Source organism: Phyllobates terribilis, unplaced genomic scaffold (assembly GCF_046119375.1).
Source record: "Phyllobates terribilis strain yellow unplaced genomic scaffold, ASM4611937v1 Scaffold_10__3_contigs__length_209671492, whole genome shotgun sequence".
NCBI lineage: Eukaryota > Metazoa > Chordata > Amphibia > Anura > Dendrobatidae > Phyllobates > Phyllobates terribilis.
Window position 1 is genome coordinate 39,537,027 of NW_027362770.1, and position 72,089 is coordinate 39,609,115.

The following is a 72,089-nucleotide window of genomic DNA, read 5'->3' on the forward strand; positions in this document are numbered from 1 at the left end:
CATTAAAAGCGTCTTGTTAAGCTACTGCGACCTCCACCACTTTTCCAAGGGGCATTAAAACCGTCTTGTTAAGCTACTGGGACCTCCGCATCTCTTCTGAGGGGCATTAAAAGCGTCTTGTTAAGCTACTGTGACCTCCACCACTTTTCCGGGGGGCATTAAAAATGTCTTGTGAAGCTACTGGGACCTCCGCATCTCTTCCAAGGGGCATTCAAACCGTCTTGTTAAGCTACTGCGACCTCCTCCACTTTTCCAAGGGGCATTACGACCATCTTGTTAAGCTACTGGGACCTCCACGTCTCTTCTGAGAGGCATTAAAAGCGTCTTCTTAAGCTACTGTGACATCCACCACTTTTCCGAGGGGCATTAAAACCGTCTGGTTAAGCTACTGGGACCTCCACATCTCTTCCAAGGGGCATTCAAACCGTCTTGTTAAGCTACTGCGACCTCCACCACTTTTCCAAGGGGCATTGAAACCGTCTTGTTAAGCTACTGGGACCTCCACTTCTCTTCTGAGGGGCATTAAAAGCATCGTGCTAAGCTACTGTGACCTCCACCACTTTTCCGAGGGGCATTAAAACCGTCCTTGTTAAGCTACTGGGACCTCCTCGTCTCTTCCAAGGGGCATTCAAACCATCTTGTTAAGCTACTGCGACCTCTACATCTCTTCAAATTGGCATTAAAAGCGTCTTCTTAAGCCACTCTGAACTCCACAGCTCTTCCAAGGGGCATTGAAATGTTGTTTTTAATTACCTCTAACCTCCACGACTCTTCCAACGGGCATTGCATTTCCTCCTAATTTTAGCCAGCTTTTGCTTTTCAATGCAAAGGCGAAAACTAAGGGAGACCCACTCCCCAATAATGGGTAGAAGGTTTTTAGTAGGCTGAAATCCAAATCTGTTTCAAGGGGCATTACAGTTCCTCATAATTTTTGGAAAACCTTCCATTCACTGCTTAGGCCAACAGTGTACAGGAGACCCAGTTGCAATAAATGGAAAAAACGGTTTAGTTAAGGCCCTCTGACCTCCATGTCATTTCCAAGGGGCATTGGAGTGCCTCAAAATTTTTGGTAGGCATTGCACTCACTGTATGCCCTATAACTGTGTAGCCGAACTGCTCCTTTTGCTACAGAAATATATCCTACAAGACATATGTGGTTGACTGGCCTGATATTGATGTGTATGGTCCCTGTTCCTCCTGCTCTTTCTCCTTTGCCACTACCTCATCCATCATTTATCACCTGAAGCTTTGTTTTAACGGGAGTCATAGAACTGGGATAGTAGGAGGAAAACATCCAGCAATCCTCGGAGGAGGTAGGATATACTCCAAAACGCTGACCACCTCAGGCCTAGCCGCTACTACATACATGCGCTTGCATTCCAAGAAAACAAAGCAGATGCTATCTTCTATCATCATCATCATGCTCCTCACCTTGGCACTCTCAATTCCCCTGATGGAGAAGCCAGGGCCCACCGGAGGAGTTTGGTTCTCTGGTGGGCTCGTCCAATGCTGCCCTAAAGCAGGCTGGCCTAAGAAAAGTGTGGGGGGATTTTCCAAGGAGAAATAGGGGTGGCTGGGGACCGTTTATGGACGCCCGGCTGCCCCCAGGCGGCTGGGATCCGTGTGTGGACAACCGGCCGAAGGGTAGCTGGGGACTGAGTATGGACACCCGGCCGCCCCCTGGCGGCTGGGGACAGAGTGTTGACACCCGTCCGCCGGGCGGCTGGGGACTGAGTATGGATACCAGGCCACCAATGCAGCCATGACGTGGTGGCCAGATTCCGCCTCCACATGCCTAAAAGGCCCAGTTTCAAGTGCAAGCAAGCAGTCAGTATGGTATTGCAGCCTGGGGGAGGGTGGGTGGCAGGCTGCATACTTGCGCTTGCATTGCAAGGAATGGGAGAGGTACAATTGAACACTGCCCTGGGACAAGGACTTGAATGGGGATAGTTGCAAGTCTGCATCTTCTGATGCGGCAAGGATCTCTTCTGATGGGCACACTTTTAGACAGTGACTTGGGTGTCAGAGATGCTTCCAGGGGTCTTCCCCATGCTGTTCCCATGTCTTTTCAGCACTGTATGCATGTGTCACACAGCACATGGCAAGATAAGGTTGTAAAATGTTAAAATGACATTTCCCGGTGATTGCATTTGTCACGGTTGAAAGCAATACAAAAGTACAAAAACGTATAAAAAATGCTACTTGTGAACATAGCCCAAGGTGTGGAGGAGTATTTTTTGGGGGGTTATTTATTTTACCTTTTACACAAGTCTTTACCCTGGAAAGGAACTTCCTTAACATATTTCACAGGAAAGCATTTTCAGTTTCGTTTTTGAACGTTTTATTGTGAGCCCTTAAAAGTGGCTTAATACCTCTGACCACTTTGTTGACAGCAGTGACCTGGGGGTCAGAAATGCTTCCTGGGGCGATACCCATGCTGTCCCCATGTCATTTGAGCACTGTCACTATCGTTTTGGGCATTTGTTAGGCTTTTAAAAGACTGCCGGGGGTGCAGCCGCAAAAGTGCTCGGGTCTCCCATAGACTAACATTGGGCTCGTTGCTCGGGTCGAGCACCCGAGTATCACGGTGAGCTCGGCCCGATCTTCGAGCACCCGAGCATTTTAGTGCTCGCTCAATACTAGTTCTGAGCTATTGCACAGGAAAAAAACATATTTTTCTTTATTTAATTGCGTGCTCCTACTTTTAGAACCTTGCTCTTAGGTTTTTTCCTTTGCTGGTCACATGACCTTGTTGGCCTATTTAATCCTGCTCCGCCCTTCTGGCTTTGCTGGACTTCATTGTATAACTACTTTCTAGCTAGCCTGTGCTCTGTATCTAACTCTGTTAGTTTGCTTGGTCTACGGACCTCTATGTTCTATATATTTTGTTTGTTCGTCTGTCTGCTACTATTTCTGTTAGGAGGTGTCCCATTTTCCTCCCAGTCCTTAGTACTTGTAGGGATTCCTTCCCCACATCTATAGGTCTCCGTACAGACTAGCTTAGGACCTTAGCAGGTCTGATCGCAGGATCAGGTTCCCTGTTACATCGTAGGGATTCAGCTGAGCTCTATCGTAGGGACAGATCTCCTCTCTTTCCTTAGCTCTGGTAGCAGAACATAACACCTACCACTGTATTTGACCAACATGAGTGGGAAAAAGAGAGGGCGTGGTGGAAGGAGGAATAGGCTTGGTGTTCAAGGTGTATCTGGGGTACATGGTAATATTACTGAAAGCACTAGAGAGCAAACACAAACAGGTCCTATCCAACTGACAGCTTATGTTAATGGATAGCAGGTGCTCCAGTGGATAGCAAGCTCTTCTTCCAGTACCCTCTCCTCTTCTTCCTCCACCTCAACATCACACGAAGTACAGTCCACAGAGGTGGCACCCCAATTACGCATGCTTCCCCCTGCGTCACAACTGGCCAACTGGCCCAACCGACTGTAGCGAACTACAGATAGGCGATTCTGTAGAACTCTTCACCCATTCTACACCATGGGCATCAGAAGTGTACTCCAAACAGTCACAGAGTCAAGGGGAGGAAAGCATCTGCAATGATGCCCAAAATATGTTTAGCTTGGATTCGGGGCAGGACAAACTAGGGTCCGAGCAGGTTCCTGACCCTCGTCATCAGATGTTAACCACAGGGGAGGGAGGTGATCCTGATGAGACTCAGATACCTGAGGCTCATGCGGACTGTACTGTGCTGTCAGGGCAACAAGAGGAGAGGGGTCACTCTGAGGGGGAAGAATGGGATAACACATTCGATGATGACGAGGTTGAAGATCCTAATGGGTCATGCAGCTGAGTACCTCATCTGAGGAGGTGGAGGAGGAAGATGAGGAGGTTACATTTCACCCTACGGCACAGACACAGATTGATGCAAGCATGAGGAGCACTGCATACTTAGCCACAACAGTGGCTGTGGCCAACAGCGGTCACGGGTCTGCAGCTCGCAAGGGCAGCAAGGGTTGTCTAGCATAGGCCTTTTTTGTTACTACAAAGGATGAGTCAACTCACGTTATCTACAAACTTTGCGATAAAAAACTCAGTAGAGGGAAACACTGCAATAATTTGACTACTGCATGCATGAATGTTCACATGCTCAAACAACATTCTTTATCCTGGGAATCTTATTGCACTGAAATGCGGACCAGTGCACCTCAACAACCATCAGCTGCCCCATCAAACGCATCCACTGCTTCTTCCTCCTCCTCTGTTACCATGCCAAGTATTGTCATGCAGGTCTCCCATTGCAGAAACTCTGGTTCTATACCTGCTGTAGTCAGGCTGAGTGATAGCCCGTCAGCTGTAACAAAAGCGGACACGCCTGCTGTGTTTGTTTCACCGGGCACACCGCATGTTTCTCAATCCACTATAACATCTGCACTTCACTCACGCTCCACCAGTTCTTCCCGTTTACGCAGCCCACAATACAGTCTGGCTTTGGACCTCCTGGAAGAGCCCGACATATGAGTGCCTTCTTGATGCGATATCTGCAACATGATCCCCGTATAGTTAGGATTCTAAATAATGCTGACTACTGGGTTGCCACTCTCTTAGATCCACGTTATAAGAGTCAATTTTGCCAGATGCTTCGCACCCTAGAAAGGGAACCGCTAATGTTGGAGTATCGATCCAAGCTTTGAAGCAGAGCTTTTCCCCAAGATAGGAGTGAGGCACACAGTGTGCATCGCGGCTGTAGTCTTTCAACCTCCGGTACGTCAGTTCATCAGCACCAAAACATTAGCAGCATCAGAGTAAGTGGCAGAAGCAATTTCTGTGAGTCCTTTCACACATTTTTTGCACCAGCAGAATAGAGTACAAGTAGGACACGTGGTGAACGACGACTGGAGAGGATAGTGGAGGAGTATCTAGATCTCAATATGAATACCATCAGGGAGGATTTGTACCCTTTTACATTTTGGTCTTCAAAAATGGATGAATGGCCTGAGCACACCTTGCAGGTTTTACTATGCTTGACAGCCAGAGTTCTGCGTATCTTCACGCTGATGGTGTCCTGATGGATAAGCGCAGCTGGCTGTCCCATGAAAGTGTAGACCGCCTAACTTTCATCATGATGAACAAGTCATGGATCTCCAAGGACTTTTGCACTCCAATTGCAGACTGTACAGAGTAGGTGATGTTGACGTTTTGACAGTGCTGCATTGATCTCTTGAAATTGCTGCTGCTGCTGCTGGTTTTAGGCCCTAATTTTGGGAAATGTGGAGAATTCTGATTGTGTCTCCATACATTGGGTTGGCTGTAGTGGAACAGGTTTGGGTCTGCGTTAAACTACTTGTATCAAAAGAGGAGAAAGACGGAGTAATACTGATAAAAGACAAATTTTTATTAAATACAGTATAAAATGCCTCAATAGGTACAGGGGACATATAATATTCATATGAAATGACATCAGAACCAAAGTGGACAAAAAACATCAGTGTCAACCTCACTAAAGTGCAGAAGAAAAAATACAGCCGTACATTGCATACTACAGGTGGGAAGTAGAGCCTCCACTATTAGTGAGAATAGAAGCATATTGCCAAGCAAGTGGCTATATGTATATGCGTGTATCAATATAATGTGGCAGAAACTCCTTACCACGATGCGGGCTGAATGATACTGCAGAGAAGGAGGATGAGGCTGATGTGTGGATGCTGGAGACACCTCGATGCGCATTTCGCCAACCAAGGGACTGGCTTTATCAAGAGGCTGTAGGGCAGCATGTGTGGAGGACCTTAATATACATAAGCCGACCGGTCTTGTAAACATCACAAGACCAGTCATGTGAATGTAGCCCAACCCACCTGCCAAGTGCATAATGGTGCATGCGCCGGGCATCTGAACCCGCGCCGCTGCGCGCCCGACCACCGTCAAATCCGCCGCGCATGCGCGGGACTGCTGTGTGCTGATCCCGAGGATGCAAGGCAGACAGGGAGATGGTAGGGCCGCGCGCAGCTGGGCAGAGCCCCAGCGCACACACACCGCACCTAGGAGAGGAGGGACGAGAGTCGGACAGAAGTGCATCAGTGCAAGCAAATGCACAAATAGGGTATATACATAATATCTATAAAAGATTAAATAGTGAAGCTTTTTTTAAATGTGGGGAATCCTGATTGGGTCTCAATCTATTGGGTTGGCTGTAATGGAACTGGTTTAGACCTCCTTTGCAATACTTATACTCTAGTGAAATTGATGCCACTTCGGTGGTGTTAGGCCTTCATTAAGGGCAATATGAACACTCCTGGTTAGGTCTTCATCTCCTGGGTTGGTTGTACCGGAACAGGTGTGGGTCTTATTTATACTATTTCTACTGTAGTGAAACTGATTAGACATTGCTAGTGTCTCCCACTAATTTTTTGAAATGTGGAGAATCATGATTGGGTCTCCATCTATTGGGTTGGCTGTAGAGGAACTGGTTTTGGCCTCCTTTGCAATACTTATACTCTAGTGAAATTGATGCCCCTTTGATGGTGTTTGTTAGGCCCTCATTTAGGGCAATGTGAAAACTCCTGGTTAAGTCTCCATCTCTTGGGTTGTCTGTACTGGAAGAGATGTGGGTCTCATTTACATTATTTCTACTGTAGTTAAATTAATTACACTTTGCTGGCGTCTGCCGCTAAGTTTTCGAAATGTGGGAATTCCTGAATGGGTCTCCATACATTGGGTTGACTGTAGTGGAAGAGGTTTTGGTCTCCATGCATTTCTATAATTATACTGCAGTCAAATTGAGCATTTGGTGCAGATATTATTCTCCCCAAACGGTACACATATATGATAAACTCTAAATTGATTTTCAATAAACAACCAACCATCAGCCACCCTATCAAACACCTCGTCTGCTTTTTCCTCCTCCTCTGTTACCGTGAGAAGTTGTGTCACGCAGGTGTCCGACAGTACCAGCTGTATACCCACTGCAGTTAGGCTGAGCGACAGCCCGTCAGCTGTAAGTGAAGTGGACATGCCTGCTGTGTTTGTTTCTCTGAACACACCACACATTTCTTAATCCACCGTAACATCTCCGCCTGCACCTCACTCACATTCTATCGGTTTGTCTGTTTCACCGTATTCTTCCCCCTCTCAGCACTGCAGCCAGCCCTCAATCCTGCTGTTGTGGTCACGTAAAAGATTGTTTCATCCTACACATGACAAAGCCAAGAGGTTGAACTCCACCATCTCCAATCTTTTTGCCACAGAAAATGGTGGTCTTAAGCCCTATTTTTTTAAATGTAAACACTTCCGATTGAGTCTGCATGTCCTGGGTTGGCTCTAGTGGGACAGGTATGGGTCTGCGTTAAACTACTTGTAGTCTGATGACATTGATGCCACTTCATGGTGTTAGGCCCTCATTTAGGGCAATGTGACCACTCCTGGTTAGGTCTCCATCTCCTGAGTTGGCTGTACTGGAAGAGGTGTGGGTCTTATTTACACTATTTCTACAGTAGTGAAATTCATGCCACTGGTGTCTGCCACTAATTTTTTTAAATATGGGGAATCCTGATTGGGTCTCCATCTATTGGGTTGGCTGTAGTAGAACCTTCCTGCTCTGAAGTGTAAGATTGCATACCAGTCCTTGCTGCACTTCTGATACAGACTCTGCCTGCTGCACTCCTGATACAGACTCTGCCTGCTGCACTATGATACAGACTCTGCCTGCTGCACTCCTGATACAGACTCTGCCTGCTGCACTATGATACAGACTCTGCCTGCTGCACTCCTGATACAGACTCTGCCTGCTGCACTCTGATACAGACTCTGCCTGCTGCACTACTGATACAGACTCTGCCTGCTGCACTCCTGATACAGACTCTAGCTGCTGCACTCTGATACAGACTCTGCCTGCTGCATTCTGATACAGACTCTGCCTGCTGAACTCTGATACAGACTCTTCCTGCTGTACTCCTGATACAGACTCTGCCTGCTGCACTCCTGATACAGACTCTGCCTGCTGCACTCCTGATACAGACTCTAGCTGCTGCACTATGATACAGACTCTTCCTGCTGCACTACTGATACAGACTCTGCCTGCTGAACTCTGATACAGACTCTTCCTGCTGTACTCCTGATACAGACTCTGCCTGCTGCACTCCTGATACAGACTCTGCCTGCTGCACTCCTGATACAGACTCTAGCTGCTGCACTATGATACAGACTCTTCCTGCTGCACTACTGATACAGACTCTGCCTGCTGCACTTATGATACAGACTCTAGCTGCTGCACTCTGATACAGACTCTGCCTGCTGCACTCTTGATACAGACTCTGCCTGCTGCACTCCTGATACAGACTCTGCCAGCTGCACTCTGATACAGACTCTGCCTGCTGCACTCTGATACAGACTCTGCCTGTTGCACTCTGATACAGATTCTGTCTGCTGCACTCCTGATACAGACTCTGCCTGCTGCACTCCTGATACAGACTCTGCCTGTTGCACTCTGATACAGATTCTGTCTGCTGCACTCCTGATACAGACTCTGCCTGCTGCACTCCTGATACAGACTCTGCCTGCTGCATTCTGATACAGACTCTGCCTGCTGAACTCTGATACAGACTCTTCCTGCTGCACTCCTGATACAGACTCTGCCTGCTGCACTCCTGATACAGACTCTAGCTGCTGCACTCTGATACAGACTCTGCCTGCTGCACTCTTGATACAGACTCTGCCTGCTGCACTCCTGATACAGACTCTGCCTGCTGCATTCTGATACAGACTCTGCCTGCTGCACTCTGATACAGACCCTGCCTGTTGCACTCTGATACAGACTCTGCCTGCTGCACTCCTGATACAGACTCTGCCTGCTGCACTCCTGATACAGACTCTGCCTGTTGCACTCTGATACAGATTCTGTCTGCTGCACTCCTGATACAGACTCTGCCTGCTGCACTCCTGATACAGACTCTGCCTGCTGCATTCTGATACAGACTCTGCCTGCTGAACTCTGATACAGACTCTGTCTGCTGCACTGTGATACAGACTCTTCCTGCTGTACTCCTGATACAGACTCTGCCTGCTGCACTCCTGATACAGACTCTGCCTGCTGCACTCTGATACAGACTCTGCCTGCTGCACTCTGATACAGACTCTTCCTGCTGCACTCCTGATACAGACTCTGCCTGCTGCACTCCTGATACAGACTCTGCCTGCAGCACTGAGATACAGACTCTGCCTGCTACACTCTAATACAGACCCTGCCTGCTGCACTCTGATACAGACTCTGCCTGCTGCACTCCTGATACAGACTCTGCCTGCTGCACTCCTAATACAGACTCTACCTGCTGCACTCTGATACAGACTCTGCCTGCTGCACTCTGATACAGACTCTGCCTGCTTCACTCCTGATACAGACCCTGCCTGCTGCACTCTGATACAGACTCTGCTTGCTGCACTCCTGATACAGACTCTGCCTGCTGCACTCCTAATACAGACTCTGCCTGCTGCACTCTGATACAGACACTGCCTGCTGCACTCTGATACAGACTCTGCCTGCTGCACTCTGATACAGACTCTGCCTGCTGCACTCCTGATACAGACTCCGCCTGCTGCACTCTGATACAGACTTTACCTGCTGCACTCTGATACAGACTCTGCCGGCTACACTCCTGATACAGACTGATACACCATCTAGTCTATTCTACTGGGTACAGCTGCTGCGCGTCCGTTGGTCAGTCCTGGAGTGTCACCTGGCATTCATCCGGAGCCAATTCTAACCTCACCATCAGAGGCTCTAGTGAACAGTCCGGTGCTTCCTTAATCACGCCCCTCCAGGCTCTCCGGGGTCCGTGGCACAGCGGTTCCACAAACCATGTCCATGACAGTGCACCCTCGCAGGCAGGATCCCTTTTGACATGTAAAGTGCAACTGAAAAAATGTCGCTGTCACAGTAATAATAATTATAGTGCTTGTACTCTGGGTCAATTGATGGCACTTCCCTGGTATCTACACCTAATTTGATGCGTTTTGGCAGCATTTGGTCCCGTTTTTAGGTGTGGTGTATACATTTTTTTGGTCCCCCCATTGACTCCTATGGGATTCGGAAATGTTTCACGAACATTCGGCAAATAAATTCAGCGAATATCAATTTGTTCGGCGAACTTTTCCGAACCGAAGATTGAAATGTTCGTTCATGCCTAATGTCCAACACTGCTCAGGAAAGGGTGCACTCAAATCTCACGCATAGAGAAATGTATAGGAAACCAATGTCTAGGGACAGAAATAGATTATTATTGAAGGATCTGTTGATTTAACAGCAATACTTTTTGTGGGATAAACTGTTTCAATTTCTTCACCATTTTAGATTACTGGCTATGCAGGGATTAATCAATTCACTTTCATAGAGTGAATTTGGCAGTAAATTCTTTACTATACTAGACAGTCAAGGAAGCTGTCATTTATTACCGTAGACAATCAATAGACATTGCTATTAACGCCTTCATTACACTAAACCAATAGAGAGACTGGCATTATTCTGTCCCTTATTCTAAATTAGCAAGGAAGTTTGAAATTAGCATGTATTTTTTTTTTCACTCAGTTACCTTTCCGTATGTATAGCACAGTTCAGTGCATCTTACCACCCAAACTATAAGATAATCAAGATGGATTCAATCTCTTATTCAATTAATGTAAATGTATGATTTTCTCTATTCTAAAAACTGAATTTTCAGAAAACTTTTGAAGTGTCATATCACCGTATCAGAAATTTTGGGGTCAGGGTGCTGAAACCTCCTTAGATTGCTTAAATTAGCTGAAGCGCTCAGCGTTGTTCTCCTCCACGACTGAAGACAGGCTCAATGTACTTCTACATGTCTAAATTTATGACATGTTACAAGATTTCTTCAAGTGTGGTGATAATTTAAGGTATTTTAGTTCGTCACCCACCAATCCTTGTTTCTAAAAAGCCATTACCAATTTCACACCACCATCAGCAGGCATCAAATGCCAGATTTAATTTTAGCTTCACAATAACTTTCAACTGGTCATTCCAGATTTTTTTTGATTTGGAGTGAAGTATCGACTTCATTGTTATATTTCATCTTAATTATACAGTATATATTGTAAAAAAGTCACTGTCCTGTTAATACAGCAAAATGACAGCAGATTCAATTTTCCTGAGACAATTAAAAAAGTGAGTCCATAGCTATTTCTGTTTCGATGATTCAGCTCTATATTTCATAGAAATTTGGTTTGTTTAAATTATCTCTGTCTGCCAGGCTATTTCTTTCATACTATATTCACTTCCAGTAAATTAATTTTCTCATCATTTGCAGTTCAGCTGCTAATATTCAAGTCTCTCATCTATTCTTTATTCTGTCTCTTCCTATATGCTTGGTGTATAATTGTATTCAGTGTAATTCAAACACTCGTTCTATCAGACTTTGATACGCAATATATAAAATATACCGCTAGGAGATTTGATTAGACTTATCTTATTACTGAACATAAAAGCTGCTGCAACAAATTAATTTAGTTTGAGGAATGAAAGTAATGTGAGACTGGAAGCAGCATTGTTCTTTATGTTGTTTTACCAAAGTTTTGTAATTCTTTATTGAAACACCTATGTTCTCTGATAACACCTACAATGTATTATAGATCTCCTGAGGTACAAAGACTAAAAGAAGGCACTGACTAGTCACACAAATGTTAGCAACCATTCTATAATATCTGATTTTATAGTTCTTAAAATACATGTACTAAAAGGAACAAATTAGAATATCATAAAGGAATTCACTGTAGTTATATTTTGATTTACTTAAATTCCCTTGGCTTTTTTTTTTCATTTGCTAATGTGATAGTGCAAGCTGTGTTAGCCCACTTTGTAATTTTTTTGGTGGGTGAAATTCAACTGTATGCACAGTCAAACATATATATTTTTTCTGTTGGTAGGCAGAGTCCACAAAATATTTTTTTTGTGTCGCAAACATGATGTGTGGCACCCCAGGGGTCTGGTTTTCCACAGTAATGTAATGTTATGTCTGAGAGCAGGTGGGAGGTCCTTTGGTCAGGGATCCTGTGCATGCCACACCTCCTGCCCAGTCTTGGGAGGGGAAGAACTTCCCCTGTATAAACCCTGGGCTGAGGCAGGGTTAGTCAGTCAAGGAGAGTAGAGACAGAGAAGCAGCATAGGAAGAAACAGCAGAAGCTCAGTGGGAGCAATATTACTACGAGTCAGGGGCTGGCAGCTGCAGAGCTCGCCCTGACTGAGAAGCTTTCTTACCGGACCCGGCGTCCGAGGCTGTGGGGACTAACTCTTACCCAGCAACAGAAGCCGACCGGCAGGGGATTTCAGGTCCTCAGGCCCAGAAACCCGAAGGCACGGTCACACGCGTGGGACCAGCACCGCCATCGTGGAGCGGAAGCCATTAGAAGGCCCCGAGTCACCGGCCATACGGGTGAGCACCACACGGTACACTCAGGGACGTGGGCTACTTATATCCGCTTCTAGCAAGGTAGCCAGAAGAGTACAGTCAGTTTGGGAGGCCTACAACTCCGCCTGGCCAGGGGAGATCCCATCTGCTCAAGGACTGACCAGGCCCCGTTCACTAGCAAGTACTCCGGGAGGGTCTATCGTTGTTACCAGTAAAGACCCTGAATTACACCACACCGTCTCTGAGTGGTTCCTGCTACCCCCATCATCCACATCTGCTGCCCTGAGGCCATACCCCTCCCGTTGGGGGTTATACCATCTACGCTGCACCATCCATCCACCGGCCTCAGCGGACTGTCCTGCAGCGGCAGCTCCATAGCTGCATTCAACGGGTGGCGTAGTCGTCCTACATCTACCGCTGTTACATCGCCGCTCAGTTTGACTCCCTGGGCACGGACCGGGTCACCGCCACGAGACTACAACCCTCAAGAGATCCGGCTCCGGGTAAGCTCCCGCGTGCGCAACGCAGCGCGACACAGGCCCAGGGGCGCGTCAACTTTGGCGTAGTCGGCAGGATTTCGTGCCCGCAATCACCGGGTACTGCGTGCCTGAAAAAGAGACTTTTCAAACTTACCTGTGGTGAAGATTCCCGCCATCCGGCGCCATCTTCCGCTTCCTTCCCGCCATCGGTGAAGTTTCCCGCCATCCGGCGCCATCTTCTGCCTTCTTCCCGCCATCCGTGGAGTTTTCCCGCCATTGGACGCCATCTTGAGGACGCCGCGCGGGAAGAAGAGGGGCGTGGACTCCGAAAGCGCGCGAGAACTGAAGCCCCGCCTCACGTCCGGACGTTGCGTAAGGTCCTGGAAGGAGCCCAGCAGACGCCGACGTCACAGGAGCGCGACGGAAGGTCCTCAACCCTGACGATCCACTGCGGAGCCGCGGCCTACGGAACAGGATCATCGCAAGGTAGGCCACGGTCCACTAGGGGGGAGGAAGATGTCGGATACGGAGGAGAGCTTCACTGCCTCAACCCCCGCCAGCGCTACCGCTGCTGCAGTTATGCCCTTCACCATGCCCTATATCCCGGGAGCAGCTTGGCTACCCCAGTACTCAGGGGAGTCACATACCCTGCATGACTTTAGAGAAAAGCTGGATAGCCTCTTCCAGGTGTACCCCCTCACAGAAGAGCAAAAAGTGAGCATCCTGGTGGCCCAACTAACCGGGGCAGCCAAAAGGGAAGTAAAATCCTGGCCACCTGGGAGGAAGACTGTCGCAGGGATACTAACCCGGCTGAAGGACACCTTTGATACCCGCACCTCAGCCGAGATTAAGCTTAGATTCTACGGGTGCAAGCAGCGAGCGCATGAGAGTATAAGGGACTATGCACTAAACCTACAAGAGGCCCTGAGAGCCATTAAGCAGACCGACCCTGACAGCGTGGGAAACGAGGACAGGCTGTTGACCGAACAGTTTATAGAGGGACTGTATTGTAATACCCACCGAACCCAGTTGCGGGCAATGGCCTTACAGGATCCCCATCTGGGCTTTGCACAGTTCAAGGACAGAGCCATCCGGGTGCTCCGAGAACCGGCACCAGGTGGCGTTGTGACCCACAAGCGCCCTGCTATCACTTACCATCAGGAGGCGGCGCCCTTGTCGGCAGGGCCTGTGGGAGCTGATGCGCAGGCTTTGGACAATGACCCGGCTCCAGACCTACACCATCAGGTCCAAGAGCTAGCTAAGAGCGTTGCTGCGCTAACCCGAACTGTGCAGTCTTTACAGGCTTCCACCCCAGGGAAGATCCAGCTGGCATCCGGACCGGAGGACATCCCGTGGCGTCGACCAAGGAGGACCCCACCGGCCAGAGGAAGACCCAGTGACCGATACAGCGAGGACGGACGACCCATCTGCCGCCGCTGCAATCAACCTGGACATATGGCAAGGTACTGTTCTTTAAACGGGCACAACCTGGGGTAGAGGGCCAACCCCCAGGAAAAAGATCACCAGGCCCATCGAACTGGCGCAACAGATATGTGGGAGGACGTCCAGTCTTGCCTGTGGTACTGGATGGCATTCCCATGAGTGCCCTACTGGACACCGGGTCACAGGTCACCACCATCACGTACGTGCTCTTTAAGCAGTACTGGAATGACTCGGATATTACCCGCTACCCTGACGACGACTTGAGTATCATCGCCAGCAATGGCCAGCCCGTGCCACAGATCGGATTTAAAGAGGTGACCATCAAAATCGGTAGAGTCGAACTGGCAGCACAGGGACTGATCATTGTAGATATTGACAAACATGAGAGTCACCCAAAAATAACTCTAGGAACTAATGTAATTGAAAATTGTCTTGCAGAGGTGATTTTCCTTTTACAGCAGGTTGCCAAGAACGCCAGCTCCGGCGAGCAGCGGGTGCTCCAGAAAGAGATCCGGGCACTGATGCGACGGCAACAGGTGGAACTCTCCGGCGGTGAGATTGGTAGCGTAAGAATGTGTGACCCTTTTCCTATTGCCATGCCCCCAAAAAGTGAAATGATGATTTGGTGCCGGGCAGCTATTGGTCTGAGAGGTAGAGATTACCAGGCAATGGTAGAACCAGTTTACTCGGACAGTAGGCCCACCATTTTGACAGCACGGGGGGTGGTTGATGTACGCCATGGGAGGGTGCCCGTTCGCATAATAAATATCGGGGAGAGGGAAGTGTACCTGCCCCGGTATGCCACGCTAGCCAAATTATATACCATTAACCAAAATTCTATACAATCTGTGGAACCCTTGCCTCCATCTCACCCGGAGGAAGGTAACGGCTCTAAGAAAAACATGGAGGACTGGTGTCAGCAACTACATCTGGGTACTGACTCCACTCCCGCACACCAGAAACAAGGAGTCTATCGGGTGGTTCAGGAGTACGAGAGAGTGTTCAGTAAACACCCGTTAGACTTCGGGCGAGTCAAGGGGGTAGAACACCACATCCCCACGGGAGACCATCCTCCTATAAAAGAGAGGTATCGACCCGTACCCCCTGCCCACTACCAACACGCCAAGGGGATGCTTAGAGACATGAAGGAGGCTGGGGTGATCAGGGTTAGCTGTAGCCCCTGGGCAGCTCCACTAGTCTTAGTCCGAAAGAAAGACAACACCATGAGGATGTGTGTAGATTACCGGAAAATCAATCGTATCACACACAAGGATGCGTACCCCTTACCAAGGATAGAGGAGTCATTGGCTGCTTTAAGATCTGCTAACTTCTTCTCTACCTTGGATCTCACTAGCGGGTACTGGCAGGTTCCTGTAGCAGAGGCGGACCGGGAGAAGACCGCATTCACCACCCCGATGGGACTTAGCGAGTTCACCTGCATGCCGTTCGGACTCTGCAACGCACCGGGAACCTTCCAACGACTAATGGAGTGTTGTCTGGGCCACAGAAACTTCGAGACGGTCCTGTTGTACCTGGACGATGTCATCGTATATTCCAAGACGTATGAGGACCACCTGAAACACCTGGCGGAAGTGTTCGAAGCTCTGGCAAGTTACGGCCTAAAGGTGAAACCCTCCAAGTGTCACCTCCTGAAACCAAAGGTGCAGTACCTGGGACATGTGGTGAGCGCTGACGGAGTGGCTCCCGACCCTGATAAGATCACCGCAATTAAGGAATGGCCAAGCCCCTCCAGCGTAAAAGAAGTGCGGCAGTTCCTCGGGTTGGTAGGCTACTACCGAAGGTTTATTCCCGGTTTCACCAAAAAGGCAGCACCTATGCAGGACCTCCTGATAGGCCAGTCCCGGAAGGCCAAGAACCAGAAGCCGCCCTTCAAATGGGAGGAGCTGGAAGAAGAGTCCTTCCGCCAGCTGAAGATGGCCCTCACGGGGGACGAAATCCTGGCGTACCCGGATTATAGCCAGCCCTTTATCCTCTACACCGACGCCAGTAACATCGGGCTAGGAGCCGTACTGTCCCAGATCCAGCAGGGGAAGGAACGAGTAATCGCCTACGCCAGCCGAAAACTGCGACCCACCGAAAGGAACCCCGAGAATTACAGCTCATTTAAGTTAGAGTTCCTGGCCGTAGTATGGGCAGTCACCGAGCGCTTTAAGCATTACCTCGCTTCTTCCCGGTTCACCGTGTACATGGATAACAACCCGTTGACACACCTGGACACGGCAAGACTCGGTGCCCTGGAGCAGAGGTGGATGGCCCGTCTGTCCAACTACGAGTTCACAATCAAATACCGGGCAGGACGCTCCAATACCAACGCGGACGCCCTGTCCAGGATGCCCAACCTGCCGGACGGAGGAGAAGATCCGGAGGGACTGGAAGAAGTTGAACTCGCAGGGAGTTCCACCGTCATGGGACTATCCAGTATTCCCACCGGGTAAGGAGTAAGCAAGCTGCTACGTTGAACCCCTTACCCCACTACAACTGGGCGGAAACGCAAGACAGCGACCCTGCCGTCCGACTGGTGAAGGAGATGCTGACTCGGCCGGAGGCTCGCCTTGAACCAGACGCTCCGGAGGAAGCCAAACAACTATGGGCAGAGAAGAGTCGACTGTTCCTTTACAAAGGGAAGTTGTGCCGCAGAATGGTTAACTCCCGGACGCATGAATTACTCTGGCAAGTAGTGGTGCCACGAAGAGACGCAGCCATGGTGATGGAGGCATACCACGACGGAGCTGGACACTTCGGGTGGAAGAAGCTGGAGTTCCTGCTGCGCGAGCGGTTCCACTGGGTAGGCATGAGGGGAACCATCGAGAAGTGGTGCAGAGACTGTGGCCCGTGCAACCTGAGAAGGAAGGACCGTGCCAGCCAGAAGACTCCCCTGCAGTCCATCGTCACCCGGCAACCGTTGGAACTGGTAGCCTTGGATCATGTAAAACTGACCCCAAGCAGAAGTGGCTACGTCTACGCATTAACCATCGTGGATCATTACTCCCGGTTTCTGGTTGTCGTCCCCGTCAAGGACTTAACGGCTCAAACAGCAGCTAGAGCCTTCCAGCAGCACTTTTGCCGTCCACACGGGTACCCGGACCAAGTGCTGACGGACCAGGGACCTGCCTTTGAAGCGGAGGTCTTCCAGGAATTCTGCAATCTGTATGGCTGCCGGAAGATAAGGACGACACCCTACCATCCGCAAACTAATGGACTTTGTGAGAAAATGAACCAGGTGGTAATGGATCTTCTAAAAACGTTGCCCCTGGAAGAACGCAGTCTGTGGCCTGAGAAGTTGCCCGATCTGGTGGACCTATACAACCACATCCCGGTAGGTTCCACCAACTGTACCCCGGCTTACCTAATGAGGGCAAGACCTGGTAAGTTACCTGTTGACCTGGAAATGGGAGTCCTGACACCCGAGGACACTTCACCAGAAACAGACTGGGACACAGAGAGGCAGCAACAGTACCGGAGAGTACAGGAGAGCGTGGAGCGAAGTCTCTGTCAGGCTAGGGAAAGACAAGAGAAAACTTACAACCAGTATGCTCCCGCTGTTCCCCTGGTACCCGGAGAGCAGGTCTTGAAGAGGAAGAGACGGCTCCACAAGTTGGACGACCAGTGGGAGAAGGACCCGTACACCGTACTGCCCTCAAGCCACGAGAACCCGAAGGTTTGTATCATCAGTAAAGACGGAGGGGAAACCACAGCCATTGTATCCCGGGACCACCTGAAGAAGTGTCCCGAACAACTGAGGAACCCTGAAGAGGAACAAGAAGACCATCGACCCGTAGAGGAAAGGGAAGATATGGTTAGTACTGTGCTCGGGGACTTCCCTCGGTCTTGGACTCAAGTCAATGGTGCAGTTGTGGTACCCGTACTCACCTTCCTCCAACCAGCATCCCAAGCACCTACGGAGCAACAGGTAGAGCTGGAAGAACAGCCGGTCCAGGAGGCAGAAGACTCCACACAAGCAGAACAGGAGGATCAACCCTCTGTTTATAGTGAGCCTGCCGTACCCCTAGTGAGACAAAGAGCCGGTAGACAGCTGCCCAGTTTACCCTTGACAGCTCCTACACCCTGTAGTTCAGGGCCAGACAGTCAGCTCCGTAGGTCCACTAGGGCCACTAGAGGCCAGTTACCCGCACGCTGGAGGATTTGAAGTGTATAAATTGTTTTATTTATGTTTATCTGTGTATTGTTGCTTGTGTATAACTTTGTGTTTCCAGTTATTTTTAGGAATCCTTGGTGGATTTACCGGGAATCCTTGTACATAGTTGGAGCGTAACCCAGGATGGACTAGAGACTGTTAAGGACTCGGGGTAGGACAGACCCCTACCTGGTTATGTCTCCCTGTTTTGGTGAAATGGACACCTTGCTTTTCTTCAAAGACTGCACCCGGTTACGGACAGGCCGTGACCACCTTTATGTGTTTCTTCTTATTGTACTGTTATTGTTGTTATATCTTGTTATGTTTTTCTAAAATATGTTTAGTCCCGGAGTACTATATTTCACTAGGGGGGAATGTGGCACCCCAGGGGTCTGGTTTTCCACAGTAATGTAATGTTATGTCTGAGAGCAGGTGGGAGGTCCTTTGGTCAGGGATCCTGTGCATGCCACACCTCCTGCCCAGTCTTGGGAGGGGAAGAACTTCCCCTGTATAAACCCTGGGCTGAGGCAGGGTTAGTCAGTCAAGGAGAGTAGAGACAGAGAAGCAGCATAGGAAGAAACAGCAGAAGCTCAGTGGGAGCAATATTACTACGAGTCAGGGGCTGGCAGCTGCAGAGCTCGCCCTGACTGAGAAGCTTTCTTACCGGACCCGGCGTCCGAGGCTGTGGGGACTAACTCTTACCCAGCAACAGAAGCCGACCGGCAGGGGATTTCAGGTCCTCAGGCCCAGAAACCCGAAGGCACGGTCACACGCGTGGGACCAGCACCGCCATCGTGGAGCGGAAGCCATTAGAAGGCCCCGAGTCACCGGCCATACGGGTGAGCACCACACGGTACACTCAGGGACGTGGGCTACTTATATCCGCTTCTAGCAAGGTAGCCAGAAGAGTACAGTCAGTTTGGGAGGCCTACAACTCCGCCTGGCCAGGGGAGATCCCATCTGCTCAAGGACTGACCAGGCCCCGTTCACTAGCAAGTACTCCGGGAGGGTCTATCGTTGTTACCAGTAAAGACCCTGAATTACACCACACCGTCTCTGAGTGGTTCCTGCTACCCCCATCATCCACATCTGCTGCCCTGAGGCCATACCCCTCCCGTTGGGGGTTATACCATCTACGCTGCACCATCCATCCACCGGCCTCAGCGGACTGTCCTGCAGCGGCAGCTCCATAGCTGCATTCAACGGGTGGCGTAGTCGTCCTACATCTACCGCTGTTACATCGCCGCTCAGTTTGACTCCCTGGGCACGGACCGGGTCACCGCCACGAGACTACAACCCTCAAGAGATCCGGCTCCGGGTAAGCTCCCGCGTGCGCAACGCAGCGCGACACAGGCCCAGGGGCGCGTCAGATGCACTCTGCTAAAAGCCACCTACTACATTAGTGGCATTGAAGTTCATCTGTTTTCAAAGTTAAAAATTGGATTTTTTGTCTTGCTAGGCAGAGTCCACAAAAGATTTTTTTGTGCCGCAAATGTGATACACTCTGCTAAAAGCCACCTACTACATTAGTGGCGTTGAAGTTCAGCTGTTTTCAGAGTAAAACAATTGATTTTTTTGTCTTGCTAGGCAGAGTCCAAAAAAAAATCTAATTTTGTTTTGCTAATGGCTTGCTCCTACCACAGTATCTGAGCAACATGGGTGGTAAAAAGAGAGGTCATGGTGGAAGGGGGAATAGGCTTGGTGTTCAAGGTATACGTGGGGTAGGTGGCAATGTTAGTGAAAGCACTAGTGAACAAACACCGTCATGTCCTATCCAAAGACAGCTGACAACTTCTGTTAGTCAACAGGCTACTCCACTCTCTTTCTTTGGCAACTGCACAGCGATACACCTAGTTGATAAGGGTCAGAAAGAGCAGGTGCTCCAGTTGATTGCAAGTGCTGCTTCAAGTGGCCTCTCCTCCTTTTCCTCCACCTCAACATCACACACAGTACAGTCCACAGAGGTGGCACCCCAATTACCCTTGCTTCTCCCTGCATCACAACTGCTCAAGTGCCCAACTGACTGTAACGAACCACAGATGGGAGAGTCTGTAGAACTGTTCACCCATTCTATATCATGGGCATCAGAAGTGTACTCCAAATATTCACAGAGTCATGAAGAGGAGGAAAGCATCTGAATCGATGGCCAAAATTTTTTTTGGTTGGATTTGGGGCAGGACGGAGTTGGGTCCGAGCAGGTTCCTGACCCTCATCAACAGATGTTAACCATCAGTGAGGGAGGTGATCCTGATGAGACTCAGATACCTGAGGCTCATGCGGACTGTACTGTACTGTCAGGGCAACAAGAGGAGAAGGGTCACTATGAGGGGGAAGAATGGGATAACACATTGGATGATGACAAGTTTGAAGATTCTACTTGGTGTCAACCCAGAGTCACACAGCTGAGTAGCTCATCTGAGGAGATCATCTATGGCGCAAACCCTGAGTGATGCAAGCACGAGAAGCACTGCATCCTTAGCCACAACTGTGGCTGTGGCCAGCAGCGGTCGTGGCTCTGCAGCTCGCAGGGGCGGCAAGGGTTGCTTAGTCTGGGCCTTTTTTGTCACCGCAAAGGATGAGCCAACTCACGCTATCTGCAAATTTTGTGAGAAAAAACTCAGTAGAGGAAAAAATTGAAATAATTCGACTGCTTCATGCATGAACGTTCACATGCTCAAACAACATGGGTTACGCTGGGAATCTCACAGCGCTGAAATATAGACCAGCAGGCCTCAACAACCATCAGATGCACCATCAACCACATCCGCTGTTTCTTCCTTCTCCTCTGTTACAGTGCCAAGTATTGTCACACAGGTGTCCCACCGCAGAACCTCCGGTTCTATACTCACTCCAATGAGACTGAGTGAGAGCCTATCAGCTCTAACTGAAGCGGATATGCCTGTTGTGTTTGTTTCACCGAGCACACCACATGTTTCTCAATCCACCATAGCATCTGTGCCTGCACCTCACTCACGGTCCACCAGTTTGTCAGTTTCACCATACTCCGCCGTCTCTCAGCACTGCAGCCAGCCCTCAATCCCACAGTTGTGGTCACGTAAAAGATTGTTTCATCCTACACATGAGGAAGCTAAGAGGTTGAACTCAACCATCTCTAATTTATTGACCATGGAAATGCTGCCTTTCCGCCTGGTACATACAGATGGTTTCCGAAAGCTGAAGGCCGTTGCAGTCCCCCAGTACCAGTTGCCCAGTCGCCATTTTCTCTAAGAAAGCTGTGCCTGCGCTACACTAGCATGTCGCAGAAAACATTACCCATTCCTTGACTAAATCTATGTCTGCCAGGGTGCATTTCACCACAGACACCTGGACAAGTAAGCAAGGCCAAGGCCATTACATTTCGCTGACTGGGCACTGGGTAACTCTGGTGGCTGTGGCGACAGGCGGGGAAGGGGCTACTCCACAAATCTTGGAATCCCCAAGGCTTGCAGAACAAGCCTCTGTATTTTCCACTTCCTCCACTGCTTCTGCCTCCTCCACGTCCTCTAGGGCCTCAACCTGCGCACTCAGCCGTAATGATACATGCGTTCCAACAGTGCAGAGCGAATCCACATCACCTCCGTACTGCGCAGCCAGGGCTCACCGAAATTAGGCAGTCTTCAAATTAATATGCCTTGGAAATCGCGTCATACAGCTGAAGAGATGTGGACAGGCTGAGTTTGAGCAGTGGCTGTCTCCGCTGAACCTGGAGCCAGGGAAGGCCGTGTGCGATAACGTAGCGACATGTTAGTGGCCCTACGCTGAGGCAAGCTCATACATGTGTCTTGCAAGGCTCATGTCCTCAACCTGATGGTACAGCAATTTCTCTACCACTATCCTGGCTTGGATGAGCTGCTTCAGAACGTAAGGAAGCTGTGTGCTCACTTCCGCCATTCGCATCCCTCATATCATCGATTTGCATCGATCAAGAGGTCTTTCTCCATGCTAGTTAAAAGATTGATATGCGATGTGTCGACGCGAAGGAATTCCACTCTGCACATGTTGCAGCGTCTGTGACAGCAGCATCGAGCCCTGATGCAGTATGTCATGTCGTATAGCCTGGGTCAACGTAGTACGGACGTGGGGCAAATCACGTTTATGGAGTGGGAACAGAGTTATGACCTCTGCACCCTTCTGCACAGTTTTAAAATTGCTTTTAAAATACTTAGTGCTGAAGATGCCGTCATCGGCATCATTATTCCGGTCATCTACATGCTGGAGCAGACTTTGGATAGTGTTCGGCACGAGGTGGTTGTCCCAGAAGAAGAGGAGGATGTAGAAGGTTTAAGAATGTCTTAAAGATCTAGACTGTCGTCACACAGGCGGATGCCAAGTGACAGTGAATTCCTGTGATCAAGGGGGTTTGGTGACACCAGACATACTGTTAGTGAAGGTGCAAGAGCCGAGGAACAAATAGAGGAGGATGAGGTGATGGGCGAGCAACAGTTAGAAGACGAAGAGGATAATCTTTCCCTCTTTGTTGAACATGGTTGGCAGGAGGGGACAGAGGAAACAAGCATCAGTGTTACGCTGCCAACAATAGAGCCTGGCTTTGGACTTCCTGGAAGAGCCCGACATATGAGTACCTTCTTTATGCACTATCTGCAACATGATACCAGTGTAGTTAGATAATGCTGACCGCTTGGTTGCCATTCTGTTAGATACACGTTATAAGAGTCAATTTTGCCAGATGCTTCCCACCCTAGAAAGGGACCCGCTAATGTTGGAGTATCAAAACAAGCTTTTAAGCAGAGCTTTTCCCCAAAATAGGAGTGAGGAACACAGTGTGCATCGCAGCTGTAGTCTTTCAACCTCCGGCACATCAGTTCATCAACGCAAAAACATTAGCAACAACATCAGAGTAAGTGGCAGAAGCAATTTCTGTGAGTCCTTTCATACAACAGAGTACAAGTCTGAAACGTCGTGAACGACCAGAGAGGATAGTGGAGGAGAATCTAGAGCTCAATATGAATACCATCAGGGAGGATTTGGACCCTTTTACATTTTGGTCTTCAAAAATGGATGAATGGCCTGAGCTCGCTTGTCACACCTTGCAGGTTTTACTATGCTCGACAGCCAGAGTTCTCTCAGAGCATGTCTTCAGCACTGCTGATGGTGTCCTGATGGATAAGCGCAGCTGGCTGTCCCATGAAAGTGTAGACCGCCTAACTTTCATCATGATGAACAAGTCATGGATCTCCAAGGACTTTAGTGCCCAATTGCCGACTATACAGACTAGGCGATGTTGTAGTTTTTAGTGTGCTGTGTTGATCTTGCAGAATTGCAGTCTGTGATATGGCTTGTGTGCCTGCTCTTGCTGCTGCTGTTTCAGGTTTTAGGCCCTAATTTTTTGAAATGTGGAGAATCCAGATTGGGTCTCTCAATCTATTGGGTTGGCGGTAGTGGAAGAAGTCTCATTCCTAATTCTACAATTTCTACTGCACTGAAATCAATGCCACTTTTCTGGTGTCTACAACAAATTTTTTGAAATGTGGAGAATCCTGATTGTTTCTCCATCGATTGGGTTGACTGTAGTGGAAAAGATGTCGGTCCACATTATACAACTTATACTCTAGTGAAATTGATGCCACTTTGGTGGTTTCAGGCGCAAATGTTTTCAAATGTGAACACTAGTGTGAGCGAACGTGCTCGCCACTGCCCGGTACTCGCCTGAGCATCTCACTGCTCGAGATGCTCGGTGTTCTGCGAGTATTTTCTGGTTGCTCTGGCAGGAGCTCGGTTCTCCTCCCTACATGTGTGGTGCTCTTTAGAGAGCCAGTGAACATGCAGGAATTGCCTGCCATACACTGTAATGCCATAGCCATGTTGGTTGTGGCATTACAGTGATTGGCTGGCTGCACAGCGTCATCAGGTCTATATAAGAACTGGTGCCGCCATGCTCATCGCAGTCTGCCCCGGAATCAGGCAGTGTAGGGAGAGATGCTGCTGAGCTAGGGAGAGATTTGCTTGTTTATTAGTTAGTGTAGGTATACCACAACATCTATATATATCCATCTGAACTAACAGTGTAAAGGACATATTGATATTCATGCTATGGCAACTCCATTTTGTCTGCTTGCTTCAAAATCTTGTTATTATACTCTTTGCATAACATACATTCTTTCCTTCTTTCCTCTTGATTCACATGCAACTTTCCCACACTAACATTTTCTCTCAGGAACATTCTATGAGACACCCTGCTCCTGTTATCTAGCTAGTCTGAGCCGGGATGTATGACCTTGTAACTTTCCACCATGTACCGAACTAACAGTAATATGACCATATGTGTATTTCCGTATTAACCCTCCGTCACATACAATATCGGTTCTAACGAGTTCACATACAATGTGACTGTCCGGCGCAGGCTAGAAAAATACCTATAATATCTAATGTTTGCAATTTACGTGCTCTAAAAGTGATCAGTGACCTTCATAGGGATGTAATAAAAGAGACTACACATAATCAGGTGCAAAAAAAAAACATTTACTTAACATAAAACTAATAACTCTGAAATACAAACATTTCAAAACTCCCGCCAAATAGTCCCCAGTTCGACTCTGTCAAAAAACTCTACAAAGAAAATTTATGGAAACAAACTTAATTTTAAGGTACCTTAAGTACTATTAAACACATATTCAATCAGAATTAGATCCTGAAGTTTCCCCAGAAAAATTACACTTGCAGAGCAAAGAGCAAGAATTACACATCATTTTTGCATGTGTCAGGCAGATTGCATTATGACATTTGTGACATTCATAATTAGAAAGCCTTCTGATTCCGCTTTCCGTGGTGCAGGTGGTGCATCTCCTTCTTTTGGGAGGTGGTGCAGGTGGTGAATTTTCACTATCATCTTCTGGGCGGAATCTTTTGAGCTGAACTTGAAGGCGAGAGGGTATACCGATTGTTTTCATACTTCTCCTGCGTAGCTCTCCAAGCACTAGTTCATGGGCCAATTTTTTCAGATAGAATCGTCTACGGAGTGGTTCAAGCTTGTTTTCAAGGTAAATGACTTGTGAATTTATACCACCCAAATTCAACATAGCAAAAAATATGACCATTGGCCAGTGTTTGGTGTTTCTGCTGACGTTGAAAGTTGAGCACATCTGATCAGCTGTATCAACACCCCCTTTGGTTGCATTATAAAATGTAATTATCTTTGGGTTTTTTTGTGCCTCAGTCCCAGGATCGATGGCATCATCATCATGAAGTGTTGATAGAAGAAGTACAATTTTTTTTGCTTGTGGTACACAGGAAACCAAAACCTTTACATTATGGAATGTAAACATACTTCTGTACTGTTGTCTCCCTTTCACACTTACAAACTGTGTAGGCAATTCTTTTTTATTTATTCTTACAGTTCTGACATATGAAAGCTTCTGCATTTTCAGATAATCAATCAGATCCCAATTTGAAAACCAATTGTCAGCTGTTATATTGCGACCCGATCCAAATAAGGGCTCAGCCAGTCTTTTTACAACATCACTGGGTTTGTTGCTGACACAGTAAGGACCTTCTGGTTGTTTTCCTGCATAAACTTCCAGGTTGTAAGTGTAGGTCTTACTGGCATCAACAAGGGCATACATTTTTATTCCATATTTGTTAGGCTTTGATGGAATATATTGACGAAAGGCACATTTACCACGAAAACCAGGGAGCATTTCGTCAATAGTGAGATTCTCCCCAGGGCAATAGCTTTTGATACAGTTTTCAACAAATTTTTGGAATATATCACGAATTGGAGCAAGTCGGTCATGTGTTTTACATTCGGTTCGGGTAGTTTTGTCGTCAAACCGAAGGCAACGAATTAGAAGCTTGAATCTGTTTATGGACATAACAAGGCCAAATTTTTCAACTCCATCCCCATCTTTACTCCAAAGTTCCTCCAAACTTTGTCTATTTGCTCTATAAGCTCCTGCAAGGTATAATAATAAAAAAAAAGCACGCAGTTCTATTTCATCTGTGGCCTTGATGGTTCTGTTGCAGATGAACTTGGCCTTTATAATGTCTATATATTGGTTGGTATATGTGACAATAGAGTCCAGAATGTCATCTGTGAATAAACTATTCCAGCATTCAACTGCAGTTTTTGCATTACTTGCAGTTCCTATAACTGCAGGAAGGTGAGTAATAATGTTTTGAGGTTCCCTACGTTTTTTCTGGAGTGGCTTCTTGTTCCATTGGTTTTTTTTATCTTTTCCCATATAATAAGATTCTACATCTTCATCCTCATCACTGTCACCATCTTGCTCTGTTTCAGAATCCACTTCACATACTTCCACCTCATCATGAGAATCAATCTCAATTTCCTCTCCTAAATCCTCATTCAGTGTGGGGTCTGCATCATCTAACAGCATGTTTGTTACTTCCTCAACATCAAGGTTTTTTGATAAATTGTACATTTTCCTCTCCATTTCAGCAGATAATCTGAAGCAAGAGAAGGAATATGTGTTAGGGAACTACTGTATATGCCTGAGCCGCACACTTTCTTTTTTAATCTGCCTTATTTCTATGAAATATCCTCACACTTTGTGCTATACATTCATAAAACAAGCTAAATAAACAATTGTAATGAATAAAAACATAAAATACCAACCTTATTGAGTGTGACGTGTTCACATACAATGAGCCTGAGAGATTAGCGCAGTTATATCTGTCCTCCTGAAGCTCTGCAATCCAACTGTGGTATGAGGTTTCACAGAGCTGCTAGAGACAGGAGACTACCTGGAGGTAGGGGATTTCCTCACAATCTGGTGAGGAAGGAGAAATGAAAGTAAAAGAGATGTGCCTGTCAGGCCTATTGTATGTGACGGAGGGTTAATAGTACTAACATTGGTTCAAGCTTGCAGTATGGCTGTAGGTGATTGGACATTAATAAACTCAAAACAATATAAAATGCTAAGTAGAAATAAACGAGGTTAGAGATTCTTGAATCCCCCCATACAGAGCTTTGCCTCCGTCTGGTTTTCTATTGAATTGCAATCAACCTTGTAACAAAATAATTTGACACTCAGTTGGTCAACCGTGAATGGTCATTACTGCCCTCCCTCAACAACAGTACTTCTGAGATCTAATCCAGCTGCATCTATTCATCTATTCAGCGGTGACAACAGGAGTTAGGCAAGCTGGCAGAGACAACTGATTCCACACTTGGACACTCCGAAGAGCTGTTCACTTTCCCATTTATAGATTCGGGCCTCTCGCCCAGTCCACTTAAAACAGGGCAAGAGGAGATCGCATGTAGCAATGCCCAAATATTTGAGCATCCACCATCGCACGAAGGCGACAATGGGAAAGTGTCCCAAGAGGTGGATGATGATGAGACACAATTGCCAGAAAGTCAGGAGGAAGACCAAGGTGCAGAAGCGGAAGTGGAAGACGATGTGGTGGATGATATAGTAACTGACCCAACCTGGAAGGAGGACATGCAGGGCGAGGACAGCAGCACACAGGAGGAGGGAGGCAGAGCACCACAACAGGCAGGAAAAAGCAGTGTGGTGGGCGCAGACAGAAGGCAGGCAGCCATACCCCGTAACACCAACACGAAGGAAGTTGCCAGTATAACTGTAAGGTCTTCCCGAGTCTGGTTGTTTTTTAAAGACTCTGACAATAACGCCAAAAAGACCATTTGCACCACCTGCCAGGCCAGCATCAGCAGGGGTGGCAAAACGACCAGCTTAACCACCACCAGCATGATCAGGCACATGGCAGCAAAGCACCCGACTTGGTGGGCCGAACCAAGGGTCCAGGAACAGTGTCTGCATGTGGCACCATTGCTTCTTCTGCTGTTGTGCATGCAAGCCAATCCCCTGCCCATGGTGCATGCGAAGATGCCTCATGCCCTGCACCTGTCGTTGCACACTCTCAAGCAGCAGCATCAGGGAGCACGTCCACCTCCTTGTCCCAGTGCAGCGTTCAGTTTTCCATACCCCAGTCCATGGAACGCAAGCGCAAATACGCAGCCAACTCCTCAATGGCCATAGTACTAAATTCCCACATTTCACGACTGCTTGCGCTTGAAATGTTGCCTTTTAGGCTCGTGGAGACGGAAGCATTCCGCAACCTGATGGCGGCGGCTGTCCCGAGCCGCCACTATATCGCCCGGAATGCCGTCCCCACATTACACAAGCACGTGTCCCAAAACAACGCAGTTACCGGGAAAGTCCACCTAACCACGGACACGTGGACAAGTACTATTGGGCAGAGACAGCACATCTCACTGACGGCACACTGGGTTAACATAGTGAAAGCCATGACCTAGTCGGACCTTGGGACGGAACATTTCCTCCTGACGCCGAAGATTGCGGGCCCTAGGTCAATCAGGGTTGCCCCCACAGTCTACAGCTCCTGCACCTCATCCTCCTCAGTCTCCTCCTCCTCTTCAGCCTCCAACTCTGAAATGACCACATCACTCACAAGCTTCAAGCAATGCAGCACTGCCTCGGCCAAGCGGCAACAGGCTGTGCTGAAGCAATATGTTTCAAACAAACCGTCCAATGCTGAAGAGTTGTGGACAGCTCTGAAAGAGCAGGCAGATCTGTGGCTCACACTGTTGAACCTACAGCCAGGCATGGTCGTGTGTGACAATGGCCGGAACCTGGTGGTGGCTCTGAGGCGAGCTCACACACGTACCATGCCTGGCCCATGTACTTAACCTCGTGGTTCAGCAGTTTCTCAAATCCTACCCGGAGCTGCCAGATCTGCTTGTTAAAGTACACCGCCTGTGTGCCCATTTTAGAAAGTCACCTACAGCTTCCGCCGCCCTTGCCATGTTTCAGAAGAGTTTGCAGCTTCTGGCTCACAGACCGGTTTGTGATGTACCCACGCGTTGTAACTCTACACTGCAAATGTTGGGAAGGATTTGTGAGCAGAAGAGGGCAGTTGTTGAGCACCGGCATCAACAAGGCTGTCGGTAATCAGTTCAGACTCCACACATAAGACCTCTGGAGTGGACATGGATGTCAGACATATGTACCATCCTCCAAACCTTGAGGACTCCACCAAGATGGTGAGCGGCGATGACGCCATAATTAGGGTCTCCATCCCACTTCTCTGTCTTCTGAAACGCTCTCTGCTCACAATCAAAGAGGATGCATTGCAGGCGGAGCACGATGAGATACAGCAAGGAACCATACAGGGTGATTACACACAGCCCAGCCTCATCTCATCCCAACGTGGATTGGGTGACAATGAGGAAGAGGAGGAGGAAGAACAGGAGCTGGTTTCATGCGCTATAGACGGTACTACCTGCACAACTGTCATACAGTCTGTTCATTGTGGATGGCCTGAGGACAGAGAGGAGGAGGAGGAGGAGAGCATGGTCAGTAATCCTCTTGGTGAGAACACGGAAGTCTTGCCTGTTAGTCGTCTGGCACGCATGGCTGAGATTATGTTGCGCTGCCTTTCCCGTGACCCTCGCGTTCACAAAATATTGGGTGACAGTCATTACTGGTTGGTGACACTTCTAGACCCACGCTACATTGAGAATTTTATATCTCTTATTCCTGAGGCGGACAGGTCTACAAAAATGTTGCAGACCAGAAGGCCCTTGTTGAGGAACTATTTAAAAAATTCCCATCTGTAAACACTGGCAGTAGAGGTCACAGTTCATTGGACAACCAAGGAGTACAGGCGAGAGAGACACAAATGCAATCCAGCAGAGGCAGGGGTACGCTGTCAAAGTTCTGGGACAAGTTTTTCAGACCCTCCCATCGCACAGGCCCTGAGGTGCAGGGTACTCTCAAAAGAAGTGCAAAGTTTGGAAAGATGCTAAGAGTACCTTGCCGACCGTACCAACGTCCTCCGTGATTCCTCTGTGCCTTTTAATTATTGGGTACCCAAGCTGGATACATGGAATGAACTGGCTTTCTACGCTTTGGAGGTCCTGGGCTGCCCTGCCGCTAGGATTTAATCAGAGCGGGTTTTTAGTGCCGCTGGTGGAATTATAACTGATAAGTGCATCCGACTGTCAACTGAAAATGCTGACAGACTGACTCGTATAAAAATGAATAAGGGCTGGATTGGGCCAGACCTCTCAACACCACCGAATGATAGCAGCGTAACATAAACTCAAATCCAGTGTCTTTTTTTGGGAGGTTTATTCCCATGCACCTCTTCACACCCACACATGGGTATACGGTTCCTGATTTTGGCTATTTGCTCTTGTCCTCCTCCTTCTCCTCATCCTCATCCTCCACCACCATATCACCGGGGTGACCGTGGTCCGTGATGCAACACCCACATAATTTTTTTAAAGGATGTTTATAATGCCCGTAAAAAAAAATATATATACAGTATGTTCATGTATACCACCCACTTAGTGCATGGGCATTCCATGTATAGGAGACCCACTCCTTTCTAATGGGAACATTTTTTTAGGAGGCCCTCTAAGTCTCTTCCAAGGGACATTGGAGTGCCTCCGAATTTTTGGCAGCCATTGCATTCAGTGCATATACCAACACTATGGGAGACCCCCTCCTTTCTAATGGGAATTAGTCATTACTGTGGCCCTGCTCTATGTGTCTTTAAATTATTAGTGGGGTTTTTCCTAAATTTGGTCAGCCGTTGGTCTCACTGCATACCCTATAACTGTAAAGCAGGCCCTCTCCTTTGTAATAGGAACATGTCGTACTTGTTACTGTGGCCCTGCTCTATGTGTCTTTAAATTCTTAGTGGGGTTTTTCCTAAAATTGGTCAGCCGTTGGACTCACTACATACCCTATAACTGTATAGCAGACCCTCTTCTTTCTAATGTGAATTTGTCATTACTGTGGCCCTGCTCTATGTGTCTTTAAATACTTAGTGGGGTTTTTCCCAAATTTTGGCAGCCCTTGCTGTCACAGCATGGGCATTACCACAATAGGAGACCCGCTCCTTTATAATGGGAACATTAATTTTACTGAGACCCTCCTCTATGTCTCTTCAAATTTTTTGCAGCCCTTGCAGTAACTGCATACGCAATAACAGTATTGGAGACCCACTTGTTAATAATGGGAACAACAAAGCATAGCCGGCTGATGGCCCTAGAAAAATAGGCTTTATGACTTTCAGAGTCCCTCCATCATAAATGAAACAGAATGTGTCTGATGATGTGTCACACCCCACATGGACAGAAGGTTGTAAAATGTTGAAATGACATTTCCCGGTGAATGCATTTGTCTTAAAAAATAACGTAAAAAAAACAAACAAACAGTTGGATCTTTCTTTAGTTAAAAAAACAGAATCGCCAATGTAACCTCAATGTAATCATATTGTTCACCTCCTGCACCTCCTTCTCCTCCAGCAATTGGCCTCCATCTCCGAAATGTCCACATCAGTCACAAACTGAAAGCATTGCAGCAGTGCCTTGGCCAAGCGGCAACAGGTTGTGCTGAAGATTACATGCTTAATGCTGCTTAGGTGACAAACAGCCCAGCGCTGCAGAGTTGTTGAAAGATGTAACACAGCAGCCTGATCTGTGGCTCTCACCGCTGAACATACAGCCAGGCATGGTCGTGTGTGACAATGGGCGGAACTTGGTAACGGAGAAATGACAGCTGAAGTAGATATGGTTTCCCTCTATGCCAGTCCTTTCACAGAGCTAAAGAATATGGCTGTAATGAAATACAACTCCCACTGAGAAGCAGTTTCTGACTGAAAAACAATGGGCCCACCAGAGGATTTGATTCTGAGAGCCCACCTTTCTCCCCCGCTCAAGAGCCCCTTAGCAACTGCATCATGAACTTTCCTGATGGAGAAGCCAGGGCCCACCCGATGATTCTCTGGTGGGACTGTCAAACCCTGCCAAGAAGCAGTCCAAGTTTAGAAAAGTGTGTGGGAAGGTATGCGGACACTCTATGACTGCTTTGTTACTGAGGTGGAAACCCATGTAAACATGGGGAGAACATACAAAATCCTTGCAGATGTTGTCCTTGCTGAGATTTGAACCCAGGATCCCAGAGCTGCAAGGCTTCAGTACTAACCACTTAGCCAATGTGCTGCCATTCATCCTCTGACATCTAACAGGCTGGAGAAACTTGTACCTACTGCCACTCTATCTTCTGCTCCTTTGAGATAAACTAATGTATTTGGGCAGCCACTCAGTCTACCAAATAAAATTCCTGAGAAGGAAATTGGGGATGGCTTCGCTACTGGTACTGGGGGCAGTACTAATACCATGGTGTCGTAACATAGTTTACTGGAAAAATTCCAGTTTGGTAGTAGGCAAGCAGATTCCCAAAGAAAAGTACCAGGAGTAATGTTCCGGGACACGCGGTCGAAGGCGGAGATGATACCGGGAGAAATAGTAGCAACTGGGGACCAAGTATGGACACCCGGCAGCTGCCAGCATGAGGTTCTGGACAGCTTCCGCCTCCACGAGCCTAAAAGGCCAGAATTCAAGTGCAAGTAGCTTTAGAGGACTTCCTGGGAGAAATGAAAGCTGAAGTAGATGGTTATAGGAAGTTTCGCCCCAGCAGTTCGCCCCCAGCAATTTGGCCCCAGAAGTTCGCCCCAGGTACATTTTGCCCCCGCACATTTCACCCCTATCATTTCGCCTCCAGGAAGATTCGCCCCCGGACGTTTCGCCCCTGGGCGTTTCGCCCCCGGACGTTTCACCCCCAGTGTTTCACCCCCAGCTTTTCGCCCCCGCACGTTTCACACTCGCACTTTTCGCCCCTGGATGTTTCACCCCCGTATGTTTCCCTCCCCACACGTTTCACCCTGCACTTTTCTCCCCGGATGATTCGCCCCGTAGCATTTCACCCCCTCACGTTTTGGATGTTTCGCCCCCGAATGTTTCACCTACAGCATTTTGACCCCAGATGTTTCACCCTCAGCTTTTGGGGTCAACATGCATGGAACAAAACATCTAGGGCTGAACATACCTGGGGGTAAAATATACAGGACCACAATTGCTGGGTAAGAAACTTTCTAAAACCTGGCCTTGATGAGTAGCAGTGGCAGGCTGTAGAATTGTGCTCCAGTGGAACCTGTGGCTGCCTTTTCAGCAGCTCACCCAGTGTCTCTTCTGGCTGGTCTTAAAGGAGTATTATCACCCTAGAACACAAAAAAACTGACATACTTACCTGTCGCAGCTGCAGCTCCTTGGGTCCCGGAGTGCAGTCTAGCGGTTCCCCATGACGTCTTCTCCTGCTTTCGGCTGTCTTTTCATCTTGCCTGGATCACTGATCCATGAAGCATGATGAATGCCGCAGCAGTGAGGCTGAATGTCTCCCGGCCGCTCACTGACATGACATCACTCCTGCCCCATTTATCAGTCAATCCCGGGGGCAGGATTCTTCTCCTCTCACCAAGACACTGCTGCGCATGCACAGTGCTTCAATGAGATCTGGTGTTACATTTAATGGCTTCTTTTTGTCATCCATTACATATCATACTGTATCTAGTGATGAGCAAACTCGATCTGGAAAGTTCAGGGTTCGTATCAAACATTGTCTGCTTGGGTTCAACCACACAGACCCCAAACAGGCAATGTTCGGAGTTTGCTCATCAGAAAATTAAAATCGTTTCTCTCCCCTTCGCTGAGGTCCTGACCTGCGTGGAGAGTATTCTTGACCAAGGAGATCCCTAGCTAGGAATCCTGAAAGGGATTCCCTCGGGTACGGTGACATATTCACACAATGTGGAAGTGCATGGAAGAGGACCCTCCGCGTCTGCCGATACCTCAGCAAAGGGGTAAGTAGCAATTGTAATGGAGCAGCTTGCTGCATTGCTAAAATGTCCAGGGGGTGTGTTCTGGCTGACCATTTACCTCCCCCTCAGGTGAGTGATCACATGAATGTGACATCATCACAGGTCCTGTGTGCACAGCAGGATATATAAATCCTGGTGGTTTTGAAACAGTTAGAGAGAGATGCCTGGTGAGGCAAGAAGCCTGGCGCCTGTGTTTGGGACTCTACTAGCCTTGGAAGGCCTGGAGACTATGTCTGGAGAGCCTTAAAGCCACAGCTGTAGCAGGACAGAGTTGATTGTCCAATGAGGTGTAATAAACTGCTGGACTTCATACTACCAGAAAATGTTGCATGTGTGCTTTAATTGACCCGGTGAAGTGAGTGCCCCCCCAACATGATCGATAGCGCTACCCCACATGTGGTTAGAGTAATGCGGGCAACTGCAGCCTGGTTGCTATGGGTAACGGCACAGGACTATGAATGTGGATGCAAGCATCTTGCTGTGGCTCGTCGGGGTCACGAAGATTAAAGCATCTGGCTGTAACTCGGCGGGGTTACGAAAATTGTCATCGCAATCAAGTCTGGTTTGCTGTGTCTTGGTGGGACCACGAAAATTTTCCCGGGAGAGCGGTGTGAAGTGTCTAGTGTGAACAGCGTTCTGCAGCAGAGTGTCCTGAAGAGATACGGGAGCTGATGAAGTTGGCTGTGAAGGGAGCAGCAAATGAGACTGAAGCTATTGAGCGATTAAAATGCCTGTCAAAAGTGCAGCATCAGGTGTTTGAGAAACAACAGGACATGGTACAGGAACGGCAGGAGCTGTTTGCCCCTTACAGAATGGCAGCAGCGGACCCTTCCTTGAGCTCTCCTGTGGCACCAGTACTATTCCAGAGTGCCCAGGGAGGTAGTAAGAGATGTTGTGAACTGGGTCCTAAGACTGTTGCGGGGTTTTTCTTTAAAATACCCCCTACAGGTGTGGTTGTTCAAAAAGGGGTGGAGTCTAAAAAGGGGGTGGAGCATACAAAACCAGAATTGGTTACTGGTCGTGTGGGGGTACCGCCTAAAAATGACAATTTGACTGTTGATAACTGGGTAGCTCCAGTAGAAGGGGTTGACGTCAAAGTGGGAGGTGACTTGTTGGTCCACAACACCATGAGGAGTGACACAGACCCCACAGCTGATGGCGACACTACTAAAGTAGAAAGAGAGTTCAATCAGGAGGAGTTAAATGAGGTGAGAAAGTACCCCTCTCATCGTCGAAGGCGCAAGGGCCACAAAAACGTTGCTTCTGTAGCCTTTGCTGAAAGGGTAAATAAAGAAAATGCAATGCTGTGTGCCTTCATTCCGAGTGTAGATCCTCCTTTAGAAGCAGAAGAGATCAGGAGGGAAGAGGAGGTGACGTTGCCAGTAGCAACCTCCGGTACAGTATCAGACAACAATCATGACCAAGATCTGGAGCCTGTCAGGCAGCAATATCAGAGTGACGTGCCGCAACTAAGGAAAAACATGCAGAACGTGTCCCCGGACCAGCTGAGCCTGGAGTCTGAATGGCAGAAAATAAACCAGGTTGTGAGGAACTTGCAGCAAGAACTGGAGGAAAGCAGCAGGGAAATCAACAAATGGAAGGAAATGCTCCAGAAAATTAAAGAGGACCTCCGCAGAACCCAAGAGGATGTTTTTCGGTTGAAGTTTGATAAAGCGGTGTTTGAAGATGAGCTGTATGAGATGAACAATCGTTTCTCCCTGGTACAGTTAGATCTGCACCAAGTGAAGAAAGGGTCTGTGGATGCAGAAGAAGCAGAGGTCTCAAAGGAAGTACAGAGATTTCAGGAGCAGGTGAAGCAGCTGATGCAGGAGAAGCAAAGGCTAGATGAGGGTCTACACCAGAGGGATAGGGAGCTACAGTTAGGTCCATATAAATTTGGACAGAGACAACATTTTTCTAATTTTGGTTCTAGACATTACCACAATGAATTTTAAACAAAACAATTCAGATGCAGTTGAAGTTCAGACTTTCAGCTTTCATTTGAGGGTATCCACATTAAAATTGGATGAAGGGTTTAGGAGTTTCAGCTCCTTAACATGTGCCACCCTGTTTTTAAAGGGACCAAAAGTAATTGGACAATTGACTCCAAGGCTATTTCATGGACAGGTGTGGGCAATCCCTTCGTTATGTCATTCTCAATTAAGCAGATAAAAGGCCTGGAGTTGATTTGAGGTGTGGTGCTTGCATTTGGACGGTTTTGCTGTGAAGTAAACATGCGGTCAAAGGAGCTCTCCATGCAGGTGAAACAAGCCATCCTTAAGCTGCAAAAACAGAAAAAACCCATCCGAGAAATTGCTACAATATTAGGAGTGGCAAAATCTACAGTTTGGTACATCCTGAGAAAGAAAGAAAGCACTGGTGAACTCATCAATGCAAAAAGACCTGGGTGCCCATGGAAGACAAAAGTGGTGGATGATCGCAGAATAATCTCCATGGAAAAGAGAAACCTCTTCACAACAGCCAACCAAGTGAACAACACTCTCCAGGAGGTAGGCGTATCAATATCCAAACCTACCATAAAGAGAAGACTGCATGAAAGTAAAAACAGAGGGTTCACTGCACGGTGCAAGCCACTCATAAGCATCAAGAATAAAAAGGCTAGACTGGACTTTGCTAAAAAACATCTAAAAAAGCCAGCACAGTTCTGGAAGAACATTCTTTGGACAGATGAAACCAAGATAAACCTCTACTAGAATGATGGAAAAAGAAAAGTATGGCGAAGGCGTGGTACAGCTCATGATCCAAAGCATACCACATCATCTGTAAAACACGGCGCAGGCAGTGTGATGGCTTGGGCATGCATGGCTGCCAGTGGCACTGGGTCACTAGTGTTTATTGATGATGTGACCCAGGACAGAAGCAGCTGAAAGAATTCTGATGAATTCAGAGCCATACTGTGTGCTCAGATCCAGCCAAATGCAGCCAAACTGATTGGTCGTCGTTTCATACTACAGATGGACAATGACCCAAAACATAAAGCCAAAGAAACCCCGGAGTTTATTAAAGCAAAGAAGTTGAATATTCTTGAATGGCCAAGTCAGTCACCTGATCTCAACCCAATTAAGCATGCATTTCACTTGTTTAAGACTAAACTTCAGACAGAAAGGCCCACAAACAAACAGCAACTGAAAACCACCGCAGTAAAGGCCTGGCAGAGCATCAAAAAGGAGGGAACACAGCGTCTGGTGATGTCCATGAGTTCAAGACTTCAGGCAGTCATTGCCAACAAATGGTTTTCAACCAAGTACTAGAAATGAACATTTTATTTACAATTATTTAATCTGTCCAATTACTTTTGGTCCCTTTAAAAACAGGGTGGCACATGTTAAGGAGCTGAAACTCCTAAAACCCTTTATCCAATTTTAATGTGGATACCCTCAAATGAAAGCTGAAAGTCTGAACTTCAACTGCATCTGAATTGTTTTGTTTAAAATTCATTGTGGTAATGTCTAGAACCAAAATTAGAAAAATGTTGTCTCTGTCCAAATATATATGGACCTAACTGTATCTGCCTTAAAAGGGGCGCTGCAGGATGAAGTTTCTGGACGTGATCAAGAAGGAGCATGGTGAACTCATGAGGGAGCTGCAGGAATTCCTGGACCAAGTAAAGCCTCTAATGCTGGAGAAGGAGCGGCTGGAGGACTCTCTGTACCAGCGAGACCGGGAGCTATCCGCCCTGAAAGGGGCATTAAAAGATGAAGTGTCTGGTCACGACCGGGAGGCAGAAAAGATGCGTGAAAAAATCAATAGGAAACTGCAACAAACAAAGAGAGACTATGAGTATCTCCTCAAGGTTAAGAAAAAACTAAAGGATGATAAGGCTGATCCAGAGCACATGCGCCAAGTGATTGAGATCACTCTACACCTGTGATGAGAATGATGATCTCCGCAGAAAGATCCCAGGACTGGAAGCTCAGGTGAAGGAGCTGCAGACGTTCTGTGATGATCTCCAGTGGGCAGAGACGTGCCTTAAGGATACTATCTGCAGGATGGAGGATGAACGGAAAATGTTGGAGGAGTCTATCAGAGAAACCACAAACCAGGGTCAGGAGTTTGCCACTGGAGAGGGGAGGTATGAAGTAAATACCACCTCGAATAATGCTAGCTTGGATGATTCGGTGGATGTAAGAGCTGAGATCAAGGAGTTCAAAGAGACGCTACAAGCTCATTTGAAGCAAGAGAAGCTTGAGAGACTGGCTGTCGAGAGCCGAGAGGGCTCTTTGGAGACAGAGAGGTATGAGAGAACTCTACTGATAAAGGAGCAGTTGAAGCAGGAAGAGCTTCAGAGATGGGCTGCTGAGAGGCGAGTAGCTGAGCTAGAGGAAGACGTTTTCGAGCTCAAAGGTCGCCTGGCAAAGTACCAAGCAGTGAACAAGGCTGCCTTGGAGAAGGAAAAGGGCAAACAAGGTGCGCTTAATCCTTTATATCATGAGAAGGTGGACCTGAGGAGAATTCTTAAGTTCATAGCTGTGAGTCAGCTCAGGGGAAGCATACAGGGTGAAGAAGCTGAAAGTCAGTTGTCCCTGAATCCTGAGCCAGATGGTCGTTTGGAGACCACTGGTGAGACAGAAACTTCTCGGTACAAGTGCCTCATAGATGTACCCGAAGATTTGAGAGAAGACTGCACCAACGAGTCCGTGCATGAAGAGTTTAAGAAGGCTGTGGAAGCCTGTAAGGTGTACTTGACCTCAGAAGCTAAACAGCTGGTGGTCCTGTCCACAACCAAAGTCACAGTGAAGAGGGTGGCTATCTTAAGTGACATGCACTGGCGATGTGTTCGCACGAAGCGGTTTGTCCGGTTGAAGATGGAACAAGCCATTAGACAACTGGAGCTTATGAGAAAAGCTCAAAGTCTGCAGATAAAAGTCATCCGGGTGCCTCATGCTCTGGTAAGAAAGCTGGGAGAAATGGCTAAGCCATGCAAATGATGGTAAAGAAGTCTGGTGTGATGAAAGTATGCAGTCCACGTGATCGTCAGGACTGGACACCAGATGAAGACGGCATGGTGTCATTCTCCGCTGTAGGAACGGAAGAAAATCTTGCATATATACGCATGCTGATGGAGTACCGAGTGACCTACCTGCGAGAGGTAGAACAGTTGAATCTTGCCAGACGGCGAATGGAAAGACATCGCCTGAGCAGCAGAAGATGGCAGCCGTCTATAAATTGTGAAACCAGACAGTGAAAGGGCCCTCCAAATAATAGAACGGCTACAGTAGAAGTTAGAAACCTTTCAAGATGTCCTGAGGATAGTGGGCGTGGGTTTAGAGGTAGTGAGACCTCCAGTAACTCAGGCCTGAGAGGCCCATACAAATGACCGAATAGAGTACGGGACAGTACGAAGTTGGACCGGACCTTAAATACTAGGGCAAGTGAGTCGCACTGCTGTATTGACCGCTGGGAGCGGGGGAGGTCTGACAAGGTTACGACTCGGGACATGACGAAGTTAGTGACAATGACAGATGGTAGGTCCCTAAGGACTAATGTTGATGACTAATGTTCCAGGGGCTGAGCAGCGCAAATGTCAATTACATGGTCTCTGTGTGAACTGTGTGTTATTATGTGTTCAACCCTACAGGTTTGAACAGAGGGGGGGAATATGTAATGGAGCGGCTTGCTGCATTGCTAAAATGTCCAGGGGGTGTGTTCTGGCTGACCATTTACCTCCCCCTCAGGTGACTGATCCAATGACTGTGACATCATCACAGGTCCTGTGTGCACAGCAGGATATATAAATCCTGGTGGTTTTGAAACAGTTAGAGAGAGAGGCCTGGGGAGGCAAGAAGCCTGGTCCCTGTGTTTGGGACTCCACTAGCCTTGGAAGGCCTGGAGACTACGTCTGGTGAGCCTTAAAGCCACAGCTGTGGCAGGACAGAGCTGATAGAAGCAGCTGAGACCCAGCAAAGGTAAATCGGTGCTTTAAATGAATATTGATGCTGTACCTTGCCGAAGTCTGTATCTGAAGCCAAGCGGGCATAGCTGCCACAGAAAAGGCTCTAGGATACATGTGTAACATTCCTGCGAGCCACTGACATGGACTATGTTATAAGCAGTTTATGAGGTGTAATAAACTGCTGGACTTCATATTACCAGAAAACGTTGCATGTGTGCTTTAATTGACCCAGTGAAGTGAGTGCCCCCCCAACATGACGGATAGCGCTACCCCACACAATATATATATTTTCTTTTTACTATCTGGTCAGTGATGAGGATGTGGTGGACAGATCCTCCACTCCTCTGAGTCTCCATACCCATTGAGTTCAATGGAGATGGTAGTTTGGAGGTGCTGAACCCAAACCCGGATTTTCTTGTGTGTTTGGGACGGAACTGCCCGAACTGAACTTTAGCAGGTTCACTTCTCACTAATCATATTTTGGGTCTAAGATGTATAAATGTGGTCAAGTTACATTTTTTTTTTAATTCCAAAACTTTAAATTTTCTAGATAAGTAACCTTACAGACAGAAAAATATTAACAATTGGTCAAACCAACCAACATTGCAGAACAATATATTTAAAGCGTAACTCAAAAAAAAAAAAAATTATATGTTATAGTACCTGTGGCACTGATCTTTTCCAATGGAGACCCATTTATAGCAGCTTTTTTTTAAATATATTTTTTTTCTAAATTTTATTTATTTTGTGTGAAAAGTCCCTTCCAAGCTACAGCAGCAGGCTCTATGTGCTGCAGGATTTCAGTGGTTACTAAGGAAGTTGGGCCCCCTTCGTAGCAGAAATTGTGGATGGATTCAGGCTTCCTGTGATACATTTAGGGCTGCTCTTCACAGCCCTCTGGAAAGTTCCCCTTCCCCCTCCCCTCATGTGCTTCATCCTGGACAAGAGGAGGGCTCTCCCCCCTGTGAAAAGCCAGTAAAGGACTGAGCACATGGGGAGTTGTGGAGCTTTGCAGTGGGCTGTGAACCAGCAGTCCTGTATACATCATAGGGAGCACGTTGATGCCTCTTTCAGACTTGCTGCTTTCCTGGCGATTACCGCGACAGTTTAAAACCGCAGCGGTAATCGCCATGAAGATAAAACATGTTTTAAAATGTAGAAGAGTGCGGCTTTCTGCTGCAGTTTTCCTGCGATTTGAGCCCATTGACTTGCATTGGGCAAATCAAGTGCTTTTGCTGTGGTGGTTTTGCCGGCAATTACCGCCGCGGTTTTTAAACTGCTGCGATAATCGCCGGCAAAACTGTTAGTCTGAAAGAGGCCTGACAGTTGCATGCCCCGTGTAGCCACGCCCCCTAGAGTCCGTCCACAAGTTCTGCTACTAAGGCGAAATGACCTCCTTAGTAGCCACTGAAATCCTGCATCACATGGAGACTGCTGCTGGAACTTGGATGCGACTTTTCTCACAGAAGTGAAGTTGCAGGAAGGGGGTCTCCATTGGAAAAGAAGATCAGTGCCGCAGGTACTATAACATAGCAAAATTTTTATTTTTTTTTTTTGAGTTACACTTTAACTGTATAAATTAAAAATGTTTATCAAGAAACATAAAGTGTATAGAGGAGGAAGGGTTAGAGAAAAAGTGGAAAGAAAAGAAAAATTGCAGGTGATAATGTTTGAATTATTTTACAGCTAAATATGTCACCTTGAACTAAAATTCAAAGCTGTAGGCAATGCCTCTCAGATAATCTATCAAGATTCTATTGTTTAAATCTTGCACAATATGTTTAACCCTTGCTGAAATTGCAGCATATTTTTTGTTTCTTGCAGTGGTGGGATTTCCTCCTATTATCAGAATAATTTCTAAACTATGGAGCTCTTGCTGATGTTTCAGACAGTTAATGAACCGGTATATATTTGGGAAAAGAGTACCACATGTTTCTTGAAAGCTACGGTGCCATCCTTCAACATCATTATTTGTTCGTTGTTGATCATTCAATGTTCGATCATACATATTCCAAAGTTGAACTGGAAACAAAGGTGCCTGACGTCGTCTGCGAGTAATTAGACCAATATACAGTACAGACCAAAAGTTTGGACACACCTTCTCATTTAAAGATTTTTCTGTATTTTCATGACTATGAAAATTGTACATTCACACTGAAGGCATCAAAACTATGAATTAACACATGTGGAATTATATACTTATCAAAAAAGTGTGAAACAACTGAAAATATGTCTTATATTCTAGGTTCTTCAAAGTAGCCACCTTTTGCTTTGATGACTGCTTTGCACACTCTTGGCATTCTCTTGATGAGCTTCAAGAAGTAGTCACCAGAAATGGTCTTCCAACTATCTTGAAGGAGTTCCCAGAGATGCTTAGCACTTGTTGGCCCTTTTTCCTTCACTCTGCGGTCCAGCTCACCCCAAACAATCTCGATTGGGTTCAGGTCTGGTGACTGTGGAGGCCAGGTCATCTGGCTTAGCACCCCATCACTCTCTTTCTTGGTCAAATAGCCCTTACATAGCCTGGAGGTGTGTTTGGGGGTCATTGTCCTGTTGAAAAATAAATGATGGTCCAACTAAACGCAAACCGGATGGAATAGCATGCCGCTGCAAGATGCTGTGGTAGCCATGCTGGTTCAGTATGCCTTCAATTTTGAATAAATCCCCAACAGTGTCACCAGCAAATCACGCCCACACCATCACACCTCCTCCTCCATGCTTCACGGTGGGAACCCGGCATGTAGAGTCCATCCGTTCACCTTTTCTGCGTCGCACAAAGACACGGTGGTTGGAACCAAAGATCTCAAATTTGGACTCATCAGACCAAAGCACAGATTTCCACTGGTCTAATGTCTATTCCTTGTGTTCTTTATCGCAAACTTGTCTCTTCTGCTTGTTGCCTGTCCTTAGCAGTGGTTTCCTAGCAGCTATTTTACCATGAAGGTCTGCTGCACAAAGTCTCCTCTTAACAGTTGTTGAAGAGATGTGTCTGCTGCTAGAACGCTGTGTGGCATTGACCTGGTCTCTAATCTGAGCTGCTGTTAACCTGCGATTTCTGAGGCTAGTGACTCGGATAAACTTATCCTCAGATGCAGAGGTGACTCTTGGTCTTCCTTTTCTGGGGCGGTCCTCATGTGAGCCAGTTTCTTTGTAGCGCTTGATGGTTTTTGCAACTGGACTTGGGGACACATTCAAAGTTTGCCCAATTTTTCAGACTGACTGACCTTCATTTCTTAAAGTAATAATGGCCACTCGTTTTTCTTTATTTAGCTGCTTTTTTCTTGCCATAATACAAATTCTAACAGTCTATTCAGTAGGACTATCAACTGTGCACAACACAACTGATGGTCCCAACCCCATTTATAAGGCAAGTAATCCCACTTATTAAACCTGACAGGGCACACCTGTGGAGTGAAAACCATTTCCGGTGACTACTTCTTTAAGCTCATCAAGATAATGCCAAGAGTGTGCAAAGCAGTCATCAAAGCAAAAGGTGGCTACTTTGAAAAACCTAGAATATAAGACATATTTTCAGTTGTTTCACACTTTTTTGTTAAGTATATAATTCCACATGTGTTAATTCATAGTTTTGATGCCTTCAGTGTGAATGTACAATTTTCATAGTCATGAAAATACAGAAAAATCTTTAAATGAGAAGGTGTGTCCAAACTTTTGGTCTGTACTCTAGGTATCTTCAAAATAGTTGGCAATGGGTATTGCTTCTTGTGGAAAGTCAGGATTTTCCACTAACTCTTCAAATGAAGAGATATTGCACCTTGAGTCCTTCATTTTGAACTTTACGCCAAACTGTAAAGTTTGTGATAGGTGGATGAAGCAACCGGTCTTCTCAAGGTTGGGGAATTCACTCTCAAATACCTGAATTGCAGCTAGTTCAAAAACCAACATCAGGTAGTGTGGCTGCAGTCCAGGTTGCAGGCTCTTCAGCTTTTGTAGCAACCTCTGGTACGTTGAATGGCTCTTGTCCATCAGCAAGGCGTACACTACAGGAACAACAAGGCTGGTGTGGACTACATGGATTGTATAAAGTTGTTTAAACAGGGCTGGTGTACTGAAAAACATGCCATCAGCAAACCACTCTTTACTTTGTGCCAGTAGATGGAGATTGTCTCTTGTTCCAAATATCAAGATACGGCTGTGTCCACTTCCTAATTAAGTGAAAGTATTAGTACAGGAAATAATGAGAGACAAAATAAAATGTAACAAGTAGCAGACAGAGAATTTCGGGATGAAATCACAAAAAAAATTCCTTATCAGAAGCATCCATTGTTCATATCTCACATTAAAAACTCATATTTTGCTTCAGATTTTCTGATTTTATAACAGAAACTTAAAACTGAAGCAAAATCTGGTGTGAAGGGGCTAAACAATAGTTTTTTCTACGACATGTATTGTCCCAGTGGAAAATGATATATTCCTGTTTAAAAATGCTTCCAAGCTTCAAAAATGTCACATTTTCAAAGTTGTGAAAGGATTAACGGCACCAGAAACTAGAAAAATGCAGAATTCCAGGATAATAAAAGGTTTACATCAGGAAAAACGAGCAAACATGTAAGAAATATTTGCGAAAAAAAAGCATACTAACTCAATGGTTCATTAGGTCGGGGTCATATGCAGCGTAAATGTCTAAATCCCATCCACATGCTGATGAAAAAATGCACAGTTAAAAAAAATGACAAGCAGTACTGCAGTGGCGTACCTACCATGTAGGCAGGGGACACCACTGCCCCTGGGCCCTCAGGGGGCCTGCCACCATGAACACTGGGCCCCCTGGATCTACCATGCTCTAGTAGGTGCCTGTCACCTACTGGAGCATGGCAAGGATAAATTAATACTCACCGCCTGCTGCTGCGCTGCTTTCCTCACTCTGCTTTGATGCAGATCCTGAGACGTGAGTGATCACATCATTGCATACATCATTCCAGGTCCAGTATCCAAGCAGAGGAACAGAGCGTGTGGCATCAGGTGGTGAATATTAATTAACCCCCTGCCATGCTCCAGTAGGTGACAGGCACCTACCGGAGCATGGTGTACCCTCTTCCCAGCACTAATTCAGCATTGAAACTTCATTTCAGGCTGTTGGCAGGGGGCGTGGCTAAAGGGGGCAGGGCATCGCGGAGCAAGGGGGGCCCAGGCCCCTTCAAAACTTTGCTATGGGGCTAGGGCCAAGCTATTTATGACCTTTCATGTGAATGTATGCTGGCTTTATGCAAAGAAGATTCCAGCCATTCAGACAAGGGGCTAAAATTCTGCACTAAAACCAGCGCCTAAATCCATAGAGCTTAATGGAGATTTTGGTGTAGAATTATCTACACCAGAATAGCTGTATATCTACAGTTGTGGATAATCCACAGAGGTTAGGAGACATGTTAATGATTCCTTAAGGTACCTTCACATGCACTAAGTAGTTGCAGCAGACAATCTGCAGCTATTTTATAGCAGAAAATTCTACGCTAAAATTGATATCTAGTGATGCGGGTTTGATGCGACAACCTTGTCCTCTGGCTGTGATTGACAATGGCTGGATACCTGCAAATCATGGTTGGTGGACAAGGTTACCACTCTGCTTATGAATATGGCAGACCAGTGTATTTCAAAGGCAGGACTTCTACTTTGAAGCTTAGCAGAGAATCAGACTGCAACTAAACAAGTGAGGCATAGTTAGAATCAGTAGGCCTCACCCTACATTATACTATGCTCAAAGTTTCCCTTTAAGGCAAAAAAATCACATAGTATTCTATATCAGCACTTTGCAATATAGAATTTTTCACATTTGTGCAACATAAACTTTGCAATAATTCTGCATAATGGAAATGTTAAATGCTTACCAGAGTCATGCAGAAGGAACTGCTGCTGGATACCATCAATATTGATCTCCTGGAACTCCTGGGGAATAACAAGTTGATCTAGGGTTTGGGGCAACCTTGGAATATTGCCAAGTTGCCTTGATAATCGTATTGTTCTCTTCAGTGATGCTTTCCTTGGGAGAAGTGCTACAACATTAGAATGGGCTCCTGAAATTACTTCTGTGAGAATCTGTTGTGGTCGCTCCTGTGTTGTCCTTGCCCTGGTGACCGCCTCATTGACAAGTTGGATTGCTTCAGGTCTTGCTGCTTGTACTGCGTGGTTGTGGGGATTGGTTACATTCACCACTTCACCAGATGCTTCATTGGTCCAAACACGTCCCTTGCAAGTCGACCGTTTTTCACACACCCAGATGGAATGGACATTGTCAGACATTCGTTTGGAAAATAAGTAATTGTGATTCTCGTAGACCAACTTCTTCTTCCCACGTTTGGATAGAACTGAATTCATACTTGTAGACAGAGAATTGCTGTGAAAGCTGACTCATTTTTTTGTGCTCCTACACCTCTCTCTTTTTAGAGATTTTAGACACTGCTATATTCTGATGCAAAGATGGAATAAAAGCTAGTCTAATGCAACTTTCAGGACACCTGACATGCAAATTGTTACATCTGCAACAAAACTTGCAAAAAAGCAGGTCAGTGCTGGGTCAGGTAAAAGTTCACAAAATGTTTAGATTTTAGAGTGGTTTATATTCTCCACATAAATCAGGCCTCATTCACACTACATTTTTTGAATCCGTTTATTTGTTTCGTGTTATGTTTTTGTAACACAAAAGCGTTTTAGAAACGTTTTTGGAAAATGTCTTGATAAAATTGCGGGCAAAATGCTCTGACACTATAATGCAATCAGTTGTGAGGTTTACAGATGGAAACAGTTGATTTAACATGTCACAAAAGTGCAGCACTCTGTACAGTACTTTGGTGACATGTGGATTGATGATGGACGGGAATTTATGAACCACAAGGACAAACTGGCGAAACATCCAAACACAAAATTCTGGGGGCAAAACAGGGTGCAAACATCCAGGGGCGAAATGCTGATGGCGAAACATCCGGGGATGAACTGCTGGGGGCGAAACATCTGGGGGCGATATGTGCGGGGGTGAAATGTGCGGGGGCAAAACATCCTGGGGGCGAAATGCTGGGGACGAAATGTGCGGGGGTGAAATGTACCCGGGGGCGAACAGCTGGGGGCAAAACATCAAATTCCCGAAGTAGATACGGTTTCCCAAGTCCTTTCACCAAGCTAAAGAATATGGCTGTGCTGAAATACAACTCTCAGCAAAAAAAGCTGTGGACTGGCTGCGTACCGTCCCTGGCCACATTCACTTGACCACGTGTTTGTAGTTAGGCGGTCCTTCCCAGTAAGTCAACTGGGGAGGGCAGGGGTAATATTATGGGACCCGTGCTTGTGGAAAGCAGAGACGACACCGGGAGAAATAGTGGCGGCTGGGTACCAAGTATGGACACCCCGCCGCTGCCGGCATGAGGTTGTGGACAGCTTCCGCCTCCATGAGCCTAAAAGGCCACATTTCAAGTGCAATCAGCTTTAGAGGACTTCCTGGGAGAATTGACAGCTGGAGTAGATACGGTTTCCCAAGTCCTTTCACCAAGCTAAAGAATATGGTTGTGGTGAAATATAACTCTCAGCAAAAAAAGCTGTGGACTGGCTTTGTACCATCCCAGGCCATATTCACTTGACCACGTGTTTGTGGTTAGGAGGTCCATCCCAGTAAGTCCACTGGGGAGGGCACGGGTAATGTTGTGGGACCCGTGGGACCCAATTTTGTGGAAGGTGGAGACGACACCCGGAGAAAGAGTGGCGGCTGGGGACCGAGTATAGACACCCGGCCACCGCCATGAAGTTGTGAACAGCTTCTGCCTCCACAAGCCAAAAAGGCCACATTTCAAGTGCAGGCAGCTGTTCAAAAATGTGGCAGCATAGTATTGCAGCCTGTGGTGGGTGGGTGGCTGGCTGCATACTTGCGCTTGCGGAGGAGCATTTTTGTTTTTGGCTATTTATATACAAGTCATTACCCTGGTCAGGATGTTCTTTAACATATTTCCCAGGAAAATCCATTTTGGTTTAGTTTTTGCATGTTTTATTGTGAGTCTGAAAAAGTGACATAATAACTCTGACATCATTGTTCACAACAGTGATCTGGGAGTTGGAAATCCTTCCAGGGGTCTTCCACATGCTGATCCCATGTCATTTTTGCATTGTTCCCATAGATTTCTGCAATTTTAGGCCCTCTGCAGACCGTCGGGGGGCTGCCGGAAAAATGCTCGGGTTTCCCATAGACTTATATCTGGCTCGTTGCTCGGGTGGAGCACCTGAGCATTCCATTTTGCTCGACCCGAGCAATGAGCACCCGAGCATTTTAGTGCTTGCCCATCACTAGTGAACACTCCTGATTGAGTCTCCATTTAATGGGTTGGCTGTAGGGGAAGAAGTGTCGGTCCTAATTATACTACTTCTACTGTAGTAAAATTGATGCCACTTTGGTGGTTTTAGGCCAAAATGTTTTCAAATGTGAACACTCCCGATTAGGTCTCTATCTATTGTGTTGGCTGTAGGGGAAGAGGTGTCGTTCCTAATTCTACAATTTCTACTGCTGTGAAATTGATACCACTTTGTTGGTGTCTGCCACAAATTTTTGGAAATGTGGGGAATCCTGATTGGGTTTCCATCTACTGGGTTGGCTGTAGGTTGGCTGTCGGTCCTATTTATGCTATTTCTACTGTAGTGAAATTGATGCCACTTCGGTGGTGTTAGGCCATAATTTAGGGAAATGTGAACACTCCTGATTTGATCTCCATCTACTGGGTTGGCTGTAGGGGAAGAGGTGTCGTTCCTAATTCTACAATTTCTACTGTAGTGAATTTGATGCCACTTTGTTGGTGTCTGTCACTAATTTTTGGAAATGTGGGGAATGCTGATTGGGTCTCCATCTACTGGGTTGGCTGTAGTGGAAGAGGCGTCGTTTCTAATTCTACAATTTCTACTGTAGTGAAATTGATGCCACTTCGGTGGTGTTAGGCCCTAATGGTATATAAAGAAGGCTACATTTCAGCTTAAAATTCTTTGGTGCAAAAATTGTTCTCCATACAGGGGGGAAAAAAGGTAGGGTCCGCACAGCTTCCCGATCCTTACCACCAGACGTTATCCCCTGAGGGGTGTGATCCTGATGAGACTCAGATACCTAGTGAAATTAATTTTTTGGTACAGATATTGTTCTCCACACAGGAGTACACAGACATGATGAACTCAAAATTGGTATGTCAAGCAGGCTACATCTCAGCTTAAAATTGTTTGTGGCAGATATTCTTCTCCACACAGGAGTACACAGACCTAATAAACTCAAAATTGGTATATAAAGCAGACTACATCTCAGCTTAAAATTGTTTGGGGAAGATATTCTTCTCCACCAGGGGTATACAGACCTAATAAACTCAAAATTGGTATATAAAACAGAATACATCTCAGCTTAAAATTGTTTGTTGCAGATATTCTTCTCCACACAGGGGTACAGAGGCATGATAAACTCAAAATTTCTATATAATGCAAACTACATGTCAGCTTAAAATTGTTTGGGGCAGATATTGTTCTCCACACAGGGGTACACAAACCTGATAAATTCAAAATGGGTGTATAAAGCAGACTACATCTCAGCTTAAAATTGTTTGGGGCGGTATTCTTCTCCACACAGGGGTACACAGACATGATAAACTCAAAATTGCTATATAATGAGGACTACATGTCAGCTTAAAATTGTTTGAGGCAGATATTCTTCTCCACACAGGGTTACAGAAACTTGATAAACTCAAAATTTGTATATAAAACAGACTACATCTCAGCTTAAAATTGTTGCAGATATTCTTCTCCATACAGGGGTACAGAGGCATGTTAAACTCAAAATTTCTATATAGAGCAGACTACGTGTCAGCTTAAAATTGTTTGGGGCAGATATTGTTCTCCACACAGGGGTACACAAACCTGATAAATTCAAAATGGGTGTATAAAGCAGACTATATCTCAGCTTAAAATTGTTTGGGGCGGTATTCTTCTCCACACAGGGGTACACAGACCTTTTAAACTCAAAATTGGTATATAAAACAGACTACATGTCAGCTTAAAATTCTTTGGGGAAAATATTGTTCTCCATTCAGGGGAAAAAAAAAAGGTTGGGTACAAGCAGCTTCCTGACCCTTGACTGTACTGTGCTGTCAGGGCAAGAAGAGGAGGAGGGTGACTCTGAGGGCGAGGAATGGGATAACACATTGGATGATGATGAGGTTGTTCATCCAACTTGGTGTGAACCCAGAGGATTGCAGCTGAGTAGCTCATCTGAGGAGGCGGAGGAGGAGGAAGACGAGGAGGTTACGTTGCATCCTATGCCGCACACATGGAGCGATGCAAGCACGAGGAGAACTGCATCCGTAGCCACAACCCTCGGCAAAGGCTAGGCAACCCTCAGCTCGCAGGGGCTGCAAGAGTTGCCTAGCCTGGGCCTTTTTTGAGACCGCAAAGGATGAGCCAGCTCATGTTATCTGAAAACTTTGCGATAAAACACTCAGTAGAGGGAAAAAGTGCAATAATTTGACTACTACATGCGTGAACCTTCACATGCCCAATCAACATGCGTTACTCTGGCAATTTCACTGTGATAAAATGCGGACCTCAACTACCATCAGCCGCCCCATCAACCGCATCTGCTGCTTCTTCCTCCTCTGTTATCGTGCCAAGTATTGTCAGGCCGGTCTCCCACTGCAGAAATTCTGTTCTCTACCCACTCCAGTCAGGTTAAGTAAGATCCCAACAGCTGTAACGGAAGCGGACATGCCTGCTGTGTTTTTTTCACCGAGCACACCACATGTTTCTCAATCCAGCGTAACATCTGCAACTGCACCTCATTCACGGTCCAGCAGTTTGTCTGTTTCACCATACTCCACCCTATCTCAGCACTGCAGTCAGCTCTTGGTCCCGCAGTAGTGGTCACGTAAAAGATTGTTTCCTTCCACACATGACAAAGGTAAGAGGTTGAACTCCACCATCTGCAATCTGTTGGCCATGGAAAAGATGGTGTCAGACCCTAATTTTTTGAACTGTGAACACTCCTGTATGGTTGATTTTTTACTGAGCAGGAAATTGGACAACCTGGGGGAAACCCCCCGCAAACATGAGGAGAAAATACAAACTACTTGCAGATGTTGTCCACTATCATCATAAAGGAGTTAGATTGTTGTCTAGGAGACCGACAACTGATGCTGTCTACCTTGTGATCATTGTGTTGAAGCTTGCAAGGTGTCACAGGTTTACCGTGACAGAGGGGAGCCAGAAGACCGCAGCGCCTGATTCCTCCCACTCCTGCAGTCATTAGAAGCCTTTCGCCTTCATATTAATTTGTGAAGGGGTGAATCTCCGTTGTGAGCTCCTGGAAGCTTCCCTTAATTTAGGCTCTCAGCAGATTTGTTCTGTGCATCTCCCCTACTGGGTAACTCTGTATCCCAACACATCAGGCTGTTGCTTACTGTGGAAACCTTGAAAAGGAAGTTGAAGACCCACTTCTTCTGACAAGAGTACAATCTGCAGTAACCCTCGCTCCAGCATACCGCTGCACGACTAGCTGTACCCCGACCTACTGTATCCTCACCCATCCCTTGTAGATTGTTTGCGCGCCCTCTCAGGCAGGGTTCTCTCTCCTCTTGTACCAGTCGGTGACCCCTTTTCACATGTAAAGATCCACTGAATAAATGTCGCTGAAATAATAATAATAATTATGGTACTTGTACTCCGGGTCAATTGATGGAACTTTCCTGGTGTCTACCCCTAATTTGATGTGTTTTGGCAACTTTTGGGCCCATTTGAAGGTGTTGTATATGCGTTTGTTTTTGCCCCCCCCATTGAATCCTATGGCGTTCAGCAATGTTTGGCGAATATTCAACGAATTAACCAGCAAATATTGCAGATCCGACGATCGTAATCCGAAACGAATATTGAAATGACGCACCCCCTGGGCAGTGGGGTACCCGGTGCCGGGCCGGTAGATACTGGGGGACGTCACAGTGGTGGTGACCCGGTCCATGACCCAGGGCGGTCAATAAAAGGGGTAATTGATAGGGGATTTATATTGATTGCATAAAGTTCGTGACGCCACCTGTGGTATGCAGCTAAGGGAGCCGCCGCTGCGGAGCAGGTCCTCTGGAGCTGATGTTACTGCAGCAGGGATGGTGTGGCTCTCCACAGGTAGAGCTTAGCTCCAGGGCAGTGTAGATGTTATGGGTTATGCTGGGCGTTGTAGTGCAGGGGTTGATGGTGCAGCAATAATCAGTCCACAACTTAATGGCGGTTTCCTCTTATCTTTACTGGTGGTGATCAGACAAGCCGGGACTAGGGTGCTGGCTAGAAGTGGAAGTCCGGGCAGCCTGGAAGCAAGCAAAGAATCCTGCTTGCCAAGTGAAGTTGGAGGCCTTCCCTTTCCACTAAACTCTTTGACCCTGCTGCTTGTAGCTGTGCGGTGGCCCTCGTCCCTGAGTGCAACGTTTCTGTGCTCACCCATATGGCAGGCAGCTCGGGCCTTGCTGGTGCGTCGCTCCCACGTGGCGGTGCTGGACCCTGCAGCACTGCTAAGCCTCCGGGCATCTGATGGGGCCAGGAGACCTGCAGTCTCCTACCCTCCGGTTTCTACTGCTGGGCCTTCGGTGCTCCACAGCCTCGGACTCCCGTGTCCGGTTCTTCTGTGCTGGTTCTTCTGGGGTGAGCTGCCGCGCAGCTCCAGTCCCCAGCTCCTCTCTGTTCGACGTCCTGACTTCAACTCCTCACACTAAGTCTCACTAACCCCGCCCCCAGATCCCAGTTGCTAAGGGGAGTAACTCCCCTTGCTGGTCTGGAGCCAGGAAAGTGTTGCATGCTTAGTAAAACCTGATTAGGGGACCCCTGCTTGCTTCCAGGCATGGCATCACCTCTTGTGAGGGAGGCAATGCCACTGTGGCAACCGGACCCCTGGGGTGCCACAGAATCATTTGCTCATTTCCATTCACAATGCACATCATAAAATCGCTATGGCTTTGGTGCTGACTAAGTCTAGGGCGTTGTAGAGCCTTTATGATGATAGAGGCCACCATCTCTTTAACTTGTTGCTGGTACTTTTCTGTGGGAATGAGCCTGGATTATTTCCAATGAATTATTGCATGCCATGGTATTAGCAGTGCACCTAGTACCAGAAGCGAAGCCATCCACAATTTCCTTCTCAGGAATTTTATTTGGTAAAATTAGTGGCTGCCCACAAAGGAGCTGAAGACACTGAGTGGCAGTAGGTGCAAGATTCTCCAGCATGATAGATATCAGAGGGAGAACAGAGAGCGCAGCATGGTGGCTTAGTGGTTAGCACTGCAGCCTTGCAGTGCTGTAGTCCTGTGTTCAAATCCCACACAGGACAACATCTGCAAGTAGTTTGTATGTTCTCCCCGTGTTTGCAGGTGTTTCCTCTAGGTTCTCCGGTTTCCTCCTCAGTAAAAAAGCAGCCACACAGTGTCCAGGAACTTTCACACAGACTTTTCTTAGCCAGGGCTGCTTCTCGGCAGGGTTGGACGGTCCCACCAGAGAACCAGAGAATCCTCCAGTGGGCCCTGGCTTCTCCTTCAGGAGAGTTCATAGCGCAAACATTGCAGCTGCTACTGGGCTATTGAGCGGGGTAAAAAGGTGGGCCCTCAGAATCAAATACTCTGGTGGCCCAGTGTTCTTCAGTCTGACACTGCTTCTCGGTGACAGTTGTATTTCACCTCAAAAGATTGGCATAGAGGGAAACCGTATCTACTCCAGGCTTTGTTTCTCCCAGAAAGTCCTCTTGTTCCATAAGCAATGACATCCCATCCAACATCATCTCACACTTCTCGGTGGTGCTTAGTAGTGATGGGCGAGCACTAAAATGCTTGGGTGCTCGTGGCTCGGGTCGAGCACATTGGAATACTCGGGTGCATGACCCGAGCAGCGAGCCCAATGTAAGTTTATGGGAAACTCAAACATTTTTCAGGCAGATCCCCCAGGCGGTCTGCAGAGGGCCAAAAAACTGCCAAAATCGATGGGAACAGTGCTCAAATGGTATGGAAACAGCATGGGGAAGACCCCTGGAAGCATTTCTGACTCCCAGGTCACTACTGTCAACATTGCTGTCAGATGTATTATGCCACTTTTACAGACTCACAATAAAACATACAAAAATGAAACCAAAATGGATTTTCCTGGGAAATATGTTAAGGAACATCCTTTCCAGGGTAATGACTTGTATATAAGCCAAAATAAATAACCAAAAACAAAAATGCTTCTCCATAGCATAGGCTATGTTCACACGTAGCGTTTTTGATGCGTTTTTGCACTTTTGTATTGCTTTCAACCGTGACAAATGCATTCACTGGGAAATGTCATTTTAACATTTTTCAACCTTATCTGGCCATAAGGTGTGACACATCATCAGACACATCCTGTTTCATTTATGAAGGAGGGACTCTGAAAGTCACAAAGCTTTTTTTTATAGGGCCATCAGGCGGCTTTTACTATTTTAAAGGGCCAGCAGTTGGCCCTCACTATTCTTAGAGAGCCATCAGCCAGCTATGCTTTGTTGTTCCCATTACTAAAGAGTGGGTCTCCTATACTGCTATTGCTTATGCAGTGAGTCGCAGGGCGGCCAAAAATTTGGACACACCCCAATACCCCTTTGAAAATTTGGACACCCCCCAATACCCCTTGGAAGAGATTTAGAGGAGGGCCTGCTGAAAACAATATTCCCATTATTAGGAAGTGCGTCTCCCATACTGTTTGCCTATGCAAAGAATGCAAAGGCTGTGTTAGGCCGGTACGCAGGAGAAGGGCTTTCTCGCGGTGTCCGGCCATGCCCTTTCCTACTGGTCAGTAATTGTCAGCATTTAGGTTCCGTTCTAGGGATTCTAAGTGTGGTTTCTGCGTTTCTGCCCATGTGCCGCTAAGCCACGCCCCATTGTGGTCATGTGTCGCTAAGCCACGCCCATTGTGGTCATGTGCCACTAAGCCACGCCCCTGCTGTCTGGTACAGCGTGGTTGGTTGTCCTGGGGGGCTGGGGCTGTCTCTAGTGTATTTAAGAGCTCCATGGGCCTAGTCTATCTCTTGCTAACCTGGGGTGAGGTCTCTGGCAGTAAATGCAGTGTGTGGGAGTCGTTGTCAAGGGTTCCTGCTGAAAGCTCCCTATTCATCCTAGCCATCAATTAGGGCTAGGGGAATGCTGTCAGCAGCATGCTCTACCGTGTTGGTTCACCGGATGGTGTCCACGCCACGGAGGCGTCCTTGCTACCGATCCAACATTCCAGGGTCCGCCATTGTATGTGTGGTCACACTGCCGCTTTTACACCCATGTGTTGCGTGTTGCAGAGATCCTCCTCCTCTTTAGGAACTTAGGTTCCAGGCCTTTCCTGGCCTGCAGCTATCTGCAGCTCTACACGCCGCTATCTAGTGCTCAGGCGTTTCATGCTGCCAAATCCTTCCTGCTCTACACAGCGGTGCCTTGCAGTGCAGAAGTTTATTAGTTTCATTTCGGGAGTGTTCCTAACTCCCAGCATTGTACCTTGTTTAGTTACTACTTGTGTGTGCACTTAACACTATAGTTCATTTCTTTCTGTGTGCTTAGCTGAACATTCCTCTGGGACTCAGCCGCTACAGCTCCTCTGCAGTCGGGTGGACTCTGACGTGTCCTTTAAGTTTTATTTTATTTTATTAAAGGACACTCCAGCATAACAGGCTGCCAAAAATTTGGACCTACTCCAAAGCCTCTTGGAAGAGACGTAGAGGAGTTCCTCCTGAAAAAAAATGTTCCCATTATTAGGAAGTGAGTCTCCCCTTGTGTTTGCATATACAGTGAATGCACAAGTTACCAAAAATTTGGAGGCACTCCAATGCCCCTTGGAAGAGACGTGGAGGTCAGAGGGCCTCCTGAAAATAATGTTCCCATTATTAGGAAGTGGATCTCCCATTGTGTTTGCCTATGCAGTGAATGCAATAGCTGCTGGGCCATGGGGGTACTCGGCAGCCGGGCCTATGGATGCTGGGGGGGGTATCACGGTGGCTGGCCCGGTCCGTGACCCAGGGCAGTCAATATAAAGGGGGGATTTCTATTTATAGGGGATTTATGAAGTTTGTGACGCCACCTGTGGAATGCCGCTAAAGAGAGCCGCCGCTGGGGAGCAGTCCTCTGAAGCTGATGTTACTGCAGCAGGGATGGTGTGGCTCTCCACAGGAAGAGCTAGCTCCAGGGCAGTGTAGATATAGTTGGTTGTGCTGGGCGTTGTAGTGCAGGGGGAAAGATGGCGCAGCTGAAATAATGGACGGAGGCAGTGCGGTGCAGTCATCTGAGTCTTTACTCACAGATCTCATGTACTTTCCACTGATACATTGCGCGGGTGCCAGCCTCCCACGTTATGCTGTGTTCACCAGACTGGGGGTTCAGCTCTTCCTCAGGTAGGTTAGGAGCACCTGATGGAACCCAGCTTTCTTATGTTCCTCTCTAGACCGACTTCCCCACTCACAGTCCCACTCGGGTGCTCTGAAGTCCCTCCTGTCAAAATGGAGTTCCCGGACCTGCTTGACCCTCACGGTGACTAGAATGAGGCTTTGGCAACTGAATTATGAAAGCCAGAAGCCTCCGGTTTTTCCAGCCGAGACCTGGAGTAACACGGCTGGTCCAGGGGCCAGTCCCCTTCTTGCGGCCTGATCCCTCTGTCTTCTGACAGATTCGGGCGTACGGGTGCGGTCCTGCACTCACCGTACCCCCTTGGATCCCTGCAATAGAACGGAGCCTTTCTCCTCTATTCCCCTCCTGGGCCTCTATCACTAGGCCCCAACTTGTGGGGCAGAGCTCCTAAGGAGACGCTGCTCCCAGACTGTCTTCACTCTCTCCTCTTACTGACTGAACTAACCTGCCACCCTAAGATGGCCTCCCTTCATATATGTGGTGGCCCTGAGGGTTCAGTCGCCACAGAGATACTGCACCTCACCCAGAGGTGTGGTGTCTCCCTTCTCTCAGGTAAGGTGGGAGTGCTGCACGGAACTCCAGACACCTGCATCCAACACTACACTGCTCCAGGCCAGCTGGAGGGGCAACATGCAGAGCGCAGCTGCTGAGCCCTGACCCTGGCTGGAGTGGGGGAAACCTAAAGGTAGGGGGAACCAGTAGTGGGTGTGGGTGTAGGAAGTAGTTAGAGGGAGCACTTTGGTAGGAGTATAAATAGGGAAGCCATCTTCGGGAGGCAGGTCAAGTCAGTTCAGTTCTAGGGAGCAGTTCAGAAGAACAGCTCGGGACAGTTCAGAAGAACAGTCCGGGAGCAGAGGCTCATTAGTAGCTCTGTTCCACAAGTAGGGTCAGGTCAGGAGGCCTAGGAGGGGAGCAGGGAGTAGGCTCCGTTCTAAGAAAGGATCCTAGGGGGTATCCCTTATAGATATTCCCCTTTTTAGTGACCACCCTGGGCCACAGAGCGGGCCAGCGACCGTGATATCCCCCGGCAACCAGAGGCCCGGCTGCCGAGTACCCCACGGCCTCGGGGGCGCGTCATATACCTCCTACAATGGTGCTCCCCTAAACTGCTTCCTCCACCCACACCCACTACTGGTTTTCCCTACCTTTCGGTTCCCCCCACTCCAGACAGAGACAGGGCTCAGCAGGAAACACATTGCATCTTGCCCTTCCAGCCAGCCTGTAGCAGTGTAGTGTTGAATGTGGGTGTTGGGGTTCCAGGCAGCACTCCCTCCTTACCTGAGAGAAGGAGATACCACACCTCTGGGTGAGGTGCAGTACCTCTGTGGCGACCGAACCCTCAGGGGCGCCACACTGCCAAAAATTGGGAGTCACTCCAATGCCCCTTGGAAGAGATGTAGAGGGCCTCATGAAAAAATGTTCCCATTATTAGGAAAAGGGTCTTCCATAGTGTTGGCCTATGCAGTGAATGCAAGGGCTGCCAAAAATTTGAAGGCACTCCAATGCCCCTTGGAAGAGTCATAGAGGGCCTAATGAAAAAATGTTCCCATTATTAGGAAGTGGGTCTCCCATAGTGTTGGCCTATGCAGTGAATGTAAGGGCTGCAAAAAATTGGGAGGCACTCCAATGCCCCTTGGAAGAGCCGTAGAGGGCCTCATTAAAAAATGTTCCCATTATTAGGAAGTGGGTCTCCCATAGTGTTGTCCTATGTAGTGAATGCAAGGGCTGCCAAAAATTGGAAGGCACTCCAATTCCCCTTGGAAAAGACATGGAGGAGGGTCTCATAAAAAATGTTCCCATTAGAAAGGAGCGGGTCTGCTATACTTGGAATGTCCATGCACTGAGTGTATAGGCTGACAAACATTTACCCCTGGGGAATATACATGAACATACTATATAAAAATTTTTTTTACGGGCATCATAAACACCCTTTAAAAAAATTATGTGAGTGTTGCATCATGGACCATGGTCACTCTGGTGATATGGTGGTGGAGGATTAGGAAGATGAGAAGGAGGAGGACAAGAGCAAATAGCCAAAATCAGGAAGCATATACCCATGTGTGGGTGTGAAGAGGTGCATGGTAATACACCTCCCAAAAAAAGACACTGGATTTGAGTTTATGTTACGCTGCTATGATTCGGCGGTGTTGAGAAGTCTGGCCCAATCCAGCCCTTGTTCAATTTTATAAGAGTCAGCCTGTCAGCATTTTCAGTTGAAAGGCGGATGCGCTTATCATTTATAATTCCACCAGCGGTATTAAAAACCCGCTCTGCTAAAATGCTAGCGGCAGGGCAGGCCAGGACCTCCAAGGCATAGAGAGCCAGTTCATTCCACGTGTCCAGCTTGGATACCCAATAATTATAAGGCACATAGGAATCATGGAGGACGATGGTACGGTTAGCAAGGTACTCCCTCAGCATCTTCTCAAACTTTGCACTCCTTGTGAAAGTACCCCGCACCTCAGGGCCTGAGAAAATTCTCCCTCAACTTTGACAGTGTTCCCCTGCCTCTGCTGGATTTGAGTTGTGTCTCCCTCGCCTGTAGTCCTTGGTTGTCCAACGAACTGTGACTTCTGCCGCCAGTGTTTTCAGATGGGAATTTATTAATAGTCCCACAACAAGGGCCTTCTGGTACTGCCACATTTTTATAGACCTTTCTGCCTCAGGAATAGGATATATAAAGTTCTCCTTGGAGCGTGGGTCTAGAAGTATCACCAACCAGTAATGACAGTCACCCTAAAATTTGAGAACGCGACGGTCATGGGGAAGGCAGCATAACATAAACTCAGCCATGCGTGCCAGACTGCTAACAGGCAAGACTTCAGTTTCCTCATCAAGAGGACGACTGACCATGCTCTCCTCCTCCTCCTCTCTGTCCTCAGGCCATTCACGCTGAACAGACGGTATGACAGTTGTGCAGGTAGTACCGTCTATAGAGCAAGAAACTAGCTCCTGTTCTTCCTCCTCCTCCTCTTCTTCCTCATTGTCACACAATCCACGTTGGGATGAGATGAGGCTGGGCTGTGTGTAATAACCCTGTATGGTTCCTTGCTCCATCTCATCGTTCTCCGCCTGCAATGCATCCTCTTCGATTGTGAGCAGAAAGCGTTTCAGAAGACAGAGAAGCGGAATGATGATGCTAATTATGGCGTCATCACCGCTCACCATCTTGGTGGAGTCCCCAAAGTTTTGGAGGATGTTACATACAGTATGTCTGACATTCATGTCCACTCCTGAGGTCTTATGTATGGATGTATAAGGAAAAAAAATGGAAAATTTCAGCCTACCATGCATATGCCATAAGGGTCCCCTGGTGCACAGAAATCCTTGGTAGCAAATCCAGGGATGAGAAGCAGTAAGAAGTAGATTATAAAAACTCCAGCACCTTCTCCACATCCATCACAAAAGATGTAAAGTTAAAACGTCCATTTTATTAGTTCCATTAATAAAGCGCCATATGTAAGGCAGACCTTACGCGTTTCGAACCAAACATGGGTTCTTAATCATAGGTTACATTGCTATAGTTAAAAGACATACAGTATATATACATATGGACTGAAAACAAAAGAGAAAATGGGGTGGAGACAACAAAGAACAGGAAGTTCATTAGTGAATGAAAATCCTCCTGAGGATAATTGCATAAATTAAACGTATGTGCATGGTATTCTGGTAAAGTAAGTACACCATTAGAAAAAAGTATCAAAAAATGTACATTAGATCATTGCGAAAACTGAGACCATTGGGAATGCGAGAGTTAAGTTTAATAATCCATGAGGCTTCTCTGGCTAAGAGAAGCTTGCCTCTATCTCCTCCACATATTTGTCTTTGTACCTTATCTATACCAATAACCTTAATGCTGTGTGACCACGATGCACTTTTTAAGCGTTTCCGCAGCGGCAATTCCGCTGCAGAAACGCTTAAAAAACACATGGTAAAAGGCCTGCCATGTTCCCCAATGATAATCTGCATGTGCAGTGCACATGCTGCGGAAATTTCTGCTGCGGATTATCATTGCGGAAAAAAACGCAGCACTACCAATTATTTTGCGGAAACGCTGCGTTTTCGCCGCCATTGACTTGCATTGGGTGTGGAGGACAGGAGACTCTCCTCCGGATCTGGGTACCATAGAACCTGTAAAAAAAAGAATAAAATAAAAAATAAATATTATATTTACCTTCTGATGCCCCCGGTGTGCTTGTCTTCGCTGGTCGGCAGATCGCGGTGGACTTCAGTGTACCGTGAGCTGCCGGCAAGCCAGGACAGATCGAATAAAGACTCCAGGGGCCATCAGAAGGTAAATATATATTTTTTACCATTCTTTACGGTCACACTATATAAATCTATGCCGGTTGCATGGATTTATATAGTGTGACCAAGTTGTCAAGCACTTTCTAAGTGATGCTAAAATCGCTTGGAAAGCGCTTGACAACCCGCATGCGGAAATGCATGTGATGAACGCTTCACATCTGCATGTCCCTGGCAGGAAAAACGCATGTACAATCCGCATGTACAATCTGCATGCGTTTTTTTCTGCCAGGGGAGATGCAGAAACGCTCAGGAAAAAATCCGGACCATTTCTGCATAGTGGGCACACAGCCTTAGTAAACTAACTAAAGGCTGCAGTAACTGATCAGTCCATGCTGCAGTTCTTTCAGTAAGTGAACCAATTCCAGCCATAATGGGGCGGAATGGGGGTGGAAATATTTCTTTGTGCAGTTTAGGAAGGGCGTGCAGTATTGGGCACACTGGTGACTCAGTTAATAGATATTCATACAGCAGCAATAACTGCATCCATACATGTCTGTACAGAAAACCAACCAGTGGCAATGCGATGTTGATGGCAAACAGCTGTCATCCAGCACATACTATTAAAAACTTACCACTAGGTGAACACATTAGAGCCAGACGTCTATGCTCTACAGATGAGAGCTATTTTCATGAATGAGGTTATTCAAATACACATATTTGCAGAGCCCGTAATATAGACTTTCACAAAACACAAACATCTTTACTGGAGAATAACACGGTATGTAAGAGAAATAAATAACAAGTTACCTTCTCCACAGCTTATAGAACAGACTATCAGGCTATTACAAATTTAATTGGGAAATATGCTTGTATATTACATCAGGACAAAGCACTTCAGAGCATCCTTAAGGAAGGAATTAATTTTGTTGCTAAAAAATCCCCCAATTTAGGGAATTTATTATCTCCAAGTTTTTTGTCCACCAAAAGTCCAAAGTCTGACACATGGCTTCATATTATTGGATCCTATAAATGTGGAGGCACCAAGTGTAATATTTGCAAATTTATATATAAGACCCAGACATTTACTGACAGTGTAGGCAAAATAAATAATATCAAGGACTTTATTAATTTCTCTAGTACATATGTCATTTTTCAAGCACTGTGCACATCTTGCCTAAAATTTTATGTGGGTTGCAGTAGCCGCATGCTCAAAAGATGCATCGCAGAGCATGTTACTGGAGGACTCCGAATCCTAATGCAGTGAGTTCCATGTCAGGGCTCAGCAAACATTCTGCTGATTTTCACTGTGGTGATCTTTCCACACTTCTGGTTATTGGTATAGATTAGGTGCAAAGACAAATAGTGGAGGAGATAGAGGCAAGCTTCTCTTAGCCAGAGAAGCCTCATGGATTCTGAAACTTAACTCTCGCATTCCCAATGGTCTCAATTTTCGCAATGATCTAATGTACATTTTTTGACATTTTTTTCTAATGGTGTACTTAACCCCTTTACAGCCCATAACGTATTAATACGCGTCTGTGCCCTGGGACTTAAGAGTCTGACCAGCATTAGTAAGTCATATCTTTAATGCTGCACCGCGACTTAAGTCGCGGTGATCGCATTAAAGTTCCGGTGCCATCTTACCTCTGGGTATATGGCGCCGTCATCCTGGGGTGTGTCGCCGCCCCCCCGCACCAGCGATCGCTGTAATTGACTGTTCAAATCTGAACAGCCAATCACAGCATTTCTCACTGTTTCCGGCAATGTGAATGCCGGAAACAGTGATCTGCAGCCTAGGATCGGTGCTCCTAAGAGCACCGATCCTAGGCTGTTGCTAGAACACCGCAGCCCTGGCCCCAGACTGCTATGATCGGTGCGATCGCCGATCGCACCGATCGTAGCGCGACCGCGCGGTGACAGAGCGGTCATGGGGCGGTGACCGGTTTGTGACCTGCCTGTCACTGCCCCATGTCCCCCTGTAATGTAATCAAAGCCCCCAGACTGCTGTGATTGGAGCGATCAATGATGACATCGATCGCTCCAATCAGAGTTCCTGAATACAGGTGACCGGGCGGTGACAGGGAGGTGTCACCTCCCTGTGACCCCCTGTGGTGCGTTCTCTGCTCCATCCATGTCTGATTGGTGCAATCAATGTCACCAATCAGATGGCTGGGGCACAGCATGCACGACAGGGGGTCACAGAGAGGTGACACCTCCCTGTGACCGCCCGGTCACCTGTATTCAGCAACTCTGATTGGAGAAATCAATGTCATTAATAATTGGAGCAATCAGATTACCTGACTACCTCCACCTGTCACCACCCCATTATCACCCTGTGACCGACCTGCAGACCCTCACACTTGGTGAGGATTTCTACAGAGCGGTCACATCTGATGTGTCTGTGCTGGGCATTGTAGGGCCACAGGATATTCTGTGACACCACAAGTCTATCTTCTCACCTGTTCCAGTCGCTGCTGCTGCTGCTGCTGGTCCTGGATCTTCTGCTCCAGGGTCTTGGGTATCCTGCTCCAGAGCCTGCTGCTGATCCTGCTGCTGATCCTGCAGAGAAGACTTTGGTAAGTCTGTTCTCCCCTCATCCACCCCAATCCCCCCTCCCCCCTCATTTTACCCCCCCACCCCACCAACATTTTTTTTTCTGCGTCCTGCAGCGGTCCCCAGCTCCACTCACGGTCACCAGCGCCGGGCTCCTGCGCCGGGCTCCCGGCCACCAGCGCCGGGCTCTCGCTCCGGGCTCCCGGTCTCCTGCTCCGGGCTCCCGGTCACCAGCGCCGGTCTCCTGCTCCGGGCTCCGTCTCCTGTTCCGGTCCTGCTGATGATCCTGCTGACCCCTTGGTAAGTACATCTCTGATCTCCCCTCATCCACCCCAATCCCCCTCTCCCCACTACCCCATCTTTTTACCCCCCTTCCCACCCCAATCCCCCTCACTTCAGTGTCCCTGTTAATTTTCTCTGTTCTGGTCTCCAGCTCCAGTACCAGACTCCTTCTCTGGGCTCCCGGTCTCCTGCTCCGGGCTCCCGGTCTCCAGCGCCGCTCCCAGTCTCCAGCGTCGGGCTCCCAGTCTCCTGCTCCGGGTTCCCGGTCTCCTGCTCTGGGTCTTCTGTTCCAGTCCTGCTGACCCTATGGTAAGTCCATCTCTGATCTCCCCTCGTCCACCCCAATCCCCCTCTTCCAACTCCCCTGTCTTTTTACCCCCCTTCCCACCCCATTCCGCCTCACCCCAGTGTCCCTGTTAATTCTCTTGGTTCTGTTCTCCAGCTCCAGTACAAGTCTTCTGCTCCAGGCTCCTGGTCTCCTGCTCCGAGCTCCAGGTCTCCTGCTCCGGGCTCCCGGTCTCCTGCTCTGGGCTCCCGGTCACCAGTGCCGGGCTCCCGCTCCGGGCTCCCGGTCATCAGCTCCGGGCTCCCGGTCACCAGCGCCGGGCTCCCAGTCACCAGCGCCTGTCTCCTGCTCCGGGCTCCTGGTCTCCTGCTCCGGGCTCCCCGTCTCCTGCGCCGGGCTCCCGGTCTCCTGTGCTGGGCTCCCGGTCTCCTGCGCCGGGCACTCGGTCACCAGCGCCGGGCTCTCGGTCACCAGCGCCGGGCTCCTGCTCCTGAAAGAAGAACAGAGAGGACTTTGGTAAGTCATCTCTGATCTCCCCTCATCCACCCCAATTCCCCTCTTCCCACTCCCCACATCCGTGCGCACATCCAGCAGCCGCCGAGTATTGATCGGTGACTTAGTTCACCAATCCATACTCGTGCTCGCTGTTTGCACCACATACAGTATTTCCTTTTTCCACACACTCTAAATAAAGTATTGACACACACACACTCTAAATAAAGTATTGACACACACGCACCACATACATAACAAACAATGTCCCGCTCATCCCAAACTCGCTATTCAGTAGAGGAGGCATACGCTATTCTTGCCACCGACACTGACAGTGAGGACGAGGATCCCACATTTCTTTATTTTTCCGACTCCTCGTCGTCTTCCTCTTCTTCCTATTCTTCCTCCTCTTCCTCCTCTTCCTCCGGTTCTGCTGGACCGCCCCGCCGTCATCGCAGGAGAGACAATCATCCAGCGCTCCCTACTACTGATCCCATATGGATCTCGCCCCCTGAAAATTATGAGCCACTGATTCCTGATTTCGTGGCGGAATCAGGAATCACGTTTGACACCACCGGCCTCACAGAAATAGACTTGTTCAAAGTTTTTTTCTCTGAGGAATTTGTTAACCTCATGGTGGGCCAAACTAATTTATACGCTCATCAATTTTTGGAACAAAACCCCTCTTCATCATTTTCTAACTGGTCTCCTGTAGACACAGTAGAAATGATGAAGTTTTGGGGCCTGGTCCTTTTTATGGGGATCCCGAAGAAGCCCGAGCTTTGGCAATACTGGAGTGTTGACGTTTTGTATAACACTCCAGTGTTCCGAATGGTCATGATCCGGAGACGCTTTCAGGCCATCCAAAAGTTCTTGCATTACCAAGATAATGCACGCGATGACCCGAACTTTGATCGTCTTTTCAAAGTTCGGCCGGTCATCGAGCACTTCAACAACAAGTTTGGTGAAGTGTACGTGCCCCAAAGGGACATCTGCGTGGATGAGTCCTTAATTTCTTTTAAGGGGCGGCTTGGATTCCGGCAGTACCTGCCTAGTAAGAGGTCCAGGTACGGGATCAAGCTGTATAAACTTTGTGAGAGCACCTCAGGGTACACTCACAAGTTTAGAGTTTATGAAGGGAAGGACTCCCGGATTGAACCCCCTGAATGCCCCCCTGTTCTGGGAGTGAGTGGGAAAATTGTGTGGGACTTGGTGCACCCACTGCTGGATAAAGGTTATCACCTGTACGTGGATAACTTTTATACAAGTATCCCGCTCTTCAAGTCCCTCTCTGCGCGACATACCGCAGCTTGTGGTACTGTCCGCAAAAATCAGAAAGGCCTCCCAAAGACGCTAATTGGGCAGCTGCTCAGAAGGGGTGAGAGCAGAGGCCAATGTAGCGACCACCTGTTGGTGGTCAAGTACAAGGACAAGAGGGATGTCCTTCTCTTGACCACCATACATGGTGATGGCAGCACCCTCAGCACTGTAAGAGGTTGCACTACACAGGTCGCCAAACCAGACTGTGTAGTGGGGTACAACAAGTACATGGGGGGAGTTGATCTCTCCGATCAAGTCCTCCAGCCGTACAGTGCTTTGAGAAAGGCGAAGATATGGTATAAGAAGCTGGCCGTGCACATTGTTCAGATGGCAATGCACAACGCTTTCCTTCTATCACAATGTGCAGGCCAGACTTCTACATCATATCTTCACTTCCAGGAGACCGTTATTAAGGCCCTGATATTTGGCAGCGGTGACGGAGCAGGCCCCAGTACTTCCGGAATTGAAGGACCGAGAATTGTACCAGGCCAGCATTTCCCAGGGCAGATCCCTCACACTGGAAAAAAAGGAAAGTCACAAAAGAGGTGCCGAGTGTGTTATAAAAGTGGAATACGCAAGTACACCATTTATCAATGTGACACCTGCCCTGACAAACCTGGCCTGTGTATGAAAGACTGCTTCAAAAGGTACCATACTTCGATGGACTATTGAATTAATTTCTGACGTATGACAACCTGACGAACACTGCACAGCTGACGTAGTGTTCGTCAGGTTGTTATACGTCAGTTGTGTAGTGTTCGTCAGATTGTCCTACACAACTGACGTATAACACTACATTATAAGTTTCAAAAATCAACTACCACTACCAAAAAGGGGGCACTTGTTGGGCATTTCCACTGTTTAGGCACATCAGGAGCTCTGAGAACATGACATGACATCCGCAGACCATTCCATCAAAGTCTGCATTCTAAAGCGTCACTCCTTTCCTTCCGAGCCCTGACATGCGCCCAAACAGTAGTTTTCTCCAACACATGGGGTATCTGCATACTCAGGAGAAATCGCACAACAACTTATGGGGTGCAATTTCTCCTGGTACCCTTGAGAAAATATTTTTTTTTGCATTTTTGTGGAAAAAAATTTTTTTTTATTTTCACAAGTCAACATTAGAATTTTCTGTGACGCACCTGGGGGTTCAATGGGCTCACCACACATCTAGATAAATTCATTGGGGGTCTAGTTTCCAAAAAGGGGGCACTTGTTGGGCATTTCCACTGTTTAGATACATCAGGGGTTCTGAGAACGTGACATGACGCACGCAGACCATTCAATCAAAGTCTGCGTTCAAAAGCGTCACTCCTTCCCTTCTGAGCCCTGACGTGTGCCCAAACAGTAGTTTTCTCGCACACATGGGGTATCTGCGTACTTAGGAGAAATAGGACAACAACGTATGGGGTGCAATTTCTCCTGGTACCCTTGTGAAAATATTTTTTTTTGCATTTTTGTGGAAAAAATTTTTTTTTTTATTTTCACAAGTCAACATTATAATTTTCTGTGACGCACCTGGGGGTTCAATGGGCTCACCACACATCTAGATAAATTCATTGAGGGTCTAGTTTCTAAAAAGGGGGCTCTTGTTGGGCATTTACACTGTTTAGGCACATTAGGGGTTCTGAGAACGTGACATGACGCCCGCAGACCATTCCATCAAAGTCTGCGTTCAAAAGCGTCACTCCTTCCCTTCCAAGCCCTGCCGTGCGCCCAAACAATAGTTTACCCCCACAGATGAGGCATCAGCGTACTCAGTAGAAATTACACAACAACTTTTGGAGTCCAATTTCTCCTAGTACCCTCGTGAAAATAAAAATATTGCGGCTAAAAGATCGTATTTGTGGAAAAAAATGTATTTATTTTTTTCACGGCTCTACGTCATAAACCTTTGCAAAACACTTTAGGGGTTCAAAGTGCTCACCACACATCTTAATAAGTTCCCTGAGGGGTCTAGTTTCCAAAATGGGATCATTTGTGGGGGGTTTCCACTGTTTAGGCACATCAGGGGCTCTCCAAACGCATCATGGGGTCCGCTGGCAATTCCAGCGAGTTTTACATTGAAAACGTCAATGGGCGCTCCTTCCCTTCCAAACCCTGCCGTGTGCCCAAACAATAGTTTACCCCCACATATGAGGTATCAACATACTCAGGAGAAATTGGAGAACAACTTTTCTTGTCCAATTTCTCCTAGTGCCCTTGTGAAAATAAAAATATTGTGGTTAAAAGATCGTTTTTGTGGAAAAAAAATGATTTTGGCTCTACATCATAAACTTTTACAAAACACTTGGGGGTTCAAAGTGCTCACCACACATCTAAATATGTTCCTTAAGGGGTCTAGTTTCCAAAATGGGGTCACTTGTGGGGGGTTTCCACTGTTTAGGCACATCAGGGGCTCTCCAAACGCGACATGGGGTCCGCTTTCAATTCCAGCAAGTTTTACATTGAAATCGTCAATTGGCGCTCCTTCCCTTCCGAGCGCTGCCGTGCGCCCAAACAATGGTTTACCCCCACATATGAGGTATCGGCGTACTCAGTAGAAATTGCACAACAACTTTTGGATTCCAATTTCTCCTAGTACCCTCGTGAAAATAAAAATATTGCAGCTAAAAATCGTTTTTGTGGAAATTTTTTTTTTTTTTCACGGCTCTACGTCATAAACCTTTGCAAAACACTTGGGGGTTCAAAGTGCTCACCACATATCTAAATAAGTTCCCTGAGGGGTCTAGTTTCCAAAATGGGGTAATTTGTGTGGGGTTTCCACTGTTTATGCACATCAGGGGCTCTCCTAACGCAACATGGGGTCCGCTGGCAATTCCAGCGAGTTTTACATTGAAAATGTCAATTGGCGCTCCTTCCCTTCCGAGCCCTGCCGTGTGCCCAAAAAATGGTTTACCCCCACATATGAGGCATCAGCATACTCAGAAGCAATTGGAGAACAACTTTTGGTGTCCAATTTCTCCTAGTGCCCTTGTGAAAATAAAAATATTGTGACTAAAAGATGTTTTTTGTGGAAAAAATGATTTTGGCTCTACATCATAAACTTTTGCAAAACACTTGGGGGTTCAAAGTGCTCACCACACATCTAAATATGTTCCTTAAGGGGTCTAGTTTCCAAAATGAGGTCATTTGTGGGGGGGTTTCCACTGTTTAGGCACATCAGGGGCTCTCCAAACGCGACATGGGGTCCGCTGTCAATTCCAGCAAGTTTTACATTGAAAACGTCAATTGGCGCTCCTTCCCTTCCGAGCCCTGCCGTGTGCCCAAACAATGACTTACCCCCACATATGAGATATCTGCGTACTCAGTTGTAATTGCACAACAACGTTTGGGGTCCAATTTCTCCTAGTACCCTTGTGAAAATAAAAAAATGGGGTCTAAAATAAAATGTTAGTGAAAAAAAGTTAAATGTTCATTTTTTCCTTTCACGTTCAATTAATTGGTGTGAAGCACCTGAAGGGTTAATAAAGTTCTTGAATGTGGTTTTGAGCACATTGAGGGGTGCAGTTTTTAGAATGGTGTCACTTTTGGGTATTTTCTGTCATAAAGGCCCCTCAAAGTCACTTCAAATGTGATGTGGTCCCTAAAAAAAATGGTTTTGTAAATTTTGTTGTAAAAATGAGAAATCGCTGGTCAACTTTTAACCCTTATAGCTCTCTAATAAAAAAAAAATTTTGGTTCCAAAATTGTACTGATGTAAAGTAGACATGTGGGAAAAAATGTTATTCAATAACTATTTTGTGTGACATATCTCTCTGATTTAAGGGAATAAAAATTAAAATTTTGAAAATTGCAAAATTTTCAAAATTTTCGCCAAATTTCTATTTTTTTCACAAATAAACGCAAGTGATATCGAAGAAATTTTACCACTATCATGAAGCACAATATGTCACGAAAAAACAATCTCAGAATCAGGGGGATCCGTTGAAGCATTCCAGAGTAATTACCTTATAAAGTGACAGTGGTCAGAATTGTAAAAATTGGCCTGGTCATTAACGTGCAAACCACCTTGGGTTGTAAAGAGGTTAATTTACCAGCATACCATGCACATAAGTTTAATTTATGCATATTACTGAGCAATTATCCTCAGGAGGATTTTCATTCACTAATGAACTTCCTGTTCTTTGTTGTCTCCACCCTATTTTCTCTTTTGTTTTCAGTCGATATGTATATACTGTATATGTCTTTTAACTATAGCAATGTAACCTATGATTAAGAACCCCTGTTTGGTTCGAAACGCGTAAGGTCTGCCTTACATATGGCGCTTTTTTAATGGAACTAATAAAATGGATGTTTTAACTTTACATCTCTTGTGATGGATATGGAGAAGGTGCTGGAGTTTTTCTAATCTACTTCTTACTCTTATGTATGGAGTCTGAACTGAATACCGACAACCTTGTTGATGCTGGTACTTAACTGCCCTCTTCTGCTCACAATTCCTTCCAACATCTGCAGTGTAGAGTTCCAACATGTGGGGATATCACACACCAGTCTGTGTGCCGGATGCTGCAAACGCTGCTGAAACACGGCAAGGGCGGCGCAAGCTGTAGGTGACTTTCTAAAATGGGCACACAGGCGGCGTACTTTAACAAGTAGATCCGGCAGCTCTGGGTAGGATTTGAGAAACCGCTGAACCACGAGGTTAAGCACATGGGCCAGGCATAGTAAGTGTGTGAGCTTGCCTTGCCTCAGAGCCGCCACCAGGTTCCAGCCATGGTGACACATGACCATGCGTGACTGTAGGTTCAGCGGTGTGAGCCACAGATCTGCCTGCTCTTTCAGAGCTGTCCACAACTCTTCTGCATTGTGCACTTTGTCACCTAAGCATATTATCTTCAGCACGGCCTCTTGCCACTTGGCTGAGACAGTGCTGCAGTGCTTCCAGCTTGTGACTGATGTGGTTATTTCGGAGATGGAGGCTGAAGAGGAGGAGGAGGCTAAGGAGGATGAGGTGCAGAAGCTGTAGACTGGGAGGCCAACACTAACTGACCTAGGGCCCGATATCCTTGGCGTCGGGAGGATGTGCTCCATCCCAAGGTCAGACCGGGTCCCGGCTTCCACTAGGTTAACCCATTGTGCAGTCAGTGAGATGTACCATTCCTGCCCACAAGCACTTGTCCACGTGTCTATGGTTAGGTGGACTTTCTCGGTAACTGCGTTGTTGAGGGCAAGGCTAATATTTTGGGACACGTGCTTGTGTAATGCTTGGACGGCCCACCGGGAGGCTGGGGACCGAGTACCAAGGGATGGCTACCGCCATCAGGTTGAGGAATGCTTCCGTCTCCACGAACCTAAAAGGCAACATTTTGAGCGCAAGCAGTCGCGAAATGTGAGAATTTAATAGTGTGGCTTGTGGGGCATTTTCCGCGTATTTGCGCTTGCGTTCCAAGGACTTGGATATGGACAACTGAACGCTGCGCTGGGACAAGGATGTGGACGTGCTTCCTGATGCTGCTGCTTGAGAGTGTGCAATGACAGGTGCAGGGCAGGAGACATCTTTGCATGCACCATGGACAGGGGATTGGCTTGCATGCACAACAGCGGAAGAAGCAGTGGTGCCACCTGCAGACATTGTTCCTGGTCCCTGGGGTTTGGCCTCCAAAGTCGGGTGCTTTGCTGCCATGTGCCTGATCATGCTGGTGGTGGTCAGGCTGGTAGTTGTTCCACCCCTGCTGATGCTAGCCAGGCAGGTGGTGCAAATGGCTTTTTTGGGATTATCGGTAGAGTCTTTAAAACATAACAAGACTCAGGAAGACCTAACAGTTGTACTGGCAACTTCCTTTGTGTTGGTGTTACTGGGAACAGTTGCCTGCCTTCTGTCTGCGGCCACCACACTGCTTCTTCCTGCCTTTTGAGGTGCTCTGTCTCCCTCCCGTTGTGTGCTGCTGTCCTCACTCTGCATGTCCTCCTGCCAGGTTGGGTCAGTTACTATATCATCCACCACCTAGTCTTCCACTTCCGAAATCTTGTCCTCCTCCTGACTTTCTGGCAATTGTGTCTCATCACAGTCCACCTCTTGTGACACTTTCCCACCATCGCCTTCGTGTGACCGTCGCTGCTCAAATATTTGGGAATCGCTACATGCGAACTCCACTTGCCCCGCTTCAAGTGGACAAGGCGAGAGCCCCGAATCTATAAATGGAAACGTGAACAGCTCTTCAGAGTGTCCAAGTGTGGTATCAGTTGTCTCTGGGCTCTCGGCATCGTGGGAGGAAGTAGGATTAGGGTGAGGAATATGAAGTCCAGACTCAAGGCTACTGAGACTTGACTGTGTGGAAGACAGTGGTGGTGGTGGCAAAGTGGCTCAAAGCATGATTCGCTATCCAACCAACAACCTTTTGACACTGCTCTGGGTTCAATAGTGGTGTGCTGCGGTCCCATAGGAATTAGGACAGGAAGGTCGGGTGAGAAAATGTGAGTGTTTTTTGTGCACAATTTCAGCTTGCCCATGGCCTCGGCCTCTGCATTCACTATCA

General features: G+C 47.3%; 1 pseudogene; it reads left to right on the top strand.

Moving 5' to 3' along the window:
- The first annotated feature begins 35,431 nt into the window (after window positions 1–35,431).
- LOC141164907 (cingulin-like) lies at window positions 35,432–44,472 on the top strand (annotated as a pseudogene).
- Window positions 44,473–72,089: the final 27,617 nt, after the last annotated feature.